The 72,089-nt window shown below is 45.9% G+C and overlaps 1 protein-coding gene and 1 non-coding gene across 2 annotated transcripts; both read right to left on the reverse strand.

The window, feature by feature from the left end:
- Positions 1-772: 772 nt before the first annotated feature.
- LOC132807619 (zinc finger protein 239-like) lies at positions 773-59,339 on the reverse strand. Its single transcript, XM_060821673.1, has 3 exons — positions 59,171-59,339; positions 1,679-1,833; positions 773-1,468 (listed from the first exon to the last, which is right to left on the reverse strand). Exons 1-3 carry the CDS (start codon positions 59,337-59,339, stop codon positions 812-814), a joined length of 981 nt encoding a protein of 326 aa, XP_060677656.1. The 3' UTR covers positions 773-811.
- Positions 37,092-37,163, reverse strand: trnam-cau (transfer RNA methionine (anticodon CAU)). The gene has a single exon. It is a non-coding gene; the product is annotated as a tRNA-Met (tRNA).
- Positions 59,340-72,089: the final 12,750 nt, after the last annotated feature.

Genomic DNA, 72,089 nt, shown 5'->3' on the forward strand with positions numbered 1-72,089 from the left:
TTCGCGTCTCTTTGCCAGTCCGACAGTTTTGAGTTTCCAAATGAACATCTCACTAAATCAGGCCGAATAAAATCCAATCTCATTTGTCAACTCTGATGCAGAGGTGCTGGTGTTGAATTGGGATGGACAAGGTCAGAAGTCACACGGCACCTGATGAAGGAGCAGCACTCCTGAAAGAGCAATGCTCCTAAAGCTTGTGATTTCAAATAAACTTGTTGCACTGTAACATGGTGTTGTGTGACTTCCGACTTCTTCACCTCTGGGTTTGTCTCAAACTTGATGGGATACTTTGTCCAACTCGGCATATTTTATCAGTATCGCTTGGAGGAATTCTTTTTTTTAAGATTAGATTCCCTACATTATGGAAACAGGTCCTTTGGCCCAACAAGTCCACACTGGCCCTCTGCAGAGTAACCCAGCCAGACCCATTCCCCTATCCCTATTCCTCTACCATTTACCCCAACTAATGCACTACACCTACACATCTCTGAACACGATGGGACAATTTAGATGGGCCAATCCATCCTAACCTGCACACCTTTAGACCAGGGGAAGGAAACCAGAGAACTCAGAGGTAACCCATACAGATGTGAGGGGGGTATCGTGAAAGCTATACACAAACTGTCAACCTGAGGATGGAATTGAACCCAGGTCGACATCATGAGGCAGTGGTACTAACCACTGAGTCACCATGCCATCCCTGAGCCACGTAGGTGGGCTTGGTGAGTGGGTGGGGGGGGGGGGGAAGAGGGTGAGTCCAGCACAAACCAACAAAAGCCCACTGCACCCACTGTCAGAATGGGCAGGAGGTTCAGCTCTGGGGGTGACCCACTGCAGCATCACTGGTGGAATCTGATTGTTGGATGCACTTGTGCCCCTGCTGGTGCCTCCGCAAGTTGCAGGACAATGTGAACCTCCGCCCGCAGTCGGGGCAGGCAAACGGCCTCTCCCCGGTGTGGACCCATTGGTGGGCCAGCAGTTTGGAGGAGCGGGTGAACCCCTTCCCGCACTCGGGGCAACTGAATGGCCTTTCCCTGGTGTGGACCCGCCGGTGGGACAACAGGTCAGAGGAATTGCTGAAGGCCTTACCACACTCTGGGCAGACGAAAGGCCTCTCCCCCGTGTGGATTCGCCGATGTCTCAGCAGGTCGGAGGAATTGCTGAAGGCCTTCCCGCACTCTGGGCAGCTGAAGGGCCTCTCACCCGTGTGAACCCGCTGGTGGGTCAGCAGGTTGGAGGATTTACTGAAGGCCTTCCCGCACTCTGGGCAGCTGAAGGGCCTCTCCCCCGTGTGGACCTGCTGATGGGCCAGAAGGTTGGAGGAATTGCTGAAGGCCTTCCCACACTCTGGGCAGCTGAATGGCCTCTCCCCCGTGTGGACCCGCCGGTGTCTCAGCAGGTTGGAGGAGTCACTGAAGGCCTTCCCGCATTCGGGGCAGCTGAATGGCCTCTCCCCCGTGTGGACTCGCCGGTGCTTCAGCAGGTCGGAGGAATTGCTGAAGGCTTTCCCGCACTCATGGCAAGTGAAGAGCCTCTCCCCTGTGTGGAATCGCTGATGGGTCTGGAGGTTGTCCATCGAAGTGAACCCTTTCCCGCACATGGAGCAGTAAAACGTCCTCTCACCAGTCTGTATATGCTGGTGGGCCAGCAGGACACAGGAGCAAGTAAAGCCCTTCGCCTGCTCGGGGCAGGAGAACGGCCTCTTCCCAGTGTGATTGCACTGATGAGCCGCTAGGACAGGTGGGACACGGAAGCCCTTCCCGCAGTCACCACACTTCCATGGTTTCTCAACGGGGCGTGTTTCCTCGGGCTTCTCCATGGCTGAAGCTTCAGCTGCACACATACACACACACACATACACGTGTACAACCCCGCAGTGAATTCCTCTTTCCACGCAGTAGAGTTGTTTCAGGCTCCACACACAGCGCGCTGCAACAGTAGGGTCTTTCAACCAGTCCCCCCTACTCAAATAGGAACCAAAAAGAAAGCTTTGCTCCTTCTCACAGAATCATAGTTGAAAATTGTTGCGGTCCTGATGGATTGAGTGACTGTCGGACATTGATGTGAAAGTGAGGACTGGAGACGCTGGAGAGTCAGAGTCAAAAAATGCGTCGCTGGAAAAGTGCAGCACGGCAAGCAGCATCAGAGAAGCAGGAGAATCAACATTTTAGACATAAGCCCTTTATCTGTTGACTTTGAAACTTTTGTCTTCAGATAGTCTGTAAGAAAAGATTACAGAAGTCATTACTGCCAGTCCGGTTAAGAATGAGACATCAAGGCATTTACACTGACACCAGAGAGAAACTGAACATATAGATGTGGCAAATGTTAGTGGCAAGTCAGAGCGATAGAGATATGTAGCACAGAAACAGACCCTTCGGTCTAATTCATCCGTGCCAACTAGATAACCTAACCTAATCTCGGCCGATTTGCCAGCATTTGGCCCATATCATCTAAACCCTTCCTAATCGTATACCCATCCAGATGCCTTTTCATGTCATAATTGTGCCAGCACTCACCACCTACTCTGACAGCTCTTCCCTTAAACACGCCACTTTCTGCATGAAAGACTTATCCCTTAGGTTCCTTTGTTAAGTTCTTTTGCTTGAGCTTCTTACACAGCAATACGTCAACTTCTGTGAACAACCAAACTTTACTTAATAAAGTACAAGCTGTGAAGAAACTCTGAACACTCTTCGTAATGCTTGTACACAACAGCACAAAAAAAAACCCTTAAACAAAGTAAAACTGAAACAGAGGCTCACAGTTGAAGTTAGAAGGGCAGAAGGAGACAGTGCTAGCAACCTTTCTCCACACAGTCCACTGCTTAACTCACCCAAACGAGACTTCAGCTTTCAGGACTGACCACTCCCCTTTCATTGTACAGGTCACTTCTAAAACATAAAAGCTTTGGCCTCAAGTCTCATCTGTTCATATCTGACCAAAAATGCCTCCCAATACAGTTTTTCATCTCTGTACTAAACCAGTCGCTTCGGATCCCAGGTCCTTTTACCACCCCTCTGAAAAAAACCCAAGGACACAGCATCCTCGAGAAGAAGGACCAGCTTTGTGACAGAGGGATATAGGTCAAACACTGGCAGGTGGGATTAGATTAGTTTGAGAACATAGCATGGAGTAGTTGGACTGAAGGGACTGTTTCTGTGCTGTTTGACTCGGTGACTGTTCTGAAATGGCCTGAAAACTATTTTCTTACCTTCCCCCATAAATATCCACTTCTTTGTTGTTCCAAAATCAGATGAACTCAGCCTTGAATATATTCAATGATCCCATAACTGCAGGAAGACATCCCACTTCTGAACTCAATTCCTCTTGCTAATATACCACTTGCCTTGCTCATTGCTTGCTGCACCTATCTGACAACTGGCATTGACTGGTGTGGAAGGACGCTGAGGCCCTTTTATACACATTCCTGATGAAGGGCTCAAGCCTGTAATGCTGACTCTCCTGCTCCTCGGATGCTGCCTCATCTGCTGTGCTTTTCGAGCACCACAATTTTTGACTCTGATCTCCAACATTCGCAGTCCTCACTTCCTCCACATCCCAATAAATCACCATTTAAACAATGCATCTCCTTTCTGCTTCCACCCTCCAAGGGAATGCTATCACTTCACATCGTGGTACTGCATTTTCCATGAGTTTGCCAACCGCGACACAGACTGGCCCAACTTTTCCAGAATCTGTCCCCTCCATAAATTGTGATTGAGCGCGAGAGATAGACACAATAGGGGTGGGGGTCTCTGATTAGTGGGAGGACCACGCTCTTTCCGGTCCTCCAGGACTTCCTATTGGCCCAACAAAAGAAGATCACGCGCAGTTTCCGCGGACAGCCAGGAGCACGCACAGGTTTTGCTGACACCGGCGAACATGCGCAGTGTGTGTTGGCACCGAGGAGCACGCGCAAGGTGCTGTGTGAAGTTGCTGGTGTTCCTGACAGATTTTGTGCCCAAATGACAATCAGAGACAAGAAAGGCTGGAGCGATGTTTTATATTTATCCTGCGGCTTGACATTTTATTCCTTTTGCATTTTATTTGACTATCCATCTTTTCCTCAGGGTAGGGGACTCCCAAACTGGAGGGCATAGGTTGAAGGTGAGAGGGGAAAAGATTTAAAAGGGACCTAAGGAGTAGGGAAAAAGTGAAAGTTAATTCCCCTCAAGAAATACTCTTTCCAAACCTGTACATCTTTGGATTGTGGGAAGAAACCGGAGCACCCAAAGGAATCCCACGCAGAGAAGGTGCAAACTCCACTCAGACAGTTACCAGAGACTGGGATCAAACCCGGGTCCCTAGCGTTATAAGGCAGCAGTGCTAACCACTGAGCCTGTTCAGAAAAAATACAGCAATTGATTTATATTAGGGTGAGAGGGGAAAGGATTAAAAGGGACCTAAAGGGCAACTATTTCACTCAGCAGGTGGTGCGTGGATTGAATGAGCTCCCAGAGGAAGTGGTGGAGGCTGGTACAATTACAATATTCAACAGGCATCTGGATGGGTATATGAACAGGAAGGTTTGGAGGGATATGGGCCAAGAGCTGGCAAATGTGTCCTGATTAATTTAGGATATCCGATTGGCACGGAACAAACAGTTTGTTTCCATGCTCCACTACTCTATGATTCTATTTCTACATAGTCAGAACTGTTATGACACGGACTGCACTCCCCCCACTAATTTAAAACCAAAAAAAGATTTACCCCATGTGCTAATGTGAAAATTCAAGAGGTAAGGAACTGTTTCCAAGTCACTATTTAAAGTTTTATTTAATGATCTAGGACACTAACTTGCAAGTGGAATTTATAAAATATGCCATGTATTGTCTGCCTGCAGATTGCATTTTGCTCAAAAAATGCACAATGTATCTGCAAGTACAAATTCACCCCATAGACCTGTGTGTGTGTGTGTATGCGCGCACACATGAGAGAGAGAAAAAAAGTTTAGTTCCATACTGTATATCTCTATGTCTATTGCATAACAGATGCTTTTATTTCTGTTGATGTAAATATTGTTATAAATCACAGCTGGGTACTAATACTCAAATGTAAGGGAGAGAGAATTCTTCAATTAGGGCACTACAAGAATCCTAGCAGACCCCTATTTCTGGTTTACTTGCCAATGAACAGACACAAACACCTATTTAATTCTAATTTTTCGCCTTTTTTGTTATATTTTCTGGTATTATGATACTCGGTGTCTGGATGGTTTACAGGCTGGGAGACTGTAGGTTGGACTTTGATTGACTGAATGTTTTATTGTTCCGGAAGGTGTCGAAGGAGGTTAAAGCTTCAGCAGAAATGAAGCACAGCTGAGAACAGACAACAACTGTGTGGGAACAGGAAGATCAACCAAGGACATAGAAACCAGGACCTGAAATCTGAGCTGACACCAGACTGCCCTGTGGTCAGTGCTTTGATTAGCAGTGTCAACCCTCTACCTTTACCTAGCTTCCCATTTGACTTGAATGCCACATCTCCCCTCAATATTTAGGATCCAATCCTTGTCATCCTGAAGCCATGTCTCTGTAAGGAGTCTCAGATCATAATTATTCTCTTCAATGTGTGCAGTCAATTCATTCACTTTTGTTACGTTGTAGCGCTATTACGACAAGGGTAACCCCCTCTGCTAAATTAAACCAGCAATATAGAGATGATTCAACCCATGCAGTAATATGTAAAAGTTCGAGGGGCAAAGAACTATCCCAAAGGTAAATATGTAAATTAAAAATTAACAACTTTATTCTTTGTGTCCAACAGAGAATATTAGAACTCACAAAAATGCCCAGTTTTATAGTCCAAAACATCGGATCATTTTATTGGTGTTAATATTATGAAAATAATTAATTCAAACTTGATTGGACTTGGTATTTTGGGGCAATCTTTAAACGGATTGGTCGAATTTAAATTTGTTTGTGCCTCATGGCAACCCAGTTGCTCTATTTGTGTTGACCAAATATTACATTCTCATCTTGTTTAGAACACTTTGTTCTGCTCAATTTTTTTACTCTCTTAAAGGTACAGTACCTCTACCCCTTTATAACAAGCACACATACAGATACTGAACTTTTAGTTTTATTGTTTGTTATCTTTTGAATCCAGTTTTAATTGCTGGTACGTTTATTCTCCTTGTTCCTTTCTATTGTTCTCTGATGTCCATTTTCCACATCACTACATTGCTTAGCTACCTTGATTTGGATTAGCCTTGCTAAATTGCCCTTGGTGCCCAGGGATGCACAGGTTAGGTGTCTTAGCCAATGGGAAATGCAGGGTTATAGTTTCGTAGTCATAGAAGCAGGAGTAGGCCATTGGGCCTGTTGAGTCTGCTTTACCATTTATTAAAATCGTGGCTGATCTATCCATCATCTCAGCTCTTCGTACTTGCATTATCCCGACCACCCTTGATTCCCTGAGGGGTGGGGGCGGGAGCAGGATGCTCTTTGGAGGGGTCAGAATGGACTTGATGGGCTGATTGGCCTGCTTCCACACTGTAGGACTTCTATGATTTACCGCAGTTGGGTTTGCCTCAGATCACAGCTCCCAGAATCTCCAACCGTCTGCAAATCGAAAGACAAGTCTCCCCCCCGCCCTCTCGTATGTATGTTATCTAAACGCTTAATCATTTCTAGTGAATACAGCCCACGCCTCCCGCTGCTGCCAGTAACCTTTACAAAGCTGATGAAACAATGCCATTCCTGCAGTACTGTAAACCGTAAGGCTTCTAACAATACCAGTTACTCATTCACCGCTCCTGATGGACAGCATTGGAAACAAAACATCGAAGGCTGACAGAAATGAGCAGTTTAACTCAAAATTCCACCGAGCCCTTCACTGGGCACCCCAATCAGCACACTGTCCTTACTGCTGGTCAGCCTTAAAGCACTTCACCCCCACAGTGCAATGAATTCCCACATTCCACCAAAATCCTAGATGTACTCATGTACTCAGTTGCTGTCTCACCAATTAAATGTTTCATTGTAACTTTTGCTTCCAGTAAAGGCAAAACATCTTTGAAAGTTGCTCTGAAAGTCCAGTCTTCACAACAACACTTCTGCTTTCACGCAAGATGATTAAAGTCATACAGCACAGAAACACAGCCTTCGGTCCAACTCATCCATGCCGACCAGATATCCTAAACTCATCTAATCCCATTTGCCAGCATTTGGCCTGTATCCCTCTAAATCCTTCTTATTCACATACCTACCCAGATGCCTTTTAAACGTTGTAATTGTCGCAGCCTCCCCACTTCCTCTGGCAGCTCATTCCAAACATGCACTACCCCCTGAGTGAAAAAGTTGACCCTCAGGTCCGTTTTAAATCTTTCCCCTTTCACGTGAAACCTATGCCCTCTAGGTTTGGAGTCGCCTACCATGGTGAAAAGATTTTGGCTATCCAACCTATCCATACCCATTATAAACTTCTGTAAGGTCACCCATCAGCTTCCAATGCTCCAGGGAAATTATCCCTGGCGTATTCAGCATCTTCCTATCGCTCAAACCCTCCAAATCTGCCTACATCTTTGTAAAGCTTTTCTGAACCCTTTTAAGTTTCACAACATTCTGCCAGAGGGCGGCAACTGGAATTGCACACAGTTTTCAAAAGTGGCCTAACATGACCTCCCAACCCCTGTAATTTTTTTTTAATTGGGTAATGCTGCGTGATTCCCCAGTTTGTATTTTTTTCTTTTTTTATTTAAAATAAACCCCCACACTACCGCCTAACTGCAGTAGCGCTTATTTATTGCCCAGCACCCATGGTGTGTGTGTGTGTGTGTGCAGGTGAGAGACACAAGGTGCACAAATCTTTATTCAATTTCCACCACCAGGAAGATAGGAAAACCCGCGGTTGACAAGCACTGCCCTTCACAACAAAGGGCAATGATGTGTGCAGTCTCCTGTTTATTTTTTTTTTCTTTTACTTTTACTTTGGTCCAGTGACAAGCACTGCCCTTCACAAAGGGAATCTCCTGCTTTTTTTTTCTCTTACCCCCGCATTATCGTCTAACTGCAGTGTGCTTATTTTTTCAAATTTCAGATTACTACTTCCAAATTTCATCAAGGCTCATACTATGAGCCAGGCACGAGGAGAATGTGCAAACTTCACGCAGTCAGCAACCTGAGGCGGGAATTGAACGCGGGCCTCTGGCACTGTGAGACAGCAGTGATAGCCACTGTGCCACCATGCCGCCCAACCCCTGTACTCAATGCTCTGACCAATAAAGGAAACCGTACCAAATGCCTTCTTCACTATCCTGTCTCCCTGCAATTCCACTTTCAAGGAATTATGAACCTGCAAGGACACTTTGTTAAGCAAAACTCCCCATTAACGATGTAAGTCGTGCCCTGATTTGCCTTGCAAAATGTAACACCTCACATTTATCTAAATTAAACTCATTTTGCCACTCCTTAGCCCATCAGCCCATCCGATCAATTCTAATTTATATTGAACTTCGTTTCCTCTCTCATCCCCCAAAAGCTGAGACTCTCCATCCCACACACACTTCCTCCATTCTGACTTTGCTGAACCTAATTCCTGCTGTAACTCATCCTGAAGGGTGTGGTTCATGCTGATTAACAGGCCCACACTCGGGGGAGGTGGAGACCTAATTGAAACAGACAGAATTCTGACTGGCCTGGACAGAGTTCAGGGGAAGATGTTCCTATTGGTAGGAGAGTCTAGGACCTGAGGGCACAGCATCAGAGTAAAAGGAATATCTTTTAGAACAAAGATAAGGTGAAACATTTTCAGCCGGTGAGTGGTGAATATGTGGAATTCATTGCGACAGAAGGCTGTGGAGGCCAGGTCACTGAGTAGATTTAAGATGGAGGTAGATGGTTCTTGAGTATCAAGGGGGTCGAGGGTTACAGGGAGAAAGTGGGAGAATGGGATTGAGAAACTGATCAGCCAGAACTTAATAGTGGAGCAGCCCTGATGGGCTGAGAGGCCTAATTTCTGCTCCTGTGTTTTATGGTCTCTTGCTGTCCTGGACTAGGAGTGTGCAAATTGGGAGCAGGAATAGGCCATTTAGCCTGTCGGGTTTGCACCAGCATTGAACAGATCATAAGTAGATATGATCTAAAGGGTAAAAACAAGGACTGCAGATGCTGGAAACCAGAGTCTAGATTAGAGTGGTGCTGGAAAAGCACAGCAGGTCAGGCAGCTCCTCGGATGCTGCCTGACCTGTCATGAAAATGCCTACATTCAGGTTAATAGGATGGAATTTTTTCCACTCGAGCAGAGGAGGATTATAAAATCAAGAGGGGTATAGATGAGGTGAATGGTCAAAATCCTTTATCTAGGCTGGGGGTTCAAGATTATGCAGCAAATCTTGAAAGAAAGAGAGGAGAAAGATTATAAAAGGACATGACGGTCTCCATTTATTCCGCCCCCAAGAGAGTGGTTTGTGTGTGGAATGAATTTCCAGGCAAAGGGGTGGATACAGATACAGTTAGAACATTTAAAGACATTTGGATTAGTACATGAATGATGAAGTTGATTTTAAATAAATGTGAAGCACTGGATTTTGGAAAAGCAAATCAGAGCAGGACTTATACAGTTTATGGTAAGGTCCTGGGGTGTGTTGCTGAACAAAGAGGCCTTGGAGTGCGGGTTCATAGTTCCTTGAAGGTATGCTTTCATTTATCGGTTACAGCACTGAGTAAAGGAGTTGGGAGGTAGGTGAACCTCTAAGGGGAGCCTTTTCACACAGAGTAGTGCATATATGAAATGACCAGCCAGAGGAAGTGGTGGAGACTGGTATAATTACAGAATTTAAAAAGGCATTTGGATTGGTCTATAATAAAACGGATATGGGCCCGGGGCTGGCAAATAGACTACATTAGGATAACTGGTAGGCATGGACAAATTGAACCGAAGGGTCTGTTTCTGTGCTGTACTTCTCTATGACTCCAATATAAAGATTCAGAGGGATATAGGTTAAACACAGGCAGGTGGGTCCAGTTTAGTTTGAGAACATAGTCAGCGTGGATTAGTTGGACTGAAGGGTGTGTTTCTGTAACTGATTTGAACTGGTCTTGCCTCCCCCATAACCATCACTTCTTTGTTGTTCAAAAATCAGATGAACTCAGCCTTGGATATATTCAGTTACTCCCAAACTGCCGGAAGGCGTCCCCACTTCTCAACTCAATTCCTCTTGCTAATATCCCACTTGCCTTGCTCACTACTTGCAACACCTGTCTGACAACTTGCACTGTCTGGATTAGAAGGACGCAGAGGCTCCTTTGTACATCCACACATCATTTCTGATGAAAGGCTCGAGCCTGAAATGTCAATTCTCCTGTATTTTCCATTGAAAAAAGACCTGGACTAACTTTCCCAGAGTCTCTCCCCTCCCTGGATTCACTCCGTTTCCCTTCAGTTCCTGCAAGTCAACAGCTGAACCCCGGAATGGAAAGGGGTTTGAGAAAAGAGCGTGCTGTACTCACAGATGTTGGAGAGAGGAAGGAAGTTGCAGTCTGGGGTGAAGCTCAATCTTCATTCAGAGAGAGAGAGGAGCAGCAGCAGCAGCAGCAACTTCAGAAGTTCATGGTCCTACTTCCGCATCCAGACAATGGGTTTGCTGTGATTGGCAGGAGGACCAGTCTCCATCCGGTCCTCCAGAGCTTATCATTGGTCCATCAAAACAAGATCATGGAGTGTTTCCGCTTTTTGCGTGAGTATGCGTAATGTTTTGCTGACACCGTGGAACATGCGCACTGCGTTGCTGACACCGAGTAGCATGCGCAGTACGGGGATGTTGGCATTCCTGACAGATTTTCAAAGTTAAAAATCACACAATGCCACGTTGTCGCCCAACAGGTTTATTTGGAATCACTAGTTTCCGAAGCGCTGCTTCTTCATCGGTTGGTTGTGGAGCAGAATCATAACACACACACTTTATAGCAACGGGATTGCAGTGTCATGGGATGTAATATTAAACAACTTCAGCTGACCTCTACCATCTTTTAGTATGACCATGTTAGTTTTGATTCCTACATCTGTAAATCCCAGAACTTTTCAAAAGTTACGTTCTCAAGATAGCTTTTAACAATAGGTGTCATCTCAATCAGATAATACATTGAAGGTGTTACGTCAAAGTCTGTCTGTGTCCCAATGTTAGGTCAGACGGATTCTATTTCTATCGTGGTATTACAGAATCTTACGTGTATGCGTTTTTGTGCAAAATAAAATGCGATTCTGCAAGTACAAATTCAACTCACAAACGTGTGTGTGTGTGTGTGTGTGCAGGAGAAACCGAGTGATTATGTGTGTGTGAGAGAGGATAATGGGGTATAAGTCTGTGAGAGGGTGTGTGTGTGAGAGAGAGAGCATTTGAGAGAGTGCGTGTGAATGAGAGAGTCTGTGTGATTGTGTTGGCTTGAAGGAGTGAGAGTGTGTGTGTGTGTGTGTGAGAGAGATAGAGAGAATGTATAGTGTAGTGGGGTCACCTGTAGTCTGACATGAACCCATGGTCCTGGTTGAGGCTATTTCCATGGGTATTGAACTTGGCCAGCAGCCTCTGCTCAGCCACTTTCCTTTTTTTGCCTATCCTGAAGTCTACCTTGAAGGATGGTCACCCAAAGGTCCAAGGCTGAAAGTCCCGTACTGCTGTAGTGTTCCCCGACTGGGAGGGAACACTCCAGGCTGGTGATTGTTGTGCAGTGTCCATTCATCTGTTGCTGTAGCCTCTGCTCGGTCTCACCAATATACCAAGACTCAGGGCATCATTGCCTGCAGTGTATGAGATAAACAATCCTGTCTGAGTCACATGAGTACCTGCTGCACTCATGGTAGGTGGTGTCCCTATGTGTAATGGTGGTAATCATGTCAACACTCTGATACGTCTTTCATCATCTGCCGTGACAGAGTTGTATCGTGTTGTCCTGAAAGCCAGGTGGTTTTCTGCGAACAATTATCTGTTCAAAGTTTGGTGGTTGTTTGAAGGCGAGAAGTGGAGGCGTGGGGAAGGTCTTGGCGAGGTGCTCATCCTCATCAATAATGTGTTGCAGGCTGCGAAGAACGTGGCGTAGGGTTTCGGCTCCTGAGAAGTACTGGACAACAAAGGGTACCATTTTGGTTGCAGCTCATGTCTGTCTCCTAAAGGAAGTCATTACAGTTTCTTGCTGTGACACATTGGAACTGGCAGTTGATGAGTTGAACATTGTACCCCGTTTTTATGAGAGCACGCTTGTGTACTTCCAAGTGTCTGTCACGTTCCTCCTCACCTGAACATATCCTGTGTATGCGAAGGGCTTGTCCAGAGGGGATGGCTGTTTTAATATGTTTCACTAGAGAAGTGTAGCACTGTCAGGTTATCCGTGGGTTTGCGGTATAGAGAAGTGCTGAGATACCCATCCTTGATAGAGCTGCATGTGTTCAAAAATGAGACAGATACTAAATAGTGTGGCGAGTGTGATGGTGGGATGAAACTTGTTAATACCACAGGATCGTTGTTTCAGTGACTCCTCACCTTGGGTCCAGAGGAAGAAATGTCATTCATATATCTAGTGTATAGTGTTGGTTGGAGGTCCTGTGCAGAAACGAAGCCTTGTTCGAACCTGTGCATGAAGCATTGGCATACTGGTGTGCAAATTTGGTCCCAATGGCTGTTCCATGTGTCTGGATGAAGAACTGGTTGTTAAAGGTGAAAATGTTGTGGTTGAGAATGAAGCGGATGTGTTGTAGGACAGTGCTCAGAGACTGGCAGTTGTTGGTATTGAGTACTGAGGCTGTTACCGTGATGCCATGATCGTGAGGAATGCTGGTGTAGAATACTGACATGTTCACGGATTCAACTCGTCTGTGGATGCTGAGCTTCTGGAAGGATTGGATCAGAAGTCTTGATGAATGCTGTCAGTTCACGGTTGTGCTCTTTGGTCAGATCTTCTGGTAGTTGCCTGTCGTGTTCCTGTTCAGTTGTTTGTACACTTCCGTGCAGAACTGAAAATGTGTTGCTGGAAAAGCGCAGCAGGTCAGGCAGCATCCAAAGAGCAGGGGAATCGACATTTCTGGCATGAGCCCTTCTTCAGGAATGAGGAAAGTGTGTCCAGCAGGTTAAGATAAAAGGTAGGGAGGCGGGACTTGGGGAAGGGGCATTGGAAATGCGATAGGTGGAAGGAAGTCAAGGTGAGGGTAATAGGCTGGAGAGGGGGTGGGGACGGAGATGTCAGGAAGAAGATTGCAGGTTAGGAAGGCGGTGCCGAGTTTGAGGGATTTGACTGAGACAAGGTGGGGGGAGGGGAAATGAGGAAACTGGAGAAATCTAGGTTCATCCCTTGTGGTTGGAAGGTTCCTAGGTGGAAGATGAGGTGCTCTTCTTCCAGCCGTCGTGTTGCTATGGTCTGACGATGGAGTCCCAGGACCTGCATGTCCTTGGTGGAGTGGGAGGAGGAGTTGAAGTGTTGAGCCACGGGTGGTTGGGTTGGTTAGTCCACGTGTAGTTGGTGGGGTGGTAGGTGAGGACCAGTGGGGTTCTGTCCAGGTGGCGATTGGAGGGGCGGGGCTCAAGGGCGGAGGAGCGGGAAGTGGAGGAGATGCGGTGGAGGGCATCATCGATCACGTCTGGGGGGAAATTGCGGTTCTTTGAAGAAGGTGGCCATTTGGGTTTTACTGTATTGGAACTGGTCCTCCTGGGAGCAGATGCGGCGGAGACGAAGAAATTAGGAGTATGGGATGGCGTTTTAAAAAGACATGAGGGGCACCTTTTTATTTTAAGACAGAGAATAGTTCTCATGTGGTATCAATGTCCAGGGGAGGTGGTGGATGCAGGTACAGTTACAGTGTTTAAAAGACATTTGGATAAGTACATAGAGTCATAGAGATGTACAGCATGGAAACAGACCCTTCAGTCCAACCCGTCCATGCCGACCAGATATCCCAACACAATCTAGTCCCACCTGCCAGCATCCGGCCGATATCCCTCCAAACCCTTCCTATTCATATACCCATCCAAATGCCTCTTAAATGTTGCAATTGTAATAGGAAAGGTTCAGAGAGTCTGGGCCAAACACTGGCAGGTGGGACTAGTTTAGTTTCAGAACACAGTCAGCATGGACTAGTTGGACTTAATGGTCTGTTTCTGTGCTGTATGACTCTGTAACTGTTCTATACTGGTCTTAAAACCAGTTTCTTACCTTCCCCAATACCCATCCACTTCTTTGTTCTTCAAAGTCAAATGAACTCAGCGTTGAATACATTCAATGACTGATCTAACTGCAGGAAGGCATCGCCACTTGTGAACCCAACTTCTCTTGCTAATATATCACTTGCCTTGCTGATTGCTTGCTGCTCCTGTCTGACAACAGACAGTGACTGGTGTAGAAGGACGCTGAGGCCCCTCTGTCCATCCACACATCATTCCTGATGAAGGGCTCGTGCCCAAAACATTGACTCTCCTCCTCCTCAGTTGCTGACTGACCTCCTGTGCTTTTCCAGCGCCACACTTTTCAACTCTGATCTCCATCATCTCACTTTCGCCACATCTCAACAAATCACCATTTAAACAATGCACCTCTTCTCTGCGTTTTTCAATATCAAAAGCTTTAGATTGTGTCAATTCATTTGCCATGTGTTTGCAAATTGAGACACAGACCTGGATCAACTTTTCCAGAGTCTGTCCCCTCCCCCACGCCTCAATTCACTCTATCCTTTCAGTTGCTGCATGTTAACAATTGAACCCCAGAATGAAACAAAAAATGGAAAAAGTGGTCATAAACAGACTGTTGTACTTACAAAAGTTAGACAGAGGAAGGAAGTTACAGTCTGGGGTGAAGTTCACAGAGGAAGGAGCAGCACCAGCTTCAGAGCTCACGGTCCAATCTCCACATTTCGACAATGGCCGGCTCTGATTGGCAGGAGGACCAGTCTCTTTCCGGTCCTCCAAGGTTCTTCATTGGTGAATGGGAAGGAGCTGACGCGCAGTTTCTGCGGGCACCAAGGAATGTGCGCAGTGTTTTGCTGACACCGGCGGTCATGCGCAGTGCTTGCTGACACCGCGGAGCATGCTCAGTATGCAGGAAGTTGTTACAAATTTTAAAGTTAAAAATCACAAAACACCTGGTTATAGTCCAACAGACTGGTTTGGAAGCACTAGCTTTCAGAGCGCTGCTCCTTCACCGGGTGATTGTGGAGTATAACATCGTAAAACACAGAATTTATGATCTTATACTCCATCACCGCCTGATGAAGGAGCGGCGCTCAGAAAGCTAGTGCTTCCAAACAAGCCGATTGGACTGTAACCTGCTGTTGTGTGATTTTTAACTTGGTACACCCCAGTCCATCACGGGCACCTCCACATCATGACAAATTTTAAGTGTCCAACTGCGAATACGAGAGAAAAATGCCAAAGCAATTTTTTGTCGAAATGTTTTTTTCCCTGCGCCTTGACATGTTATTCCTTTTGCATTTTGTCTGGCTGCTCAATGTTTCTGTCCTTTCCCCAGGGTAGAGGTATTCCAAAATTACAGGGTATAGGTTTAGGGTGAGGGGAAAAGATTTTAAAAGATTTAAAAGACTAAGAATATAACATACATCCCTTACAGTGCAAAGGTGAGGACTGCAGATGCTGGAGATTAGGGTCGAGACTGTGTGCTGGAAAAGCACAGCGGATCAGGCAGCATCTGAGGAGCAGGATATTCGATGTTTTCGGAAAAAACCCTTCATCAGAAAATAGCCATGGGGAACTGCAGGGCTGTAGCGTAATCGAGTGGGTCTGGGTGGGATGCTGTTGGGAAGGTCGGTGTGAATGGCCTGCAGGGATGATATGCCTTAGCCATGCTTATATTGAAAAAGGATTGCCTTAAATCTGCTATGGGACGAGTGGGTTCCAGTTCGTGGGACACTGACACCAGTCCTGGGAAAGGTGAGATTTGTGCTGTCTCTCGCTTCACATTCTGCCCCTTGTCCATTTTCTCCCCACCCACTGCCCCCTGCCCTTTCTCCCCTTTTCACACTGCACCCCGATTCTCTCCCCAACCCTCTGAACCCAGGTCATTCTCTACTCCCCAACCTCTGCCCCTCTCCATTTCTCTCCCTTCTCCACCACCACCAGTGCCCCCGCCCATCCTTTCTCGTGCCTCAGCCCTCTTTGATCTAGTGGCCCAGCAGAGGCTGGTAGCCAAGTTTAGAACACATGAGGATGGCCTCAGCCGAGACGCTGGGTACATGTCACACTACAGGACACCCAGCTACACAATACACTCTCACACACACAAGCACACTCTCTTACATACTCACACGCTCATGCAGACTCTCACTGACATGCTCTCTCTCAGACACACAGTAATACATCCCCACACTCAAACCCACGCACACACCATCTCACACGCTTATACTCCATCTCTCTCTCACACACACACACACACACACACACACACACACACACACACACACACACACACACACACACACACACACACACACATCATACCCAGCATGCACACGCAAACTCACCCACTCTCTCTCATGCAAGCACTCACATATAGAAGTCTTTGGGGTGAATCTGCGTTTTCAGGGTTATATATTTGGAAATAAAACCAGTCTCACTCAAGATTAGGATACAGATAGACCCTACCCTCACAGCTTTCATGCATTGCCAGACCTGAGGTGTCACCTTCTTTTATAAACCTTAGGTTACCTGGAGAATGTGACTTTTAAAAAGTTCTGGGATTTACAGATTAATGAACCGAAATCTACAACCCGTTTTAAAAGATGAAAGACTCAACAGCAATCTAGGTTTCTTCAATATATCATTTATGTTACATGACACTATAATCTTTTATTCTATATTCTGTGTCTTATGATCCTCCTCCACAGAACCACAGGTCCAAGGAGATCTGTCCCAACTTTCCAACCTACCTTCATTGCTGACACTCCTCAGGCACGGCACCATTCACGTCAACCTGTTCATACCCTGAGACCAACGAGCTACATGCCATGGGCGCAGCCAGCTCCAGAAGCAGCTGAGACTTGCTCAGTATGAAATACGTTGTATATTGCTCCCAGAATTTCAAACAGCAACGAGTTTCAAGAACATCTGCTTCTCAATCTGTCTCCCTGTTCCCAGAACACTGCTGTTTGTCCCGTCCCCAGGGACCGGGCTCTCTCCACTACCGGATAATTGAACCATTTTGTTTCTACTTGCAAGCTGTGCTGGTGGAAGGCAGAGCCCATTCGCTCTTCTGCTCTCTCTCACTATCACAGGGGGTAGGAGACGTTATTGACACGAACGCATCAAATGGCAACTTTGAACTTGTTCCAAAGGTCTGTTATCGGAGAAATGGCAAGGTGATGTGTTATCGGGACAGACAGAAATGGACACCGGAGTCTTCCCACAGGTAAATTGATACGAGTGCCTTCTTGTGCAGCCTGTTTGGTGTTCAGAATTTGCCTTGTCACAGCAATCCTGCAGAAAGTACTTTGTTACACGGGCGTCTGTTTCTTTACCGCAGGAAATGGACAAAAAACAGCAAGTCATGTGTTTCAACTTCACCAGTTCATTACCATCTGAGAGAAGAGGTTTCACACTTGAGGTCAGAACACACCGACAGAAGAGGACAAGACAACTCAGAGCTCCACAAGGGTGCCAGCGCAACTGTGTAAATCTGACCCGAACCACTCCCTGCAGGAAAACGTTCTTCATAATGTCATTTTTCCTTCCTTTCCTCAAGACGCTACCTAATTGTTAGCGATCCTTTCAGGCGTGGTAACATTTTCACTGTATTATTTTCTCTGTCTAGACCCCTCATGTCTTGGAAAACGTCAACTGGACCAGATTTCACACTTATGTTCTCCAAGGAGAACTGTCCCAACTTTCCAATCTGCCTTCATTATTGACATTCCTCATACACGGCACAATTCACGACAACCTGTCCAGGACTGTCTCCAATCACGTCAATTCCCCTCTTCCTAAAATTTCACTCTCAGATTTGAGCAATAACGCAGCTGGAGGATTCACTCAGACTCGGATTGTGTGGGCGAACAATCTGCAATACCTGTTCTAACTTTGAACAAGAGTTTCCCTTCACTGTGTTCGCTGCATTGGTAGTTCAGCCCCATCCCCTACTTCTCACAGTCCTATCTCGTATAACGAAGATGCTTATGTGGAAAAGTGATCTAGCACTTTTGCTCTTCTGCTGTCTCCATCTCTCTGAATCCCTTGGGTGAGAGGTGTCAGTTTCACTAAACAGGTCTTGATCTTGTGGTTGCCTGCCACTTTAACACATCACCCTGTTCCCTGGCCAACATCTCTGTCTCAGGCTTGCAGCAGTGTTCTAGCTCCAGATGAAAGAACAACGCCTCAATTTCCACTTGGAGACCTTATAGCCCTCCGGTCTTCAATATCGAGTTCCATAACTTTAGGCCCTGAACTCCCCCATGTCCTTGACCCCCTATCACACAATCGACTCCTTGTTATCACCTCGTCTGCTATGACACACTACGAATTGTGAGCCACGAACAGTCTCCAAATAACAGGTATTTGCCCTCTCACACGGATCGTTATTCACGCCTACGTCCATCCTATTGTTCTCTCTCCGAGCTTGCGGCAAACACAGCAATGTACATTGGAGACTCTGAGCCAGCTGAAACTTGTTCACTATGAAATACGTTTGAGATTGCTCTAAGAATTGCAAGCAACAAAGAGTTTCTCGAACAGCTGCTTCTCATTCAGTCTCCCTGCTGCTGTTTGTCACGTCCCCAGGAATCAGGCTCTCTCCACTGGCAGATAATTCAACCATTTTGTTTTGAAACTCTTCTATGACACCCGAGCGGCCAGTGACAAGCATTGCCCTCTTCACCACAGGATACAGAGAACAGGAGAAGACCACGCAGAACTCCACGAGTGTATCAACTCGACTGTGCACATTGGGCCAGTATATCACTGTGAAATATTTATGCCCAAGCTCTTTTCGGAAGCAGATGAGAAGGCGAGGTGCAGAACAGAGCGCAGGAATAAGGGAAAGCTGCTAAAGACGACATTGAGTGAATAGGAGAGAGTGGGTTATGGTCCCAACACGCACCCGTTGTGCCAGGGGTTACACTTCGGGTCCACTCTTCCTTCACTCGCAACACCCCACACCCACCTCCCATAGTGCCAAGTCGCTTTCGCCTGCAACCGCCGAATGTGTAACACCTGCCCATTTACCTGCTCCCTCCTGAATATCCAAGGGCTCAAACATACCTGCCCAGGTGAAGCAGCACTTTTGCCACAACCTAGTGCATTGCATTCGCTGCTCACAGTGTCGTTTCCCCAATGTAGCATGAAGCATAAACTGGGTGACTGCTTCGCAGAACATCCCGGTTCTGCCCGCAGGAAAAAGGCCCTGACCTTGCGGCTGCCTGCCACTTTAACACATCACCCTGTTCCCTGACCAACATCTCTGTCTCAGGCATGCAGCAGTGTTCTAGCTCCAGATGAAAGAGCAACACCCCTTTTTCCACTTGGAGACCTCACAGCCCTCCGGTCTTCAATATCGAGTTCCATAACTTTAGGGCCTGAACTCCCCCATGTCCTTGACCCCTATCACACAAACGACTCCTTGTTATCACCTCGTCTGCTATGACACACTACGTATTGTTAGCCACTAACAGTCTCCATTAACAGTTATTCGCCCTCTCACGCGGATCGTTATTCACTCCTACGTCCTTCCTATCGTTCTCTCTCTGAGCTGGTGGCAAACACAGCAATGTACATTGGAGACTCTGAGCCAGCTGAAACTTGCTCAGTGTGAAGTACATTCCACATTGCTCCAAGAATTGCAAGCAGCAAAGCGTTTCCAGAACTTCTGCTTGTCATTCTGTCCCCGGGGCGCTGATGTTTGTCTCATCCCCAGGAACTGGACTACCTCCACTGGGAGATAATTAAAGCAGTTTATTTCTACTTGCACGTTGTTCTGGTGGGTGTGGAGGGATGTAGGGTGGGGTGCGGGTAGAGTCCATTCGCTCTTCTGCACTCTCTCTCTCTCTCTCTCTCTCTGAAACCCTTGGGGTGAGAGGTGTCAGTTGCATTAATGCGGGGAACATGAACAACTTTGATTGTGAACTTTCTCCAAAGGTCTGTTATCGGAGAGATAGAAAGATGCAGTGCTGGCAGGACAGAGAGAAATGGACACCGAGGACTCTTCGCCCAGGTCAATTGACATTGTTGTGCAGCCTTCTTGGTGTTCAGAAATCGTCTTCACGCAGCAATCTTAGGGAAAGTCTATTGCAAAGAGGGCATCGCTTTCTTTGTTGCTACCGCGCAGCAGTTAACATCTGAGCCCCAAGTGTCGCAGATGAAGAGAATCCGAGTGAAACCTTCACTCACTGAGAGTCCTCCCCACGGCCCTGAGCTGAGGGACTGCAGGCAGTCCAACACGGAAGGGACGGTTAAAAATGAACCAGTTTTGCTCCCGCAGCCTCTCTGAACCAGAGACAGGCAGTGGGACGGCATAAACACGTAGCACCATTCTCGCAGACACAAGCCGTTCAGCCCATCGAGTCCACGCCGACTGCCTGTCTCTCTCTCTCTCTCTCTCTGAGGTTACTCACAATCGGTGGTATCCGTCCTAATAGTGGGGGAACTGTGTCTGAGTCGTGATGAGGTTTTTGTCATGCTTGTCATTCACGTCTGAACCAGGGTAGCGAATTACTGCAGGGAATGGACGAAAATGCAAGACATTTGTTTCAACTTGACCAGCTGATTGGCATCGCAGAGAACTGGTTTTGCGATTCAGTTCAGAGAAAACCGCCGAAGAACAGAATGCCACTGAGACTTCTAAAACCACGCTCTTTGAATGGAGTGGATTTGGCAAGGGCATGTATGCCATTCGGTAAGTCGATGCAAAGGAAAGCAGCTCGACATTGAGCAATAGCAGAGGATGGTTTCGATCCATCGACCTCGGGACTATGGGCCCAGCACGCTCCCGCTGCGCCACTCGGCGGCCACGTTGTGACCTGCTGCCCACAGAACACTTCAGCTTTTCATCTGGCACGCGGCATGCACGTTCGAGACTGATGTCAAAGACCTCCACTGCTGTCGTGTGATATGCTGTTTCGCAGACCTGTGGAGGCTGTGTAAATAGAAACGTTTTTAGTAAATTCCCACATTCTGTTGGTCGAACTGTGATTTCACGCTGAATCACAGCATGTGTCGCTGCGCAGACGGAGGCCATGCGGCCCACCTTCGCTCTGCTGGTTCTATACTTAAGTCAACGTGTGTCTCTATTTGTTTCATTCTCTCGCCTTCTCAGCGTCAATCTGCACATCTGAACGTGACCACCGAATTCCCTTTAGTGTCCATTGAATCTTCCTCTTTGTCAATGTCCGACAGGGACTTACTGACACTAACCACTCCCTGTACGAAAACGTTCTTCCTCCTGTCACTTTTACTTTTTTCCCTGGTGACTTTAACATTCTGCCGCATCGTTGTGGATCCTTTCACGTGTGGGAGCATTTTCACAACATTATTTCGTGTTTCTCGGTCCCTCAGACTTGGAAAACTTCGATTCTCCGAGGAGAGCGGTCCCAATTTTCCAATCTACCTTGATTGCTGACATTCCCCAAACACCGCACAGCTCACGTCAACCTGTTCGACACTACATCCAACCATTTCACTTCCCTGTTTTCTGCCTTGTCCGTACTCCAGACAGCCCAACCTCGTTTCACCAAGGTGCGTTTTGAGAAAATTAATCAGGCAGTTTTGCACAAGTCAAGTTAAATGGACTCGGGCTCGTCCGGCATTTGAACCCGGGATCTCTCGCAACTCATCACAGGAAATCACCCAAAGCGAGAATCATACGCCTAGACCAACGAGCCAGAGAGCCGGCCTGCGACGGATGCCCCACACCGCTTGAGTGACCTGAGACGTGCTCACTATGAAATACATTTGAGATTGCTCTAAGAATTGCAAGCGGCAAAGAGTTTCTCGAACAGCTGCTTCTCATTCAGTCTCCCTGCTGCTGTTTGTCACGTCCCCAGGAATCGGGCTCTCTCCACTGGCAGATAATTCAACCAATTTGGTTTGAAACTCTTCTTTGACACCCGTGCGGCCAGTGACAAGCATTGCCCTCCTCACCATAGGATACAGGGAACAGGAGAAGACCACGCAGATCTCCACGAGTGTAACAACTCGACTGTGCACATTGAGCCAGTATATCGCTGTGAAATATTTATGCTCAAGCTTTTTTCGGAAGCAGATGAGAAGGCGAGGTGCAGAACAGAGCGCTACGGGAAAGCTGCTAAAGACGTCATTGAGTGAATAGGAGAGAATGGGTTATGGTCCCAACACGCACCCGTTGTGCCAGGGGTTACACTTCGGGCCCACTCTTCCTTCACTCGCAACACTCCACACCCACCTCCCATAGTGTCAAGTCGCTTTCGCCTGCAACCGCCGAATGTGTAACACCTGCCCATTTACCTGCTCCCTCCTGAATATCCAAGGGCTCAAACATACCTGCCAGGTGAAGCAGCACTTTTGCCACAAGCTAGTCCACTGCATTCGCTGCTCACAGTGTCGTTTCCCCAATGTAGCATGAAGCATAAACTGGGTGACTGCTTCGCAGAACATCCCGGTTCTGCCCGCAGGAAAAAGGCCCTGACCTTGCGGCTGCCTGCCACTTTAACACATCACCCTGTTCCCTGACCAACATCTCTGTCTCAGGCATGCAGCAGTGTTCTAGCTCCAGATGAAAGAGCAACACCTCTTTTTCCACTTGGAGACCTCACAGCCCTCCGGTCTTCAATATCGAGTTCCATAACTTTAGGGCCTGAACTCCCCCATGTCCTTGACCCCTATCACACAAACGACTCCTTGTTATCACCTCGTCTGCTATGACACACTACGTATTGTTAGCCACTAACAGTCTCCATTAACAGTTATTCGCCCTCTCACGCGGATCGTTATTCACTCCTACGTCCTTCCTATCGTTCTCTCTCTGAGCTGGTGGCAAACACAGCAATGTACATTGGAGACTCTGAGCCAGCTGAAACTTGCTCAGTGTGAAGTACATTCCACATTGCTCCAAGAATTGCAAGCAGCAAAGCGTTTCCAGAACTTCTGCTTGTCATTCTGTCCCCGGGGCGCTGATGTTTGTCTCATCCCCAGGAACTGGACTACCTCCACTGGGAGATAATTAAAGCAGTTTATTTCTACTTGCACGTTGTTCTGGTGGGTGTGGAGGGATGTAGGGTCGGGTGCGGGTAGAGTCCATTCGCTCTTCTGCACTCTCTCTCTCTCTCTCTCTCTGAAACCCTTGGGGTGAGAGGTGTCAGTTGCATTAATGCGGGGAACATGAACAACTTTGATTGTGAACTTTCTCCAAAGGTCTGTTATCGGAGAGAAAGAAAGATGCTGTGCTGGCAGGACAGAGAGAAATGGACACCGAGGACTCTTCGCCCAGGTCAATTGACATTGTTGTGCAGCCTTCTTGGTGTTCAGAAATCGTCTTCACGCAGCAATCTTAGGGAAAGTCTATTGCAAAGAGGGCATCGCTTTCTTTGTTGCTACCGCGCAGCAGTTAACATCTGAGCCCCAAGTGTCGCAGATGAAGAGAATCCGAGTGAAACCTTCACTCACTGAGAGTCCTCCCCACGGCCCTGAGCTGAGGGACTGCAGGCAGTCCAACACGGAAGGGACGGTTAAAAATGAACCAGTTTTGCTCCCGCAGCCTCTCTGAACCAGAGACAGGCAGTGGGACGGCATAAACACGTAGCACCATTCTCGCAGACACAAGCCGTTCAGCCCATCGAGTCCACGCCGACTGCCTGTCTCTCTCTCTCTCTCTCTCTCTCTGAGGTTACTCACAATCGGTGGTATCCGTCCTAATAGTGGGGGAACTGTGTCTGAGTCGTGATGAGGTTTTTGACATGCTTGTCATTCACGTCTGAACCAGGGTAGCGAATTACTGCAGGGAATGGACGAAAATGCAAGACATTTGTTTCAACTTGACCAGCTGATTGGCATCGCAGAGAACTGGTTTTGCGATTCAGTTCAGAGAAAACCGCCGAAGAACAGAATGCCACTGAGACTTCTAAAACCACGCGCCTTGAATGGAGTGGATTTGGCAAGGGCATGCATGTCATTCGATGCAAAGCAAAGCAGCTCGACATTGAGCAATAGCAGAGGATGGTTTCGATCCATCGACCTCTGGGTCATGGGCCCAGCACGCTCCCGCTGCGCCACTCTGCTGCCACGTTGTGACCTGCTGCCCACAGAACACTTCAGCTTTTCATCTGGCACGCGGCATGCACGTTCGAGACTGATGTCAAAGACCTCCACTGCTGTCGTGTGATATGCTGTTTCGCAGACGTATGGAGGCTGTGTAAATAGAAACGTTTTTAGTAAATTCTCACATTCTGTTGGTCGAACTGTGATTTCACGCTGAATCACAGCATGTGTCGCTGCGCAGACGGAGGCCATGCGGCCCACCTTCGCTCTGCTGGTTCTATACTTAAGTCAACGTGTGTCTCTATTTGTTTCATTCTCTCGCCTTCTCAGCGTAAATCTGCACATCTGAACGTGACCACCGAATTCCCTTTAGTGTCCATTGAATCTTCCTCTTTGTCAATGTCCGACAGGGACTTACTGACACTAACCACTCCCTGTACGAAAACGTTCTTCCTCCTGTCACTTTTACTTTTTTCCCTGGTGACTTTAACATTCTGCCGCATCGTTGTGGATCCTTTCAGGTGTGGGAGCATTTTCACAACATTATTTCCTGTTTCTCGGTCCCTCAGACTTGGAAAACTTCGGTTCTCCGAGGAGAGCGGTCCCAATTTTCCAATCTACCTTGATTGCTGACATTCCCCAAACACCGCACAGCTCACGTCAACCTGTTCGACACTACATCCAACCATTTCACTTCCCTGTTTTCTGCCTTGTCCGTACTCCAGACAGCCCAACCTCGTTTCACCAAGGTGCGTTTTGAGAAAATTAATCAGGCAGTTTTGCACAAGTCAAGTTAAATGAACTCGGGCTCGTCCGGGATTTGAACCCGGGACCTCTCGCAACTCATCACAGGAAATCACCCAAAGCGAGAATCATACGCCTAGACCAACGAGCCAGAGAGCCGGCCCGCGACGGATGCCCCACACCGCTTGAGTGACCTGAGACGTGCTCACTATGAAATACATTTGAGATTGCTCTAAGAATTGCAAGCGGCAAAGAGTTTCTCGAACAGCTGCTTCTCATTCAGTCTCCCTGCTGCTGTTTGTCACGTCCCCAGGAATCGGGCTCTCTCCACTGGCAGATAATTCAACCAATTTGGTTTGAAACTCTTCTTTGACACCCGTGCGGCCAGTGACAAGCATTGCCCTCCTCACCATAGGATACAGGGAACAGGAGAAGACCACGCAGATCTCCACGAGTGTAACAACTCGACTGTGCACATTGAGCCAGTATATCGCTGTGAAATATTTATGCCCAAGCTTTTTTCGGAAGCAGATGAGAAGGCGAGGTGCAGAACAGAGCGCTACGGGAAAGCTGCTAAAGACGTCATTGAGTGAATAGGAGAGAATGGGTTATGGTCCCAACACGCACCCGTTGTGCCAGGGGTTACACTTCGGGCCCACTCTTCCTTCACTCGCAACACTCCACACCCACCTCCCATAGTGTCAAGTCGCTTTCGCCTGCAACCGCCGAATGTGTAACACCTGCCCATTTACCTGCTCCCTCCTGAATATCCAAGGGCTCAAACATACCTGCCAGGTGAAGCAGCACTTTTGCCACAAGCTAGTCCACTGCATTCGCTGCTCACAGTGTCGTTTCCCCAATGTAGCATGAAGCATAAACTGGGTGACTGCTTCGCAGAACATCCCGGTTCTGCCCGCAGGAAAAAGGCCCTGACCTTGCGGCTGCCTGCCACTTTAACACATCACCCTGTTCCCTGACCAACATCTCTGTCTCAGGCATGCAGCAGTGTTCTAGCTCCAGATGAAAGAGCAACACCTCTTTTTCCACTTGGAGACCTCACAGCCCTCCGGTCTTCAATATCGAGTTCCATAACTTTAGGGCCTGAACTCCCCCATGTCCTTGACCCCTATCACACAAACGACTCCTTGTTATCACCTCGTCTGCTATGACACACTACGTATTGTTAGCCACTAACAGTCTCCATTAACAGTTATTCGCCCTCTCACGCGGATCGTTATTCACTCCTACGTCCTTCCTATCGTTCTCTCTCTGAGCTGGTGGCAAACACAGCAATGTACATTGGAGACTCTGAGCCAGCTGAAACTTGCTCAGTGTGAAGTACATTCCACATTGCTCCAAGAATTGCAAGCAGCAAAGCGTTTCCAGAACTTCTGCTTGTCATTCTGTCCCCGGGGCGCTGATGTTTGTCTCATCCCCAGGAACTGGACTACCTCCACTGGGAGATAATTAAAGCAGTTTATTTCTACTTGCACGTTGTTCTGGTGGGTGTGGAGGGATGTAGGGTCGGGTGCGGGTAGAGTCCATTCGCTCTTCTGCACTCTCTCTCTCTCTCTCTCTGAAACCCTTGGGGTGAGAGGTGTCAGTTGCATTAATGCGGGGAACATGAACAACTTTGATTGTGAACTTTCTCCAAAGGTCTGTTATCGGAGAGAAAGAAAGATGCTGTGCTGGCAGGACAGAGAGAAATGGACACCGAGGACTCTTCGCCCAGGTCAATTGACATTGTTGTGCAGCCTTCTTGGTGTTCAGAAATCGTCTTCACGCAGCAATCTTAGGGAAAGTCTATTGCAAAGAGGGCATCGCTTTCTTTGTTGCTACCGCGCAGCAGTTAACATCTGAGCCCCAAGTGTCGCAGATGAAGAGAATCCGAGTGAAACCTTCACTCACTGAGAGTCCTCCCCACGGCCCTGAGCTGAGGGACTGCAGGCAGTCCAACACGGAAGGGACGGTTAAAAATGAACCAGTTTTGCTCCCGCAGCCTCTCTGAACCAGAGACAGGCAGTGGGACGGCATAAACACGTAGCACCATTCTCGCAGACACAAGCCGTTCAGCCCATCGAGTCCACGCCGACTGCCTGTCTCTCTCTCTCTCTCTCTCTCTCTCTGAGGTTACTCACAATCGGTGGTATCCGTCCTAATAGTGGGGGAACTGTGTCTGAGTCGTGATGAGGTTTTTGACATGCTTGTCATTCACGTCTGAACCAGGGTAGCGAATTACTGCAGGGAATGGACGAAAATGCAAGACATTTGTTTCAACTTGACCAGCTGATTGGCATCGCAGAGAACTGGTTTTGCGATTCAGTTCAGAGAAAACCGCCGAAGAACAGAATGCCACTGAGACTTCTAAAACCACGCGCCTTGAATGGAGTGGATTTGGCAAGGGCATGTATGCCATTCGGTAAGTCGATGCAAAGGAAAGCAGCTCGACATTGAGCAATAGCAGAGGATGGTTTCGATCCATCGACCTCTGGGTCATGGGCCCAGCACGCTCCCGCTGCGCCACTCTGCTGTCACGTTGTGGGCTGCTGCCCACAGGACACTTCAGCTTTTCATCTGGCACGCGGCATGCACGTTCGAGACTGATGTCAAAGACCTCCACTGCTGTCGTGTGATATGCTGTTTCGCAGACGTATGGAGGCTGTGTAAATAGAAACGTTTTTAGTAAATTCCCACATTCTGTTGGTCGAACTGTGATTTCACGCTGAATCACAGCATGTGTCGCTGCGCAGACGGAGGCCATGCGGCCCACCTTCGCTCTGCTGGTTCTATACTTAAGTCAACGTGTGTCTCTATTTGTTTCATTCTCTCGCCTTCTCAGCGTAAATCTGCACATCTGAACGTGACCACCGAATTCCCTTTAGTGTCCATTGAATCTTCCTCTTTGTCAATGTCCGACAGGGACTTACTGACACTAAACCACTCCCTGTACGAAAACGTTCTTCCTCCTGTCACTTTTACTTTTTTCCCTGGTGACTTTAACATTCTGCCGCATCGTTGTGGATCCTTTCAGGTGTGGGAGCATTTTCACAACATTATTTCCTGTTTCTCGGTCCCTCAGACTTGGAAAACTTCGGTTCTCCGAGGAGAGCGGTCCCAATTTTCCAATCTACCTTGATTGCTGACATTCCCCAAACACCGCACAGCTCACGTCAACCTGTTCGACACTACATCCAACCATTTCACTTCCCTGTTTTCTGCCTTGTCCGTACTCCAGACAGCCCAACCTCGTTTCACCAAGGTGCGTTTTGAGAAAATTAATCAGGCAGTTTTGCACAAGTCAAGTTAAATGAACTCGGGCTCGTCCGGGATTTGAACCCGGGACCTCTCGCAACTCATCACAGGAAATCACCCAAAGCGAGAATCATACGCCTAGACCAACGAGCCAGAGAGCCGGCCCACGACGGATGCCCCGCACCGCTTGAGTGACCTGAGACGTGCTCACTATGAAATACATTTGAGATTGCTCTAAGAATTGCAAGCGGCAAAGAGTTTCTCGAACAGCTGCTTCTCATTCAGTCTCCCTGCTGCTGTTTGTCACGTCCCCAGGAATCGGGCTCTCTCCACTGGCAGATAATTCAACCAATTTGGTTTGAAACTCTTCTTTGACACCCGTGCGGCCAGTGACAAGCATTGCCCTCCTCACCATAGGATACAGGGAACAGGAGAAGACCACGCAGATCTCCACGAGTGTAACAACTCGACTGTGCACATTGAGCCAGTATATCGCTGTGAAATATTTATGCCCAAGCTTTTTTCGGAAGCAGATGAGAAGGCGAGGTGCAGAACAGAGCGCTACGGGAAAGCTGCTAAAGACGTCATTGAGTGAATAGGAGAGAATGGGTTATGGTCCCAACACGCACCCGTTGTGCCAGGGGTTACACTTCGGGCCCACTCTTCCTTCACTCGCAACACTCCACACCCACCTCCCATAGTGCCAAGTCGCTTTCGCCTGCAACCGCCGAATGTGTAACACCTGCCCATTTACCTGCTCCCTCCTGAATATCCAAGGGCTCAAACATACCTGCCAGGTGAAGCAGCACTTTTGCCACAAGCTAGTCCACTGCATTCGCTGCTCACAGTGTCGTTTCCCCAATGTAGCATGAAGCATAAACTGGGTGACTGCTTCGCAGAACATCCCGGTTCTGCCCGCAGGAAAAAGGCCCTGACCTTGCGGCTGCCTGCCACTTTAACACATCACCCTGTTCCCTGACCAACATCTCTGTCTCAGGCATGCAGCAGTGTTCTAGCTCCAGATGAAAGAGCAACACCTCTTTTTCCACTTGGAGACCTCACAGCCCTCCGGTCTTCAATATCGAGTTCCATAACTTTAGGGCCTGAACTCCCCCATGTCCTTGACCCCTATCACACAAACGACTCCTTGTTATCACCTCGTCTGCTATGACACACTACGTATTGTTAGCCACTAACAGTCTCCATTAACAGTTATTCGCCCTCTCACGCGGATCGTTATTCACTCCTACGTCCTTCCTATCGTTCTCTCTCTGAGCTGGTGGCAAACACAGCAATGTACATTGGAGACTCTGAGCCAGCTGAAACTTGCTCAGTGTGAAGTACATTCCACATTGCTCCAAGAATTGCAAGCAGCAAAGCGTTTCCAGAACTTCTGCTTGTCATTCTGTCCCCGGGGCGCTGATGTTTGTCTCATCCCCAGGAACTGGACTACCTCCACTGGGAGATAATTAAAGCAGTTTATTTCTACTTGCACGTTGTTCTGGTGGGTGTGGAGGGATGTAGGGTGGGGTGCGGGTAGAGTCCATTCGCTCTTCTGCACTCTCTCTCTCTCTCTCTCTGAAACCCTTGGGGTGAGAGGTGTCAGTTGCATTAATGCGGGGAACATGAACAACTTTGATTGTGAACTTTCTCCAAAGGTCTGTTATCGGAGAGATAGAAAGATGCTGTGCTGGCAGGACAGAGAGAAATGGACACCGAGGACTCTTCGCCCAGGTCAATTGACATTGTTGTGCAGCCTTCTTGGTGTTCAGAAATCGTCTTCACGCAGCAATCTTAGGGAAAGTCTATTGCAAATAGGGCATCGCTTTCTTTGTTGCTACCGCGCAGCAGTTAACATCTGAGCCCCAAGTGTCGCAGATGAAGAGAATCCGAGTGAAACCTTCACTCACTGAGAGTCCTCCCCACGGCCCTGAGCTGAGGGACTGCAGGCAGTCCAACACGGAAGGGACGGTTAAAAATGAACCAGTTTTGCTCCCGCAGCCTCTCTGAACCAGAGACAGGCAGTGGGACGGCATAAACAAGTAGCACCATTCTCGCAGACACAAGCCGTTCAGCCCATCGAGTCCACGCCGACTGCCTGTCTCTCTCTCTCTCTCTCTCTCTGAGGTTACTCACAATCGGTGGTATCCGTCCTAATAGTGGGGGAACTGTGTCTGAGTCGTGATGAGGTTTTTGTCATGCTTGTCATTCACGTCTGAACCAGGGTAGCGAATTACTGCAGGGAATGGACGAAAATGCAAGGCATTTGTTTCAACTTGACCAGCTGATTGGTATCGCAGAGAACTGGTTTTGCGATTCAGTTCAGAGAAAACCGCCGAAGAACAGAATGCCACTGAGACTTCTAAAACCACACTCCTTGAATGGAGTGGATTTGGCAAGGGCATGCATGACATTCGATGCAATGCAAAGCAGCTCGACATTGAGCAATAGCCGAGGATAGTTTCGATCCATCGACCTCTGGGTTATGGGCCCAGCACGCTCCCGCGGCGCCACTCTGCTGCCACGTTGTGGCCTGCTGCCCACAGAACACTTCAGCTTTTCATCTGGCACGCGGCATGCACGTTCGAGACTGATGTCAAAGACCTCCACTGCTGTCGTGTGATATGCTGTTTCGCAGACGTATGGAGGCTGTGTAAATAGAAACGTTTTTAGTAAATTCTCACATTCTGTTGGTCGAACTGTGATTTCACGCTGAATCACAGCATGTGTCGCTGCGCAGACGGAGGCCATGCGGCCCACCTTCGCTCTGCTGGTTCTATACTTAAGTCAACGTGTGTCTCTATTTGTTTCATTCTCTCGCCTTCTCAGCGTAAATCTGCACATCTGAACGTGACCACCGAATTCCCTTTAGTGTCCATTGAATCTTCCTCTTTGTCAATGTCCGACAGGGACTTACTGACACTAACCACTCCCTGTACGAAAACGTTCTTCCTCCTGTCACTTTTACTTTTTTCCCTGGTGACTTTAACATTCTGCCGCATCGTTGTGGATCCTTTCAGGTGTGGGAGCATTTTCACAACATTATTTCCTGTTTCTCGGTCCCTCAGACTTGGAAAACTTCGGTTCTCCGAGGAGAGCGGTCCCAATTTTCCAATCTACCTTGATTGCTGACATTCCCCAAACACCGCACAGCTCACGTCAACCTGTTCGACACTACATCCAACCATTTCACTTCCCTGTTTTCTGCCTTGTCCGTACTCCAGACAGCCCAACCTCGTTTCACCAAGGTGCGTTTTGAGAAAATTAATCAGGCAGTTTTGCACAAGTCAAGTTAAATGAACTCGGGCTCGTCCGGGATTTGAACCCGGGACCTCTCGCAACTCATCACAGGAAATCACCCAAAGCGAGAATCATACGCCTAGACCAACGAGCCAGAGAGCCGGCCCGCGACGGATGCCCCGCACCGCTTGAGTGACCTGAGACGTGCTCACTATGAAATACATTTGAGATTGCTCTAAGAATTGCAAGCGGCAAAGAGTTTCTCGAACAGCTGCTTCTCATTCAGTCTCCCTGCTGCTGTTTGTCACGTCCCCAGGAATCGGGCTCTCTCCACTGGCAGATAATTCAACCAATTTGGTTTGAAACTCTTCTTTGACACCCGTGCGGCCAGTGACAAGCATTGCCCTCCTCACCATAGGATACAGGGAACAGGAGAAGACCACGCAGATCTCCACGAGTGTAACAACTCGACTGTGCACATTGAGCCAGTATATCGCTGTGAAATATTTATGCCCAAGCTTTTTTCGGAAGCAGATGAGAAGGCGAGGTGCAGAACAGAGCGCTACGGGGAAGCTGCTAAAGACGTCATTGAGTGAATAGGAGAGAATGGGTTATGGTCCCAACACGCACCCGTTGTGCCAGGGGTTACACTTCGGGCCCACTCTTCCTTCACTCGCAACACTCCACACCCACCTCCCATAGTGCCAAGTCGCTTTCGCCTGCAACCGCCGAATGTGTAACACCTGCCCATTTACCTGCTCCCTCCTGAATATCCAAGGGCTCAAACATACCTGCCAGGTGAAGCAGCACTTTTGCCACAAGCTAGTCCACTGCATTCGCTGCTCACAGTGTCGTTTCCCCAATGTAGCATGAAGCATAAACTGGGTGACTGCTTCGCAGAACATCCCGGTTCTGCCCGCAGGAAAAAGGCCCTGACCTTGCGGCTGCCTGCCACTTTAACACATCACCCTGTTCCCTGACCAACATCTCTGTCTCAGGCATGCAGCAGTGTTCTAGCTCCAGATGAAAGAGCAACACCTCTTTTTCCACTTGGAGACCTCACAGCCCTCCGGTCTTCAATATCGAGTTCCATAACTTTAGGGCCTGAACTCCCCCATGTCCTTGACCCCTATCACACAAACGACTCCTTGTTATCACCTCGTCTGCTATGACACACTACGTATTGTTAGCCACTAACAGTCTCCATTAACAGTTATTCGCCCTCTCACGCGGATCGTTATTCACTCCTACGTCCTTCCTATCGTTCTCTCTCTGAGCTGGTGGCAAACACAGCAATGTACATTGGAGACTCTGAGCCAGCTGAAACTTGCTCAGTGTGAAGTACATTCCACATTGCTCCAAGAATTGCAAGCAGCAAAGCGTTTCCAGAACTTCTGCTTGTCATTCTGTCCCCGGGGCGCTGATGTTTGTCTCATCCCCAGGAACTGGACTACCTCCACTGGGAGATAATTAAAGCAGTTTATTTCTACTTGCACGTTGTTCTGGTGGGTGTGGAGGGATGTAGGGTGGGGTGCGGGTAGAGTCCATTCGCTCTTCTGCACTCTCTCTCTCTCTCTCTCTGAAACCCTTGGGGTGAGAGGTGTCAGTTGCATTAATGCGGGGAACATGAACAACTTTGATTGTGAACTTTCTCCAAAGGTCTGTTATCGGAGAGATAGAAAGATGCTGTGCTGGCAGGACAGAGAGAAATGGACACCGAGGACTCTTCGCCCAGGTCAATTGACATTGTTGTGCAGCCTTCTTGGTGTTCAGAAATCGTCTTCACGCAGCAATCTTAGGGAAAGTCTATTGCAAAGAGGGCATCGCTTTCTTTGTTGCTACCGCGCAGCAGTTAACATCTGAGCCCCAAGTGTCGCAGATGAAGAGAATCCGAGTGAAACCTTCACTCACTGAGAGTCCTCCCCACGGCCCTGAGCTGAGGGACTGCAGGCAGTCCAACACGGAAGGGACGGTTAAAAATGAACCAGTTTTGCTCCCGCAGCCTCTCTGAACCAGAGACAGGCAGTGGGACGGCATAAACACGTAGCACCATTCTCGCAGACACAAGCCGTTCAGCCCATCGAGTCCACGCCGACTGCCTGTCTCTCTCTCTCTCTCTCTCTCTGAGGTTACTCACAATCGGTGGTATCCGTCCTAATAGTGGGGGAACTGTGTCTGAGTCGTGATGAGGTTTTTGACATGCTTGTCATTCACGTCTGAACCAGGGTAGCGAATTACTGCAGGGAATGGACGAAAATGCAAGGCATTTGTTTCAACTTGACCAGCTGATTGGCATCGCAGAGAACTGGTTTTGCGATTCAGTTCAGAGAAAACCGCCGAAGAACAGAATGCCACTGAGACTTCTAAAACCACACTCCTTGAATGGAGTGGATTTGGCAAGGGCATGCATGTCATTCGATGCAAAGCAACTCGACATTGAGCAATAGCCGAGGATAGTTTCGATCCATCGACCTCTGGGTTATGGGCCCAGCACGCTCCCGCGGCGCCACTCTGCTGCCACGTTGTGGCCTGCTGCCCACAGAACACTTCAGCTTTTCATCTGGCACGCGGCATGCACGTTCGAGACTGATGTCAAAGACCTCCACTGCTGTCGTGTGATATGCTGTTTCGCAGACGTATGGAGGCTGTGTAAATAGAAACGTTTTTAGTAAATTCTCACATTCTGTTGGTCGAACTGTGATTTCACGCTGAATCACAGCATGTGTCGCTGCGCAGACGGAGGCCATGCGGCCCACCTTCGCTCTGCTGGTTCTATACTTAAGTCAACGTGTGTCTCTATTTGTTTCATTCTCTCGCCTTCTCAGCGTAAATCTGCACATCTGAACGTGACCACCGAATTCCCTTTAGTGTCCATTGAATCTTCCTCTTTGTCAATGTCCGACAGGGACTTACTGACACTAACCACTCCCTGTACGAAAACGTTCTTCCTCCTGTCACTTTTACTTTTTTCCCTGGTGACTTTAACATTCTGCCGCATCGTTGTGGATCCTTTCAGGTGTGGGAGCATTTTCACAACATTATTTCCTGTTTCTAGGTCCCTCAGACTTGGAAAACTTCGGTTCTCCGAGGAGAGCGGTCCCAATTTTCCAATCTACCTTGATTGCTGACATTCCCCAAACACCGCACAGCTCACGTCAACCTGTTCGACACTACATCCAACCATTTCACTTCCCTGTTTTCTGCCTTGTCCGTACTCCAGACAGCCCAACCTCGTTTCACCAAGGTGCGTTTTGAGAAAATTAATCAGGCAGTTTTGCACAAGTCAAGTTAAATGAACTCGGGCTCGTCCGGGATTTGAACCCGGGACCTCTCGCAACTCATCACAGGAAATCACCCAAAGCGAGAATCATACGCCTAGACCAACGAGCCAGAGAGCCGGCCCGCGACGGATGCCCCGCACCGCTTGAGTGACCTGAGACGTGCTCACTATGAAATACATTTGAGATTGCTCTAAGAATTGCAAGCGGCAAAGAGTTTCTCGAACAGCTGCTTCTCATTCAGTCTCCCTGCTGCTGTTTGTCACGTCCCCAGGAATCGGGCTCTCTCCACTGGCAGATAATTCAACCAATTTGGTTTGAAACTCTTCTTTGACACCCGTGCGGCCAGTGACAAGCATTGCCCTCCTCACCATAGGATACAGGGAACAGGAGAAGACCACGCAGATCTCCACGAGTGTAACAACTCGACTGTGCACATTGAGCCAGTATATCGCTGTGAAATATTTATGCCCAAGCTTTTTTCGGAAGCAGATGAGAAGGCGAGGTGCAGAACAGAGCGCTACGGGAAAGCTGCTAAAGACGTCATTGAGTGAATAGGAGAGAATGGGTTATGGTCCCAACACGCACCCGTTGTGCCAGGGGTTACACTTCGGGCCCACTCTTCCTTCACTCGCAACACTCCACACCCACCTCCCATAGTGCCAAGTCGCTTTCGCCTGCAACCGCCGAATGTGTAACACCTGCCCATTTACCTGCTCCCTCCTGAATATCCAAGGGCTCAAACATACCTGCCAGGTGAAGCAGCACTTTTGCCACAAGCTAGTCCACTGCATTCGCTGCTCACAGTGTCGTTTCCCCAATGTAGCATGAAGCATAAACTGGGTGACTGCTTCGCAGAACATCCCGGTTCTGCCCGCAGGAAAAAGGCCCTGACCTTGCGGCTGCCTGCCACTTTAACACATCACCCTGTTCCCTGACCAACATCTCTGTCTCAGGCATGCAGCAGTGTTCTAGCTCCAGATGAAAGAGCAACACCTCTTTTTCCACTTGGAGACCTCACAGCCCTCCGGTCTTCAATATCGAGTTCCATAACTTTAGGGCCTGAACTCCCCCATGTCCTTGACCCCTATCACACAAACGACTCCTTGTTATCACCTCGTCTGCTATGACACACTACGTATTGTTAGCCACTAACAGTCTCCATTAACAGTTATTCGCCCTCTCACGCGGATCGTTATTCACTCCTACGTCCTTCCTATCGTTCTCTCTCTGAGCTGGTGGCAAACACAGCAATGTACATTGGAGACTCTGAGCCAGCTGAAACTTGCTCAGTGTGAAGTACATTCCACATTGCTCCAAGAATTGCAAGCAGCAAAGCGTTTCCAGAACTTCTGCTTGTCATTCTGTCCCCGGGGCGCTGATGTTTGTCTCATCCCCAGGAACTGGACTACCTCCACTGGGAGATAATTAAAGCAGTTTATTTCTACTTGCACGTTGTTCTGGTGGGTGTGGAGGGATGTAGGGTGGGGTGCGGGTAGAGTCCATTCGCTCTTCTGCACTCTCTCTCTCTCTCTCTCTGAAACCCTTGGGGTGAGAGGTGTCAGTTGCATTAATGCGGGGAACATGAACAACTTTGATTGTGAACTTTCTCCAAAGGTCTGTTATCGGAGAGATAGAAAGATGCTGTGCTGGCAGGACAGAGAGAAATGGACACCGAGGTCTCTTCGACCAGGTCAATTGACATTGTTGTGCAGCCTTCTTGGTGTTCAGAAATCGTCTTCACGCAGCAATCTTAGGGAAAGTCTATTGCAAAGAGGGCATCGCTTTCTTTGTTGCTACCGCGCAGCAGTTAACATCTGAGCCCCAAGTGTCGCAGATGAAGAGAATCCGAGTGAAACCTTCACTCACTGAGAGTCCTCCCCACGGCCCTGAGCTGAGGGACTGCAGGCAGTCCAACACGGAAGGGACGGTTAAAAATGAACCAGTTTTGCTCCCGCAGCCTCTCTGAACCAGAGACAGGCAGTGGGACGGCATAAACACGTAGCACCATTCTCGCAGACACAAGCCGTTCAGCCCATCGAGTCCACGCCGACTGCCTGTCTCTCTCTCTCTCTCTCTCTCTCTGAGGTTACTCACAATCGGTGGTATCCGTCCTAATAGTGGGGGAACTGTGTCTGAGTCGTGATGAGGTTTTTGTCATGCTTGTCATTCACGTCTGAACCAGGGTAGCGAATTACTGCAGGGAATGGACGAAAATGCAAGGCATTTGTTTCAACTTGACCAGCTGATTGGCATCGCAGAGAACTGGTTTTGCGATTCAGTTCAGAGAAAACCGCCGAAGAACAGAATGCCACTGAGACTTCTAAAACCACACTCCTTGAATGGAGTGGATTTGGCAAGAGCATGGATATGCTGTATGCCATTCGGTAAGTCGATGCAAAGGAAAGCAGCTCGACATTGAGCAATAGCAGAGGATGGTTTCGATCCATCGACCTCTGGGTTATGGGCCCAGCACGCTCCCGCTGCGCCACTCTGCTGCCACGTTGTGGCCCGCTGCCCACAGAACACTTCAGCTTTTCATCTGACACGCGGCATGCACGTTCGAGACTGATGTCAAAGACCTCCACTGCTGTCGTGTGATATGCTGTTTCGCAGACGTATGGAGGCTGTGTAAATAGAAACGTTTTTAGTAAATTCCCACATTCTGTTGGTCGAACTGTGATTTCACGCTGAATCACAGCATGTGTCGCTGCGCAGACGGAGGCCATGCGGCCCACCTTCGCTCTGCTGATTCTATACTTAAGTCAACGTGTGTCTCTATTTGTTTCATTCTCTCGCCTTCTCAGCGTAAATCTGCACATCTGAACGTGACCACCGAATTCCCTTTAGTGTCCATTGAATCTTCCTCTTTGTCAATGTCCGACAGGGACTTACTGACACTAACCACTCCCTGTACGAAAACGTTCTTCCTCCTGTCACTTTTACTTTTTTCTCTGGTGACTTTAACATTCTGCCGCATCGTTGTGGATCCTTTCAGGTGTGGGAGCATTTTCACAACATTATTTCCTGTTTCTAGGTCCCTCAGACTTGGAAAACTTCGGTTCTCCGAGGAGAGCGGTCCCAATTTGCCAATCTACCTTGATTGCTGACATTCCCCAAACACCGCACAGCTCACGTCAACCTATTGGACACTACATCCAACCATTTCACTTCCCTGTTTTCTGCCTTGTCCGTACTCCAGACAGCCCAACCTCGTTTCACCAAGGTGCGTTTTGAGAAAATTAATCAGGCAGTTTTGCACAAGTCAAGTTAAATGAACTCGGGCTCGTCCGGGGTTGGAACCCGGGACCTCTCGCAACTCATCACAGGAAATCACCCAAAGCGAGAATCATACGCCTAGACCAACGAGCCAGAGAGCCGGCCCGCGACGGATGCCCCACACCGCTTGAGTGACCTGAGACGTGCTCACTATGAAATACATTTGAGATTGCTCTCAGAATTGCTAGCGGCAAAGAGTTTCTCGAACAGCTGCTTCTCATTCAGTCTCCCTGCTGCTGTTTGTCACGTCCCCAGGAACCGGGCTCTCTCCACTGGCAGACAATTCAACCATTTTGTTTTGAAACTCTTCTATGACACCCGAGCGGCCAGTGACAGGCATTCCCCTCCTCACCATGGGATACAGAGAACAGGAGAAGACCACGCAGATCTCCACGAGTGTATCAACTCGACTGTGCACATTGGGCCAGTATATCACTGTGAAATATTTATGTCCAAGCTTTTTTTCGGAAGCAGATGAGAAGGCGAGGTGCAGAACAGAGCGCAGTTATAAGGGAAAGCTGCTAAAGACGACATTGAGTGAATAGGAGAGAGTGGGTTACGGTCCCAACACGCACCCGTCGTGCCAGGGGTAACACTTCGGGTCCACTCTTCCTTCACTCGCAACACCCCACACCCACCTCCCATGGTGCCAAGTCGCTTTCGCCTGCAACCACCGAATGTGTAACACCTGCCCATTTACCTGCTCCCTCCTGAATATCCAAGGGCTCAAACATACCTGCCAGGTGAAGCAGCACTTTTGCCACAACCTAGTCCACTGCATTCGCTGCTCACAGTGTCGTTTCCCCAATGTAGCATGAAGCATAAACTGGGTGACTGCTTCGCAGAACATCCCGGTTCTGCCCGCAGGAAAAAGGCCCTGACCTGGCGGATGTCTGCCACTTTAACACATTACCAACATCTCTGTCTCAGGCTTGCAGCAGTGTCTCAGAACTGACAGCCAGACTACTGCGACCCTTAGGACTCATAACAGCACACAAGCCAACTTCCACACTCAGACAACAACTCACTAGAACAAAGGACCCAATAGCCAGCACGAGCCAAACTAACGTAGTTTACAAAATACCATGCAAGGACTGCACAAAACACTATATAGGACAAACAGGAAGACAGCTAACAATCCGCATCCATGAACATCAGCTAACCACAAAACAACACGACCAGCTATCCCTAGTAGCCATACACTCAGACAACCAGGAACATGAATTTGACTGGGAAAACACTACTATCATAGGACAAGCCAGACAGAGAACAGCCAGGGAATTCCTAGAGGCATGGCATTCATCCACAAACTCCATTAACAGACACATAGACCTGGACCCCACATACAAACCACTACAGCTGAAACTGACACCCGGAAACGGCAAGAAGATCCATCAACAGACACGTCAACCTGGACCCCACATACAAACTACTACAGCTGAAACTGACACCCGGAAGCGGCAAGAACAAACCACTATAAATACGGAAGTAACATCAAAGCAGCGCTTCACAGGAGGCTCCAATAGCACTGATGATGCTCCCTAGCCAGGGAACGAAACGTTTGCAGCAAAAACTTCCAGCTCGGCGAACAGAACCACAACAACGGACACCCGAGCTACAAATCTTCAACCAGACTTTAAGTGAGAAGATTCTCATTCCCATTCCCGCAGATCGGTAATTCAAACCTTATGCCGGCTTCAGGACAATGAGAAAGATTAATTGGGGTGGGTGAAGAAGCTGTGAGCTGCAGTTCAAACAGGTAGGTGGACTCAGATGCGTCATCCATTGCGCCCCGGCCCTGTGCGTATCTTACGCCACCATGCTGCAGAGTTCTGACGTTAACACGGACATGCGCAGCAATGGGAACAGTCACAAGGTCACCAACCAAAGATAATCAGCGTCACTGCATCCCTTCTACAATCCCAACTTTGTGAAGCACTATCTTTCACTGCCAAAGGAAACACCCTTGTCCTCAGGTGCCTGCTTCATTTCGATCACGATTTCCAGCCCCTCACTGTTCTAGTCTCATTTCCAAACACTTGGCTCATAGCCTCAAAAGAAGCTCTGCGGGTATCTGCTTGTTCCACCCGAACAGGCAGTGGGTTACAGATTCCCACCAGTCCCAATGTGAGTGAAATATATTTCCCCCTCCACTGACTTGAATCTTAAAGAAGAAGCCGGGGAGCAAGCTCCCTTTCTTTTCGACAACATTTCTCATTTTGTAGTTGGCAGGGTTCACAACTGCGTGGGGAAAGCGCAATGGGTTTCAAGTCCATCGCATTAACCACTCTGCCCACGAATACAGAACCACACTGACAGCTTCACTTCCCAGGTCTGACTGCCTGTGGAGCAGAGAAAGAGTGAATCATCGCAGCGTTTGTATGAATCCACTCATTTCACAGTGATTCGAAAGGGTTAAATATCTGCACACGGCGAGTCTAGGTGTTGCATCGCAAAAGATAAAATGAACTTTCAGTTAAAAACCAAACACGAAACTGCAGGAGGAATTGAGAAGGTCAGGCAGCATCGGTGGAATGAGAATCAGAGACAACATTTCAGAGCTCCGTTTTCTCCGACAGGTGCTGTCGAACCTGCTGAGTTTCTCTTTTTGTCTCGGCTCTGCAGTCCCTCATGTCAGACGTTAATTCAATCCAGAAATCCCTTTGGGGAAAGGATTACTGTTTGGGGAACATTTTCCTGCCCCCCATTGAAATCGCACGGTTTAGAAGCTAAGGACGGGCAGCAAGCACACCGCCCCTGGGTGGGCTCGTACCACCAACCTTTCGGTTAATAGCCGAACGCGCGAACCAATTGCGCCAGAGGCAAGCGGGAGTCGGGGCTGCACCATCGCTTAGGGGAGGCTGTTAGTGAGGTCATAATTCAGCCGGCCCCGCCGAGAATTTCAATTGTAGTCTAACAGTTTTACTTTTACATAATAAAGCCTGGGACATTCATTGTGGAGACACCGGGGACAGTCTGCAGACACATCCATGTCACGAGGAACTAGCTTTGTGCTCCGGGACCGTCGCCCTTCCAGCCTTTCAGTGTTTTGCCTGTTCCCGAGTTTGCTCATTGGCTCGGAGGAGACAAGGGGTTTGAATTCCTGATGTGCAGGAACGACAATTCTTTCAATGTCTCAGATCAGTTCAGAGTCAATCTCCCGGCCTCTTCAACAAGAGGACGTTGTCTGGACTGTCTCTGGACAATCGATAGGATGAATGTAGATTGGTAAATGTATTTGGTGACAGTTCTGTTCTAGCCCTGTGAGCGAAACGTGGATCTGAAGGAATAAAAGGGTCATTAACAACATCGATCTGAAATTGGATACGTGACAAGAAACAGAGCCATCACTAACAGTTTGCTATTGAACTGGAGAAGGTTTCTCGTGAAATTAGCTTGAGGCTCGAGGTATGCAAGGTCAACATAACTTAGGTAAAACACGCAAACACGTTCCTCATTAGCAGACAGTGAAAGGATTACAAGACGCAAATTAAACATTTTCGACAAGTGATACAGGGGACTGGGAAGATAAGTATTATAAACTGTGAACACCAATGTTCTGGAGCACAACACTTACATTCAAATACCGAAAACATCCAGGTCCTGGTTAATCAGATTGCATTGTGGTGCTTTTCTGCAAAACTTCCACTTGTAATATCCTACAAAAGATGACAAAACTCATCCCTGTCAGCCCAGGATAGAAAATCGGAAGGGATGAACGTTTGCTTATTTGCTGAAGATTCACAAAGCCAAGACTGGGTTTTGGTGATTGTTTCCTTTCCACTCCCAGGAGCCGCAGTGGTTGGGGCGGTGGGTTGGGGACAGTAAAATGTGATCGTGAGCAGCGTGTGGGGTTATTTCAACCTCCCCTCATCTGACAACGCTGTGACTTGACTCCGATGTTCTCAGAGATATTTATTGACGCGAGACAATGAGAAGATTCTCACTCCCGCAGATCGGGAATTCAAACCGTTTGCCGGCTTCAGGGCAATGAGAAAGATTAATTGGGGTGTGTGAAGAAGCTGTGAGCTGCATTTCAAACAGTTATGTGGAGTCAGATGCGTCATCCATTGCGCCCCCGGCCCTGTGCGTATCTGACGCCACCAGTCTGCAGAGTTCTGACGTTAACACGGACATGCGCAGCAATGGGAACAGTCACAAGGTCAACAACCAAAGATAATCACCGTCAGTGTTTCCCTTCCACAGTCCCAACTTTGTGAAGCAGTATCTTTCACTGGCAAAGGAAACACCCTTGTCCTCAGGTGCCTGCTTCATTTCGATCACGATTTCCAGCCCCTCACTGTTCTAGTCTCATTTCCAAACACTTGGCTCATAGCCTCAAAAGAAGCTCTGCGGGTATCTGCTTGTTCCACCCGAACAGGCAGTGGTTTGCAGATTCCCACCAGTCCCAATGTGAGTTAAATATTTTTCCCCCACCACTGATTTGAACCTTAAAGAAGAAGCCGGGGAGCAAGTTCCCTTTCTTTTCGGCGGCATTTCTCATTTTGTAGTCGGCAGGGTTCACTCCTGCGTGGGGAAAGCGCAATGGATTTCAAGTCCATCGCATTAACCACTCTGCCCACGAATACAGAACCACACTGACAGCTTCACTTCCCAGGTCTGTCTGCCTGTGGAGCAGAGAAAGAGTAAATAATCGCAGAGTTTGTTTGAATCCAATCATTTCACAGTGATTCGAAAGGGTCAAATATCTGCACACGGCGAGTCTAGGTGTTTCATCGCAAAAGATGAAATGAACTTTCAGTTAAAAACAAAACACGAGATTGCTGGAGGAAATGAGAAGGTCAGGCAGCATCGGTGGAATGAGAATCAGAGACAACATTTCAAAGTTCCGTTTTCTCCGACAGGTGCTGTCAAACCTGCCGAGTTGCTCTTTTTGTCTCGGCTTCTTAGCATCCGCAGTCCCTTGCATTTGACATTAATTCAATTCAGAAACCCCTTTGGGGAAAGGATTTCTGTTCGGGGAACAATTTCTTGACCCCATTAAAAGCAGACTGCTTCGAAGCCGAGGACGAGCGGCGAACACACCACCCCGGAGTGGGCGCGAAACACCAACCAGTTGGTTAATAGGGGAACGCGGTAACCAATTGCGCCACAGAGACCAGCGATAGCTTTGGTTTCGCCATCGCTTAGGGGAGGCTGTTAGTGAATTCATAATTCAGCCGGCCCCGCCGAGAATTACAATTGTCGTCTAACAGTTTTACTTTTACATAATAAAGCCTGGGACATTCATTGTGGAGACACCGGGGACAGTCTGCAGACACATCCATGTCACGAGGAACTAGCTTTGTGCTCCGGGGCGGTCGCCCTTCCAGCCTTTCAGTGTTTTGCCTGTTCCCGAGTTCTCTCATTGGCTCGGAGGAGACAAGGGGTTTGAATTCCTGAATTGCATGAACGACAATTATTTCAATGTCTCAGATCAATTCATATCCTGAGAACATCAGTCAATTTCCAGGCCTCTTCAAAAAGGGGACGGTGTTTGGATTGTCTCTGCTCAGTCGGACGGTTCATCTTTCATTCTCCTCTAAATCCGCTTCCCAAAGAGTTTCCAAAGATTCACAAAGCTGGAGACTGGGATTTCTGTTTTGCTTCATGAACATTTTTCCACTTCCTAACTGACAATATTTTGCCAAAATCTCTTCCAAATTGGACGCCTTAGTGTCATGTTCAGGGATGAGGAATTTCCATTTTGGGGAGTCATTCCCAAGATTGGGAATGTTCTCTTTGGAGCAAAGAAGGCTAACTGGAAATTTCCTGGGACTGGTGGTAATGATGGGAGAAGAAGCGGTGGGAATGGGCAGATTCATGATCAGAAAAACGTATTGCCACTGACCAGAGTCAGTTACCAGAGGACAGGAATTGAAGTTCTTGAATGAAAAGCAGCACTTGTGCCTAATAAACACAGAGAATACTGCAGAAAGCCAACAGGTCGAGCAGCATCTGTGGAAAGGCAAACAGAGCTGACGTTTTTAGTCTGGTACGTTGTTTGTTGAGAACTCGAGTTTCCTGCATGGCAATAAATTCCCAGACATGAGAAAACGGGACTTTATTGAGACGGGTTTTGTGAAGTTTGAGCGATAATGCAAACAACAGGAAGTCATTTAAAATCGACAGCGAAGTAGGCATAGTCAGCAGGTTTCCACTCTGGGCAGTAGAGCCCCCAAATGATCTCTTAGCGAGCACCTTAATTATTCGGCCACAACGTCACGCCCAAATTTATGATCTATTATTTCTCATGGAATTGTTCTAACAGGAAAGGTGAGTACTGGGCTTGTCCTGTCCGCGCCATAACCTCAAGATATCCTGTTCCCCTGGATTTGATCAGGACAGAGGAGGCTGATGGGAGATCGAATTGAACTAGACACATTGACGAGGGATAGAGCGGGTGGGAAGGATCTATTTCCATGCGTAGAGAGATGAATAATCAGGGCTGATAATAAGGAGCCACCTCAAGAAATTTGGGGTTCATTCAGCAAAGCTAATGTAGAACTGTTCACAGAAAATTGTGATTAAAATCTCTCAAGTTATTTTGATGAGAAGTGTTGATGATGCTAATATAATCGGTAGGATGAACGTAGATTGGTAAATGTATTTGTTGACAGTTCTGTTCTAGCCCTGTGAGCGAAACCTGGATCGGAGAAATAAAAGGGACAAGAACAACATTGATCTGAAATTGGATATGTGACAAGAAACAGAGCTATCATTAACAGTTGCCTTTTGAACTGGTGAAGGTTTCTCGTGAAATTAACTTGAGGCTTGAGGTATGCAAGGTCAAGATAATTTAGGTAAAACAAGGAAATGCTGTTCTCATTAGCAGACGGTGAAAGGATTACAAGACGCAAATTAAACATTTCCTACAAGTGATACAGGAGACTGGGACGATAAGTATTATAAACTGTGAACAACAAAGTTCTGGAGCACAACACTTACATTCAAGGACCGAAAACACCCAGGTCCTGATTAATCAGATTGCATTATGGTGCTTTTCTGCAAAACATTCACTTGCAATGTCCTACAAAAGAGTGACAAACCCCATCCCTGTCAGCCCAGGATAGAAAATCCGAAGGGATTACCGGTTTTCTTATTTTTGGAAGATTCACTAAACTGAGACTGGGTTTTGGTGTTTGCTCCCTTTCCACTCCCAGGAGCCGCAGTGGTTGAGATGGTGATTTGGGAAAAATGAAATGTGCCGATGAGCAGGTGTGGGGCTATTTCTGCTTCCCCTCCTCAGACAGAGCTGTGACTTGACTCTGATGTTCTCAGGGACATTTACTGAGGCGAAACGGTGAAAAGGTTTTCATTCCTGCAGTAATTCAAACCGTATGCCGGCTTCAGGACAATGAGAAAGATTAATTGGGGTGTCTGAAGAAGCTGTGAGCTGCATTTCAAATAGGCAGGTGGAGTCAGATGCGTCATCCATTGCGCCCCAGCCCTGTGCATATCTAACACCACCACGTTGCAAAGTTCTGACATTAACACGGACATGCGCAGCAATGGGAACATTCACAAGGTCAACAACCAAAGATAATCAGCGTCACTGATTCCCTTCTACAGTCCCAACTTTGTGAAGCAGTATCTTTCACTGGCAAAGGAAACAGCGTTGTCCTCAGGTGCCTGCTTCATTTCGATGACGATTTCCAACCACTCACTGTTCTAGTCTCATTTCCAATCATTTGGCTCATAGCCTCTAAAGAAGCTCTGCTGGTTTCTGCTTGTTCCACCCGAACAGGCAGTGGGTTGCAGATTCCCACCAGTCCCAATGTGAGTGAATTTTTTTTTCCAACTCCACTGATTTGAATCTTAAAGAAGAAGCCGGGGAGCAAGCTCCCTTTCTTTTCGACGACATTTCTCATTTTGTAGTTGGCAGGGTTCACACCTGCGTGGGGAAACCACAGTGGATTTCATGTCCATCGCATTCACCACTCGGGTCACGAATACAGAACCATACTGACAGTTTCATTTCCCAGGTCTCTTTGCCTGTGGAGCTGAGAAAGACTAAATCATTGCAGCGTTTGTTTGAATCCAATCACTTCACAGAAATTCGAAAGGGTTGAATATCTGCACATGGTGAGTCTGGGAGTTTTATCCCAAAAGATGAAATTAACTCTCAATTAAAAACAAAAAATAGAAATTGCAAGAGCAATTCAGCAAGTCACACAGCATCTGTGGAAAGAGAATCTGCCACAACATTTCAGATCTCTGTTTGCTCCGTCAGGTCCTGTCAAACCTGCTAAGTTTCTCCGGCAGTTTCTCTTTTTGTCTCTGGTTCTCAGTATCCGAAGTCCTTTACGTTAGACATTAAAGCAGTTCTGAAACCCCTTTGTGCTCCCTCAGTGGAGAAGGTTTCCATTTGGGGAACATTATCCTGTCCCCGTTAAAAGCGCACAACTTCGCAGCCAAGGAAGCAGTTGGAGGGAGCGCACCGTCCCTGGGTGGGTGGTAAACCACCAACCCTCTGGTTAACAGCCAAACGCGCTGACCATTTGCGCCACCGAAACAGGTGACTACGCTGTCTGCACAATCTCTTAGGGGAGGCTCATAGTCAATTCATAATTCGGCCTGCCCTCCTAGAATTACAATTGTCGTCTATCAGTTTTACTTTTCCATAATAAGGCCTGGAACATTCATTTGGAGACGCCGAGGGCAGTCTGATCCTACCATCTGCAGACACATCCATGTCACTCGGAACTAGCTTTCCTACATTGGGGCCATCACCCTTCCAGCATTTCAGTGTTTTGCCTGTTCCCGAGTTGTCTCATTGGCTCGGAGGCGAGAAGGAGTTTGAATACCTGATGTGCAGGAAAGGGAATTCTTTCAATGTCTCAGATCAGTTCATATCCCGAGAACATTAAAGTTAATCTCTCGGCCTCTTAAACAAGGAGACGGTGTCTGGACTGTCTCTGCTCAGTCGGACAGTTCATCCATTTTTCTCCTCTAATTCCGGTTCCTAAAAAGTTTCTGAAGGTTCACAAAGCAGGAGAGTGGGAACTCTGTTTTGCTTCATTAACATTTTTCCACTTCATAACTGACAATATTTTGCCAAATTCTCTTCCCAATTGTACGCCATACATCATGTCCAGGGATGAGGAATTTCCATTTTGAGGAGACATTCCCGAGGTTGGGAATGCTTGCTTTGGAGCAAAGAAGGTTAACTGGAGATTTTCTGGGACTGTTGGTAATGATGGGAGAAGAAGCAGTGGGAATGGGCAGATTAATGATCAGAAGAATCAATTGCCACTGAACAGAGTCAGTTACCAGAGGACAGGAATTGAAGTTCTCGAATGAAAAGCAGCACTTGTGCCTAATAACCACAGAGAATACTGCAGAAAGCCAACAGGTCGAGCAGAATCAGTGGAAAGGTAAACAGAGCTGACGTTTTTAGTCTGGTACGTTGTTTGTTGAGAACTCGAGTTTCCTGCATGGCAATAAATTCCCAGACATGAGAAAACGGGACTTTATTGAGACGGGTTTTGTGAAGTTTGAGCGATAATGCAAGCAACAGGAAGTCATTTAAAATCGCCAGCGAAGAAAGCATAGTCAGCAGGTTACTACCCTGGGCGGGGGAGCCACAACGAAATTCTAAGCCTGCACTTTATGTGTTTGGCCACAACTAAACGCCCCAAGTTGTGGTCTAAAATTTCTCATGGAATGCCTTAAACAGGAAGGTGAGTATTGGGCTTGTTCTTTCCCCGTTATAGCCCCAACGTTTCCTGTTCCCCTGGATTTGATTCGAACTGAGGAGGCTGATGGGAGATCGAATTGAATTACACACATTGGTGAGAGATAGAGCGGGTGGGAAGCATCCATTTCCACGCGTACAGAGATTAATAATCACGGTCGAAAATAAGGAGCCACTTCAAGAATATTGGTTTCTGTCAGCAAAACTAATGTAGAATTGTTCACAGAAAATTATGATGACAGTCTCTCGAGTTATTTTGATGAGAAGAGTTGATGATGCTAATACAATCCATAGGATGAACGTAGATTGGTAAATGTATTTGGTAACAGCTCTGTTATAGTCTAGTCTTCTTGTCTAATTGATTCCACACTCCTCTTCTCTATGTACAGGTACTGCTCCCCAGCCAATGTAGCAATTCGGCAACAAAATACATCAAAGTCACTAAGTAAGACCTTAGTACCAGGTCAAGCCACAATCAAGTGGTTCCATGAGCTTTGCATGTTCAATTAAACGTACCAAAGCTAACGATTGCGCTGAGACAGTTTGTGTGACGAAGTTTCCTAATTTATTTCCTCAAAATGAATCAGACCCCACTAATTTTAGTGTTCCTTAATATGGACAGGTCTTGATTCCCATTGCACTTGACCATTCGAATTCTGTGATTGAGCCACTTACTGGCCTCGAGACCTAAGTAGAACCTGTCAAGTGCCACCGTTAAGCCACACCTACAAACTTGTCTCCCATTCACTCTCTGCTTTCCCTCATAACCTAGCAACGGGGACAGTAATAAAACGAACGGGAGTAAAACTCACTTTGAATATGATTAGATTTCCAGTAGAAGAAGAGAGAATATTCAGCACAAAAATCAAAGTTTCAATGGAACATTGTACAATGTGGATGTCAAACTCACGACCTCGGAATAAAAATCTTTTGTTCTATTAACTGAGGTTGCCGGACAGATAGTCAGGTTATAACCACATTTCATATCAAGGCAAAATAACTTCTTAATATCCACGAAAATAAATAAAATGATCAGCTGAAGTCCACAGCTCCAATGCTTTCTGCTCAAAAATCGGCAAAATCATTGAGATTCCTCTTTGCTTTTGCTTCTTTCTCAACGCTGACATCCAGTTTCTTCAGCTTCTCTTCTTGGGTGTAAAGTTGGTTGTCTGTGTTTTTTGTCCTTACTTTGGAAGCAAATTCACTTCAATGTCAACAAAACTGGCAGACAAACCTGACAGACACAGCCACTCGCTACCACATATTCCCAATTCTCACTTTCAGATTTGCAATTATGAATAAAATAAAGGGAATAAACATTTGGGAACATTTAGAAAGTAGATGAGTGAGTTTTATGGGTGACTCGCTTGGGCCTTTGCCAACGCTGCTCACAGGTTTTGTGATCAGGACATAATCTCCCTCAGTTTCCCTGAGCTTGTGCTCGGTGTATTGGGAGATTGGACCCTGGTTGCAGAATCTCACATCCCAAGGATTTGCGGTCGACCCCGCCTGAAGCTGCATAGCCACTTTTCACTGGCAGCAGAGGATTGGAGATTATACGACTGGAACATTGCTGCTTTTCTGTTTTTTTCCCTGTGTTGTTGCATTTAGAGCCGAGGAACGCGAATCATTATTGGGATTGTTTAAAACCAAGAACATGAAGTTTCTAAAGATTCAAGTGCAGAAATTCAGTCAGTTAACTGTTCTGTGACTGTGTTTGTCCGAATATCGGTATAAGATGCCTGGGCGTGCCTGTATTCGATATTTCCAGAACAACCAATAATTGGAGAATATTTTCTTGCAGGTTGTGACCCCAATGACAGGCGGAAATGCGCAGCAAGGAAACACTGAAGACTATAGGAACATAGGAACAGGAGGAGGACATTCAGCCTCTCAAGTGTTTTCCAACGTTCAATGAAATCATGGCTGATCTGAGGCCTAACTCTACTTACCTGCCGTTGGCCCATGTCTTTTAATATAATTCGTGATAAAAAAAATCTGTTTCAAATTCAAAGTTGATAAATGATCCTGTATTCACTGCCGGTTGTGTATAATAGTTCCAAACATCTGACTAACTCAATATGTAGAAGTACTTTTGAACATGTCCCCTGAATAGTCTGGCCCTAATTCTACAATTTTGCTTAAGTTCAACTGACAACTATTTTGGCGAACAGCTAGACTAGTTCTGACTAACTGCATCACAGAGTCTGAAATGTAAAAATCCAGTTAGATCTCGAAGCCCGAGTGTCAGCGTATTCCAGCTTCAGACTGCAGTTACTGAAATAACAATTGTCCTCCATCAGTGTTACTTTACCAAAGTAAAGCTGGGACATTCATTGTAAACAGTCTGATCCCAGACACCACAGACACACCATGCCACCAGCAACCATCCCTGTGTGGGAATACATTCAAAGTGAATCGGCAGCCTTTCTGCCATTTCCTCAGTTTCACTTGCGTTGTCACTTCTGTTTCTCTTTAGAATCACGAATTGAATGAGCCGGATACAGTTTTTCTTGGCCATTATCATGCGGCGGATTTATGGCTTTAAGTATTGGTCGAGCAGTTCTGGATCGAGGTTTAGAAGCTGATGTTTCTCACCATGTTCAAATTTTACCCAAGTGGCTGCAGAATTAATTTGCCGACATTGGGGAAAAGAGCCGCCAGACATACATGAGGAATTTTAGTTTGATAGGTCTTGAAGTTTAAGTAGAAGTAAGGGAACTTTGCCTCGAGGCCGCTTTTAAGGTGCAGATGTGTCCCCATGTAAACTGATAGTGGCTGGCCATCCCAATATTTGCCGATGCAGTGCTGCCTGACCCTCAGCGAGGCTTTCAGCCGCACCATGACGTCATAAAGCATGCACGGTGCGGCCTGCTGTTGTTGTAACACAATAATTATGCTGGCCCTCGGAACATGAATATGAATTAATGATTCCACCCCCAGGGATATATTTAAGGGAGGAGGTAATTGGGCTGGGGTCACATTGGAGTTCACTCTTCCTTCACTCCCATCGCCCGCCCATAGCCCCATGGCACTTTGCCCTGCAACCGCCAAAGTTGTTACACCTGTCCATTTCCCTCTCCCTCCTCAGTATCCAAGAGCCTGAACATGCCTTTTCGGTGAAGTTGCACTTTACTTCCACTTTCCACAGCCTATTCTATTGCATTCGCTGCTCACAATGTGGTCTCATCTACATTGGAGAAACGAAGCATAGATTGGGCGACTGCTTCATAGAATATCTACGTTCTGCCCGCAAAAAAGACCCTGCGCTTCCAGTTGTCTGTCACTTCAGCACACCACCCTGTTCCCTGTCCAGCATGTTTGTCTCAGACTTGCTGTAGTGTTCCAGTCAAGCAATTTTACTCTTAGGGAACCTACAGCCCTCCTCAGTATTGAATTCAATAATTTTAGGGCCTAAATTACCCCATGTCCTAGCCCCCTACCACGCACACCAAGACTTGTTATCACATAGTCTGTCATAACATACCTATTGTTGACCACTTGCAATCTCCGTTAACAGCTAGTTACCCTCCCAGACAGATGGTTATCAAATCCTTTGGCTGCCCATCTCCTTTTGTCTCACTTTGGGCTCTATCCCTATCTATCATTTACTCCAACCGCCTTCCTCCCACCCTTTCTTCTGCATATTAACCAACATTTTCCCAATCACCACTTCTGTGGAAGGGTCACCGGATTTCTCCAACCTGTCACCTTACCCCCGCACCTTCATCTACCAATTGCATTCTCAGCTACCTTCCCCCACAGCCCCACCACCATCTGTCTCTCAGCACACTCCCACTCCGGCCCACAGGCCTCATTCCTGATGAAGGGCTTGAATCATGAACTTTCCCACTCCTCAGATGCTGCCTGACCTGCTCTGATTTTCCAGCACCACACTCTCGACTGTGACTTTATCCAGTCACACGAAGCCCCAGTGGAGTCAAGCAGGAGGCTGGAAAAACACAGCAAGTCAGGTATCATCAGGAGCTGGTGTAGTCAATGTTTCGGATGTACAGACCCAGAACTGAAATTCAGGATACTGTGTAGATGGCATTATCGAAACGAGTGACAGTATCATGATGACTGTAGGAAGCATCCACATCCTTTGCTTTGCCATGGAGTTAGAAGGAGGGGAGTTCATAACTGCAACTTCACATCCGAGGAATTGTTTTTCTTTTCTGAATTGGTATCCTGGGCTGAAATGTAGTAAACCTCTTTCACAGGACATTACATGGACATCTGCAGACAGAAAATTGAAACAAAATATCACACGACCGAATCACTTGGTATATATTATTGGCCTTTGAAAGTAAATATGGTATTCTGGATCATGATCATGTGCTGCATAAAACTTTTTCTGACATTTTGCCTATTACCCTTTACCAAAGTCTTCAATCATTCAGTGTCCCAAAATCTTTTTCTATGACCAGTGAATTGGAATAACCTTTCCTCATCGACTATATATTAATCTTTCATAAACAAATGTGTCTCATCTTCCACTCGATCTGTTTCATTCCAACCAGACAGCTTCAGTTCCTCTCACATAACTACATGTCGTAGCAGAATGACTAAATTCGTACAGAATGATATAGAATCCCTTCTGTGTCCTTTGGCCCAACAAGTCCACACCGAGTAACCCACCCAGACCCATTCCCTCACTTCTCTACATTTTGCCCTGACGAATGTGCCTAACCTATACATTCTTGAAAACTCTGGGCAATTTAGCACGACCAATCCACCTAACCGGCACATCATTGGACTCTGGGAGGAAAGTGGAGCACCCGGAGGAAACCCACGCAGACACAGCGAGAATGTTGCAAACTCCACACAGGCAGTCACCGGAGGTGGGAATAGAACTCTGGGCCTGTGAGGCAACAATGTGAACCACTGAACCACCGTGCCGCCCCAAAATGGCTCACTCAACATCAGGTCCACTTCAAGCATCAAGGTGTTTATTGTCTTAACAGCTATGAGACGAAAGCCACTCCAATGGCCTCTCCACTGAACAAAGGAAAACATACACCTTTTACACATAAGCTTTTTTTTTGACAAGTAGTACCTCTATCTTCAAGGGCAATGCCTACGTGGTCTAAAAAATGAATGAGAGGGCAGAGATTAAATCAAAATAGAGTCAGAGGGGGAAATAAAACACTCCACGCCCTGCGGTGCCCACCTCTCCCTGAAAACCTCGAGGGTATCAATGGACACTTCATGATCCTCCTCCAGAAGTATTCAGACCGGAATGTAACCGCAGAAGAGGGGCCGGCAGTTGGCCCTAACAACCCCTTCCACGGCCTGCTGCCTGGTCCTGTTTATAGCCAGTCTGGCCAAGCCCATGAGCAGACCCACGAGGACATTCTCTGAACCCTCCATATCAGTTATCCTCTGGGGAATTCAGAGTGCAACATTTTTAACCACATTTCAGACTTCATCTCCTGAATCCGCTGTTCAATGCTACTCTGATTTTAGGAAGGAAGCTTTGTAGAGTCATAGAATCATAGAGATGTACAGCATGGAAACAGACCCTTCGGTCCAACTCGTCCATGGCGATCAAATACCCCAACCCAATCTACCCCCACCTGCTAACGCCTGGTCCGTATCCCTCTACACCCTTCCAACATACACCTACCCAGATGCATTTTCAATGTTACAATCGTACTAGCCTCCACCACTTCCTCTGGCAGCTCATTCCATACATGTACCACCCTCTGAGTGAAAACGTTGCCCCTTAGGTCTCTTTCATATCTTTCCCTTCTCACCCTAAACCTATGCCCTCCAGTTCTGGACTCTCCCACCCCAAGGAAAAGACTTTGTCTGTTTAACCTATCCATGCCCATCATGATTTTATAAACCTCTATAAAGTCATTCCTTAGCCTCCGACGCTCCAGGGAAAACAGCCCTAGGCTATTCAACCTCTCCCTATAGCTCAAACCGTCCAATCCTGGCAACATCCTTGTAAATCTTTTCTGAACCCTTTCAAGTTTCACAACATCTTTCCAATAGGAAGGAGACCAGAACTCCACACAATATTCCAACAGTGACCTAACCAATGTCCTGTACAACCGCAACATGTCCTCCTATCTCTTATACGCAATACTCTGACAAATAAAGGAAAGCATACCAAACACATTCTTCACTATCCTATCCACCTGCGACTCCACTTTCAAGGAGCTATGAACCTGCACTCCAAGGTCTCTTTGCTCAGCAACACTCCCGAAGACCTTACCGTTTAGTGTATAAGTCCTCCTAAGATTTGCATTCTCAAAATGCAGCACCTGATATTTAACTAAATTAAGCTCCATTTGCCACGTCTCAGCCCACTAGCCCATCTGATCAAGATCCTGTTTTAATCTGAGGTAACCTTCTTCGTTGTCCACTGCACCTCCAATTTTGGTGTCATGTGAAAACTTACTAACTATACTTCTTATGATCACATTCAAATCATTTATATAAATGAAGAAAAGTAGTGGACTCAGCACCGATCCTTGTGGCACTTCACTGGTCAGGCCTCCAGCCTGAGAAACAACCCTCCACCACCACCCTCTGTCTTCTACCTTTAAGACAGTTCTGTATTCAGATAGAGAGTTCTCCCTGTATTCCATGAGATCTAACCGTGTTCGCCAGTCTCCAGTGGGGAAACCTTGTCGAACGCCTTACTGAAGTCCACATAAATCACGTCCACTGCTCTGCTCTCATCAATCCTCTTTGTTACTTCTTCAAAAAATTCGATCAAGTTTGTGAGACATGATTTCCCACGCACAAAGCCATGTTGATTATCCCCAATCAGTCCTTGCCTTTCCAAATACATGTACATGTTGTCCCTCAGGATTCTCTCCAACAATTTACCCACCACCGAGGTCAGGCTCGTTGGTCAACAGTTCCTTGGCTTGTTCTTACCACTTTCTTAAACAGTGGCACCACGTTAGCCAACCTCCAGTCTTCCAGCCCGTCACCTGTGACTATCGATGATACAAATATCTCTGGAAGAGGTCCAGCAATCACTTCCCTAGCTTTCCACAGAGTTCTAGGGTACATCTGATCAGGTCCAGGATATGTACCCACATTTATGCGTTTCAAGACATCCAGCACTTCCTGCTTTGTAATATGGACATTTTAAAAGATGTCACCATCTATTTCTCTACATTCTGTGTCTTTCATGTCCTTTTCCAGAGTAAATACCGATGCAAAACACTCGTTTCTTATTTTCCTGTCTCTGTGACTCCACACAAAGGCTGCCTTGCTGATCTTTGAGGGGCCCTATTTTCTCCCTGGTTACCCTTTTGTCCTTAAAGTATTTGTAAAAACCCTTTGGAGTCTCATTAACCCTATTTTCCAAAGCTATCTCATGTTCCCTTTTGGCCCTCCTGACTTCCCTTTTAAGTTTACTCTTACTGCCTTTACATTCTTCTAAGGGTTCACTTGATCTATCCTGTCTATACCTGGCATATGCTTCCTTCTTTTTCATAACCAAACCCTCAATTTCTTTCCTCATCCTGCATTCCCTACACCTACCAACCTTTTATTTCACCCTAACAGGAATATACTTTCTCTGGACTCTAGTTATCTCATTTCTGAAGGCTTCCTATTTTCCAGCCGTTCCTTTATCTGCGAACATCTGCCCCCAATTAGCTTTTAAAAGTTCTTTCCTAATACCGTCAAAATTGGCCTTCCTCAAATTTAGAAGGTAAACTTTTAGATCTGGTCTATCCTTTTCCATCACTATTTTAAAACTGATAGAATTATGGTCGCTGGCCCTAAAGTGCTCCCCCACTGAAACCTCAGTCACTTGCCCTGCCTTTTTTCCCAAGAGTAGGTCAAGTTTTGCATCTTCTGTAGTAGGTACATCCACCTACTGAATCAAAAACCTTTCTTGCGCACACTTAACAAATTCCTCTCCATCTAAACCCTTAGCACTATGACAATCCCAGTCTATGTTTGGAAAGTTAAAATCCCCTATCATAACCACCCTATTTTTCTTACTGATAACTGAGATCGACTGACAAATTTGTTTCTCAGTTTCCCTCTGACTATTAGGGGATCTATAATACAATCCCAATAAGGTGCTCATCCTTTTCTTATTTCTCAGTTCCACCCAAATAATTTCCCTGGATGTGTTTCCGGGAATATCCTCCCTCAGTGCAGCTGTAATGCAATCCCTAATCAAAAACGCTGCTGCCCCTCCTCTCTTGCCTTCCTTTCCATCCTTCCTGTAGCGTTTGCATCCTGGAACATTAAGCTGTCAGTCCGGTCCATCCCCGAGCCATGTTTCTGCAATTGCTATTTTATCCTCGTTCCAAGTTCCTAACCATGCTCCGAGTTCATCTGTCTTTCATGTTAGGCCTCTTGCATTGAAATAGATAAATACAGTTAAATTTATCAGTTGTATCTTATGCTCTGCTTTGTTTCTGTCTACCCTAAATGTTTGACACGCCTTTGTTCTCAACTGTACCAGTCTGAGATTGATGTGTTTCACCACTATCTCCACCACCACCCACCCCCTCCCCTCCACCCCCCTCACTTAATGGTTTAAATCCTCCGGAGCAGCTCTCGCAAACCTCCCTGCCAGTGTTAGTTCCCTTCTAATTTAATTGCAATCCCGTCCTTCTTATACAGATCACTTCTACCCCAAAATAGCTCCCGATGATCCAAACATGTGAATCCTTCTTCCGTGCACCAGCTCCTCAGCCATGCATTTATCTGCTCTATCCTCTTATTCCCGCCTCGCTAGCATGTAGCACCGCGAGTAATCCAGATATTACTACTCTGGAGGACCTCCTTTTTAAATTCCTGCCTAACACTCTGTAATCTCCCTTCAGAATCTCAGCCTTTTCCCTTCCTATGTCAGATGTTCCAATGTACACGATGACCTCCTGCTGGCCCCTCTACCCCTTGAGAACATTCTGCGCCCTCTCCGAGACATCCTTGATCCTGAAACCAGGGAAGCAACACACCATCCTGATTTTTTGGTGCTGGCCACAGAAACGTCTGTCTGTACCTAGGACTAAAGAGTCGGTAAAACTAGAGAGTCCCCGACTGCTTGGACCCCGACGTTCCTCTCATTACATTAGAACCAGTCTCAATACCAGCAACTTGCTTGCTCGTGCTACATTCCCCTGAGAATCCATCACCCCCTACATTTTCCAAAATAGCATACTTATTTGGAATGGGGATAGCCTCAGAAGACCCCTCCACTACCTGCCTACCTCACTTACCTTTCCTGGAGTTAACCCATCTATGTGACTGTATTTGTGACTTTTCTCTCTGCCATCCATCATATCCCCGTGCTCTTGTAAATTTCTCATTGCTTCTAACTGTCACTCCAACCGATCCATTTGATCTGATAGGATTCGTAAACAACGGCATTTATTACAGATATAATGCTCAGTAATCCATAAACTCTCCCTGAGCTCCCACGTCCAACACGAAGAGAATATTACTCTAGGAAAGACCATTTTTGCGTCTTCCAATCTACAGACCCAGAAAATATCACTGTCTTATTCCTCTACAAAACACTGCTACAGGTTAAATTAATACTTATGATTTATATTTTAAGTTTAATCGAGAGATATGGCTCAAGACCTCTCCAAGACTGGTTCCTCCAAGATCAGTTGTAAATTTCACAGTTTTTTTAAAATTTCCCCAGATGCACTCCGATGTCCAGCGAAACATGAATTCAACAGCAAAGGCAGTAACTGCTAACTCTGTCAGTTAGCAATGTGGATTTCGTTTTTTCTCTCTCTCTCCTGCATTGACCTCACCATGTGTTTCCTTTGTCTGTCCTCTCCCTTTTGAAACTGTTTTTTTTTACTCTTCTTTTCTCCAAAGTTCCAAAACAATGCTATGGCATATAAAACAGTAATTGGTGCTCCTGGAATTCGAGGAAATTACCTCCAACACCTAAAATACCTCAAAAAAGGAGTTACTGTTCCAGCCAGAAATCTTTCCCGTCCTCCATCTTGGATTACCCAGAATCCTATCTATCTGCCTTTGAATTTCCACAGGAATGCAATTAAATACGCTAATGTCATTCATACTTAAAATTGCTTTTGGAAAGCAAATAAAGGCAGGACTTTTACACTTAATGGTAAGGTCTTGAGGAATGTTGCTGAACAAAGCAACCTTGGAGTGCAGGTTCATAGTTCCTTGAAAGTAGAGGTGCACGTAGATAAGATAGTAAAGAAGGCATTTGGTATCCTTTCCGTTTTTGGTCAGAGCACTGAGTATAGGAGTTGGGAGGTCATGTTGTGACTGTAAATGGCTTTGGTTAGGCTATTGCGCTGACGTCTGGTCTCCCTGCTATAGGAAGCATTTTGTAAAACTTGAAAAGGATTCTGAAAAGATTTATATGGATGTTGCCATAGTTGGAGGGTTTGAGCCATAGAGAGAGGCGGAATAGTTTGGGGCTGTTTTCCTTGAGCGTCAGAGGCTGAGTGGTGATGTTATAGAGGTTTATAAAATGATGAGGAACATGGATATCGTGAATAGACAAGGTATTTTCCCCAGAGTAGCAGAGTCTAAAGCTAGAGGGCATTGATTTAAGATAAGAGGGTAAAGGATTATAAGAGACCTAAGGGGCAACCTTTTCATGCAGAGGGTATGTGAGGTTGGAACGAGCTGCCAGAGAAAGTGGTGGAGGCTGGTACAATTTAAAATGTATCTGGATGGGTATGCGAATAGGACGAATTCAGAGGAAAATTGTGATGAAACGGGTAAACCCCCTTGCAGCATAGAAAAGATTTATCCTGTGTGGTTATCTATGAAAATTCGAGAGGCCAAGAATTATTTAAAGTAAAAATTAACAACTTTATTTCTTAAAGTGTTACAGTGAATAATTAACTCACAACTATTTACAACTCCTTCCTCTAGCCCATTTTTTGCTTTCAGTTCTATAAAACCCCCGATTTAAGGTTTACCAAGAAAAGATCAACTGTCAAAGCCAGCCAGTTGTTGAATTGTCTCTTTATATCTTCCTCCATCTTTCTTTTCTTCTCCTTAGAAATTTCTGTTTCACAGGTCACTGATCCATAAAGATACCTTTCAGAGAGCTGCTCTGTGGGACATCTGCAGATGCTGCTGGCTTGACAGTTCTCCCCACAACTATTCAATTTTCCCTGGGCCTACACCCCCAAAGCATCAGATTGTGTCATTGGCTTTTAATAATGTCAACGTACTCAATTCAAACTTCATTTGAGTTGGTATTTCTCGGAGTATAATTTCAACTGATTGGCCTAATTCGAATTTATTTTTGTCTCCAGGCAACCATCTACCTTAGCTGCTGGACCACGCGTTTCATTGTATCTTGTTCAGAACATTTGGTGCTGTCAGGTAGTTCTGCTAACTTTTAACTCTCTTAAATGTACAGTACATGCACATATTCATAACAATATGGACCAAGTGCTGGCAAATGGGACTGGATTAATCTCAGATATCTGGTCGGCATGGACCAGTTGGACCGAAGGATCTGTTTCCATAATGTGCATTTCTGTAACCCCATGGATCTATTTTGATATTTAACGTGGCTATATTTACCAGGCGGTTTTAACTGACTGTGGGGCAGTTCCTTCCCTTTTATCCTGTGATCAATACCAGTCTTTGGACTCGCCAGGTTCGAGGCTTCAATCAGCATTTCTCCGTAAGGTTCCTTATCAAACTGTTTCCCAACAAGCAGTTGCATTTGCTGTTGTTTTGCCACGTCCATTGTATGCATTTAACACGATCCTTTGCATGTTTAATTGATTCGATGAAGGCTGCAATTACTCTAGTTTATGGTTTAACTTCAGGCATCATGTTTGAACGCTGCTGTTTCTCCCTCACTACTTTTTTTCCTGATGTTTGAAAGGTTATTTGGAATGAGAGAATTCAATCAAAACCACAACCAGTACGGACCGTTATGCTGTTTACCATGAAGTTCTTATTAGAGGTTTTTAAACGTGGAAGGAACAAGCGGAGTTCGAAATGGAGAGAAACACACGCCGTCAATGTGTGGAACAATCTGTGAAGTATCATCTGAAATGTCAAAACACCTACACAGTCACTCAGACGAGAGGCTGTGGAAGTGTGCCGATTGTGGGAAGGGATTTTTTTTATCCAACCTGGCTCGAAATTCAACAACACAATCACACTGGGGAGAAGCCATTCACCTGCTCTGAGTGTGAGAAGGGATTCGCTTAGTCATCTGACCTGCTGAAACACCAGCGAGTTCACACTGGAGTGAGACCGTTCACCTGCTCTGAGTCTGAGAAAGGATTCACCTGTTCACTAAACTGCTGGAACTCCAGCAAGCTAACGCCGGCTATAAACCTTTTCACCTGCTCCCTGTATAGAAAACGTTTTGCTGTTACATCGAACCTGCTTACACACCAACCATTTTTACATTGGTCAGAAACTGTTCACTTGCTGATTCATGGCAAAGGTTTAACTTAGTCAGCCGACTTTGTGACGCATCAGCGGATTCACACTGGGGAGAAATAATTCACTTGATCAGTGTGTGGGAAGGGATTCACTCTGTCACTCGAACTGCTCACACACCAGAGAGTTCACAAAGAAACACATTTGAAGAATTTTGCTCTTACTCACATGAGGGAAGGAATCATGGTCATTGAGCTATTTGTACTGATGTTACTAAACCCTGTTTTGTTAACGTCATAGAGTCATAGAGATGTATGGCACAGAAACAGACTCTTAGGTCCAACTCGACCACTCAAACCAGTTATCCAAACCTAATCTAGTCCTGTTTGCAGCACTTGGCCCATGTCCCTTCAAACCTTTCCGATTCATATACTCATTCAGGTGCCCTTTAAATGTTGCAGTTGTACCAGCCTCCCCCACTTCCTCTGGCAGGTCATTCCATACCCACACCACCCTCTGCGTGAGAATGTAGCGCCTTAGGTCCCTTTAATATCTTTCACCTCTCACCCTAAGCTCTGCCCACTAGTTATGGACTACCCCAACCCAGGGAAAAGATTTTATCTATTTGTCCTATCCGTGCCCCTCATGATTTTACAAACTTCTACAAGGTCATTCCTCAGCCTCCGACACTCAAGGGAAAACAGTCCCAGCCTTTTCAGCCTCTCCCTGTAGCTCAAATTATGCAACCCTGGCAACATCCTTGTTTCTGAACCCTTTCAAGTTTCACAAAATCGTTCCGTTAGGAAGGAGACCAGAATTGCATACAATATTCCAAAACTGGCCGAACCAATATCATGAACTCCCAACTCTTAAATGCAATGCTCTGATCAGTAAAGGAAAGCATTCCAAACACCTTATTAACATTAGCAGCACAGAGGTGGAACGAGTGGACAGTGTCAAGCTCGTGGGAGTGGTCATCCACAACACACTTCCGTGGACTCTTCATGTGGACGCATTGGTTAGTAAAGGTTGAAAGTGAGAACTGCAGATTTTGGAGATCAGAGTCTAGATTAGAGTGGTGTTGGAAAATCACAGCAGGTCAGGCAGAATCCAAGGAGCAGGAAAATCGACGTTTCAGGCAAAAGCCCTTCATCAGGAAGGGTACATTCGCCTGTACCTGTGTTTTTGCTGCTGTTTACCTATTATTTACTTTACTATGCTACTTCACTCTCTGATCTGACTGTATTGCTCGCAAGACAAAGCTTTTCACTGTGCCTCAGTACACGTGACAATAAATTCAATTCAATTCAATTTGCTATCCTATCTACCTGCTACTCTACTTTCAAGGAGCTATGAACTTGAACTCCAAAGTCTCTTTATTCAGCAACACTCCCGAGGAGCTTTCCATTAAGTATGTAAGCCCTGCTTTGATTTGCCTTTCAAAAATGCAGAACTTCATATTTATCTAAATTGAACTCCATCTGCCACTCCTAAGCCCATCTGATCTAGACCCCATGTACTCTGAGGTAACCTTCGCTGTCCACTGCACCTCCAATTTTCGTGTCCTCTGCAAACTTACTAAGTTTATCTCCTATTTTCATATCCAAATCATTTATATAAATGACGAAAAGTAGTGGACCCAGCACCGATCCTTGTGTGGCACACCACTGGTCACTGGCTTCCTGTCTGAAAAGCAAGCCTCCACTACCACCCTCTGTCTTCTACCTTCAAGCCTGTTCTGCATCCATATGTACTGACATTGTGGCTAAAATGCTTATAAAACTGACCATCTGTTAGGCAGATTTTGCAAATTATCCCGAATCACTGTAAATCATCACATCAACACTGGATAGAGACTATCTGTCTGCACGCTTTTTGAAAATGTATTTTCTTGTTCATCAAATGATCAACAGGAATTAGAGGAACAAAATTGCAGAGAGATTGGGGAGACTGGCAGGAGCATTAAGCTGGTCATATTAGGGGATTTTAATTTTCTTAATGTGGGTCTGCCAGAGTGTTAAGGGCTTAGATGGGTTGGATTTTCTAACTGCGTCGAGGAAAGTTTCCTCAAGCAGTAGAAAGATGGTACTACTCGGGCAGGGGCAAAACTCAACCCTGCTCTTGGGAATTGGGGCAGGACAATTAGAGGAGGTGACAGTGGGGGGCACTACAGGACCAGAAACTATAGATCTGTTAAAATTGAAATAGTTATAGAGAGGGACAAAATTGGTCCACAGATTCAAGTTCTAAATTGGGGCAAGGGGAGTTTTGATGGAATTAGACAGGAGCTGAATGCATTAGTTTGTTTGCAGGCAGTGGGACCGCTGGCAAGTAGGAGGTTTTTAAAAGTGACATGGCAAGAGTTCAAGGTCTGTATGTTTCTGTGAGTGTGAGAGGCAAGACTGGCAGCAATAGGGACTCTGGATGAAAATAGCTATTGAGGCTTTGACCAGAATAAAGGAGGTTTGGCTAAGGTACGGGCAACTTGGATCAAGAGAATCCCTGAAGGTATACAGGGAGTACAGGAGTTTACAGGAGCCTTGACTGAGAAGATTAGGGTGAATTCAAAAATGTTTTAACTTGCGAGAGAGAGAAAATAGGGCTCGTCAAGGACCAAAGTTGATACGTTGATACGTTCTCCTCCGTGTATACCGTGGCGAAAGATATGAAGACTTGGGGAGTCGATTGGTGATATCTTGGGGACAGACCATATCACAGTAGAGGAGGTGTTCGATGTATTAGAATAAACGAAAGTGTCACAATCTCCACGTCCTGACCCAATATATCAAGAACACTACAAGAGGCCGGAGAAGATTTTGCGGAGGCCCTGGCTGATATTTTTGCATCATAATTCGCTACGGGTGAAGTCGTGGAAAACTGGAGGATAGCGAATGTTGCACCATTATTCAAGAAGGGCTGCAAAGAAAAACCTGAGAATTATAGACCAGTGCGCTTTACATCTGTGGTGGGTAAGATGCATCTGACCAGGGACTGTCCAAACACAAGGAATGATGGTGGAAGGTTGTTTTTCAGGTCAACAGTGCTCCCCAGGGGTCAGTGGTGGGTCCATTTTCATTTGTCATTTTAATAAGTTCGTATGATGTAGGAGCAGAATTAGGCCATTCGACCTATCGAGTCTGCTCCGTTATTCAGTCATGGCTGATGTGCTCCTCGCCCCCATTTTACTGCCTTCTCTCCATGTCCATTCAACCCATTATCAATTAAAAGTCCACTTAAGTCCTCCATGAATTTACTCACTGTCCCAGTATCTACCTCACTTTGGGATAGTGAATTCCACAGATCCACAATCCTTTGAGAGAAGAAGTTTCTCTTCAAATCTGTTTTAAGTTTGTTATGCCTTATCCTAAGACTATGACTGGTCGTCCCAGAATCCACTCTACGTCTACTATATCCACGCCTTGTGCCATCTTGAATGCCTCAATTTGATCTCCCCTCATTTTTCTAAATTCCTGAGCGTGCAGGAATAAACCGTTCAATCTCTCTTCACCTCTGTGATCAATGTAGCGAACCTGCTCTGAACAATTCCCAACACCGTTCCTCAAATAAGGGGACCAAGACTGTGCACAATATTCTAGGTGTGGTCTCACCAATACCTTGTGTAGTTGCGACAGTATTCCCTTACCTTTATCTTCTATTCCTTCAGCTATGAAAGCCAACATTCCATCCAATTGCTTTATTATCTGCTCGACCTGCATGCTAGCCTTCTGTGACTCATGAATGCGTGCATGTATATCTCTCTGCATTGGAGCACCCTGAAGTGTCTCCCCATTAAGGTAGCCTTTTCAAATCTTCGAATCAAATCCATGACCTCACACTTATCTACGTTAAAGTCCATCTGCCATATTTTCACCCACTCTCCTAACCTATCTATCTCTGTTTGTAAGGTTCTTATTTCCTCAATGCAATTTACTATCCAGCCTATTTTTGTGTCATCCGCAAATTTGTCTATAGCCTTTAATCCCTGTATCCCATTTGTTAATGTCGATTGTAAATAGCAGGGGTCCAAAGACCAAACTCTGTGGCACCCCATTAGTTACATCTTGCCACCCAGGAAAAGAAAAACTTTTAACCCAACTCTCTGTCTTCTGTCCATGAACCAGTCTTCTATCCAGGCTAATAAATTATCCCATATCCCATATGATCTAAACTTGTGCATTAACCTTTTGTGTGACGCCTTTTCAAACACCTGGAAGCCAAGATAAGTTATGTCTACAGCATCCCTATTATCCACTTTGGTTGTTACTTTTTCGAAGAAATCTCTAAATAAGTCAAACATGACTTGCCCTTCGTAAAACCATACACACTCTAATGAATAGTGGCTTGACTTTTCAAATGTCCTGATATTGCTTTCTGGATAACTGATTCTAACACTTTTCCGACAACATATATTCAGCTAACTGGTCTGTAATTTCCTGCATTTTTAGTAAGGGCGTAATTTTAGCTATTTTCCAATCCACGGGAACCTTTCCTGTGTTTATGGAATTTTGGATTATTGCAACCAATGGATCTATTGTCTCTTCTGCCATTTCCTTTAATACTCTTGAATGCAGGCCATCAGGGTCCAGGGAATGTATCTGTCCTCAATCCTAATAGTTTATTTTGTACCTTTTCCTTGTCTATGTTGATTGTTCTAAGTTCTACGTTATCTATTGTCTCTGCCTTGCTCGTTCCAACAGGAATGGTACTATTGTCCTCCTTCTCGAAAACTGAAGCAAAGTATTGATTCAGCATTTCTGCCAACTCACTGTTAACTCTCCGGTTTCATTTTCCAAGAGGTCAGCATTCACATTAATGACTCTCTTTCATTCTAAATATCTATAGAAGGTATTGCTGTCCTGTTTGATATCTTATACCAGTTTTCTTTCATTATTTCCCTTAGCTCCTTTTCTGTTAGTTTTTAAATATTCCTTTTATTAATTCTGAAAGTTTTCCAATTTCTGACGCTGCCACTGGCCTTTGCAATATGGTATATTCTAGTTTTTGACTTTATATTGTCCTTGACCTACTTTTTACACCTGGTTGCTTCTTTTGTTTGGTTTACTCCCCTTACCTCGTTCTTTCTCTCTGGGACGTATTTCAGGAATTGAGTAACTCCCTAAAAATCTGGCACTGCTCATCCGCTGTCTCACCATTTATCCTTTCTGCTCAATCTCCTCGTGCCAAATCTGTCGTCATCCCTATATAATTCCTTTGTTTAATTACAGAACACTATTGTGGGACTTCACTTTCTCACCCACAAACTGAATTTTGAATTCTATCAGACCATGGTCATTACTCTCTACAGGATCCTTAACTATGATGCCATCAATTAATGTCTCCTAATTGCACAATGCCAAATCCAGAGTAGGCTGCTCCCTGGTTGGTTCCACAACATACTGCTCCAAGAAACAATTTCCATATTATTCAATGAACTTTGCCTCCAGACTACTCTTTGATTCTTGTAATCTATGTGCATGTTGAAATCACCTATGATTATTGCTGTACCTTTCCTGTAAGCCTATAATATTTCCTGGTTTATACCGTGCCCCACTGTACAATCACGGTTTGGGGACCTAGAGATTATTGCAAACAAGTACTTCTATCCTTTGCCATTTCTTATTTCTACCCAGATTGATTCCATATCTGATCTCCCATGCTTACATCATTTCTGATTACAGCACTGATCCACTGCTTCGCCAGAAAGGCAACACTACCTTCTTTTCCTTTCAGTCTGTCTATCCGAAATGCTGAGTACCTCTGGATATTCAATTCCCAGACCTGCTCTCCTTGTACTAAGTCTCGGTAATCGCTACCAAATCATAACCTTTTGTTTCTTTTTGCACTTTAAAGCATTAGTTTTGTTTTGAGCACTTCGTGCATTTATGTACCAAGCTTTTAATTTGATTCCATTTTTAAATTCCCAACTTTTTTTATAATACTTTGGTGCATAAAAATATTCCCTGTTCTTTCCCCCACCTTTATTGTCTGCCAGATCACTAGCCTGCCCTCTTACCTTCTCCAAGCTGGATTTTCTAATTTCACCCAGAACTGAAACTCCCAAGATTTCTCTCGAGCAGATAGACCGAAGTGTTCAGGTACATAATGCATTGAAAAGTGCATCACATATAGATATGGTGGCTAAGAAGACGTTTAGCACGTTTGCACTCATTGCTCAGACCTTTGATTCTCGGAGTTGGGAAATCATGTTGAGGTTGTACAAAATATTGGCGTTGCCTCTTTTGGTGTGGTGCTCAGTTCAGCTCTCCATGATATAGGAAGAATATTATTAAGCAGAAGAGGGTTCAAATGCTCCTAGCAATGGAGGGTTTGAGTAATAAGGAGAGGCTGGATAAACTGGGATTTTTTTCCATTGCAATGTAGAAGGTTTACTGATGCATCTGATAGAAGTTTATGCGATCATGAGTGGTATAGATAAGGTGAATAGCAGGAGTTTTTTTTCCCGTGAGGTTGGGGATTTGAAGACTGGGGGCATATTTTTGTGGTGAGATGAAAAAGATTTGCAAGAAGACATGAAGTGTATTTTTTTAAACAGGGAGTGAAATGAACTTCCAGAGAAAGTGGTGGATATGGGAACGGTTGCAATGTTTAATCGACATTTAGGCAAGTACATGAATAGGACAAATTTTGAGAGGTATGTGCCAAGCGCAAGGAGGTGCGACCAATTCAGTTTGGGATTATGGTCGACATGGACTGGTTGGACCAAAGTGTCTGTTTCTGTGCTGTATAACTCTAGGATGAAAAGGACGTTCTCACATCTACCCAGACTACTGTTTATTTTTGATTCCAACATGCTCAACAATAAAGAACGTGTCACGCCGCATTCACAATGAGCCAATTATTTTGAACCTAGATCCCCACAACATTCCCTGGGGCCCGGGATGAGCAGTTCAACGGTAATACCACGAAGCAAGAACCTTCCCTTACGAGACTGCGGTTCGGCAAGTGAAGGTGTGAATAAAGTCCTGACCAGAGAAGCTGGACAGAGCCAGAACAGAGTTCTGGCAGCCTGCTGTTTCAGGGGGTTGGAGGACTGTGCGAATTTATTCACGTACACTCTACAATGAATGACTATGATTGTGTGTGAATGCACAGAGTGTTATACATCTTCCTTTTCTTCTTCCCACACAGAATTTCTGTGCATCATCTGTGACAATGTCAGGACAATGTGATCTATCCTTCTGAAGCATGGATCTTAAAGTTTTCTTTCACCACACGTGTCATTACTACGCTCCGCACCCCTGCCACATGCTCCCACTCTGCAAAACTGGATTTATTGTGACGATTTTACCAGTAGTGTTGATGAGAGACACATTTTACTCCGCTAAACTGATGATTGATTTTGATGGATTTTGGTTCAATTTTGAAATTTACTCGAAATGCCATTGTACGTGAAAGGAAACATAAGAGGTTTGAACATGTCGTTAAGCATAATTTTAATCACAGATTTAGAAAACAATAAATAATGAGCAAGTGTGAACTAATATTTCAGGACTGAACAGTCGGGAATTCGGATGAAATCACATTGACTTCTCAATTACCCATCTCTCATTACTGATAGAGTACATGGTGATCAAGTAACCTGGTGCATTATTATTACACAGCAAATTCCAATGTTCAGTTCGAATGAAGATTGCCCAGCCATTGTGCTTACATATGGAACTCACTGACCTCCAACTTGGTAATTAGCAACCAGGCGAATGAACAGGTCAGAGAGGTCATGGGCATGAAGACACACCAATGGGATTATGGCTGCCACTTTGGGGCAGCAACAGGGAAATTTATGATCAGCCCTGACCGGAGAAAGTGATGGAGCTGAGCAGTCTTTTGGTGGGACCAAGCATCGGGCTGTGCATCTGAGAGATGATAAATAAGCTGAAGTTTTCAACTAATGTGCCTGAAGTGGGCGGTCCACTTTAAAAAAGTATCAACATTTTAAAAGTTTAATAAGCAATCTCTGTGGATATTTCAACCCATTCTTTAACTCGTCTCTGAATTTATTCTGTGTGCCTGCATAAATAAACGGATTTATGCAAGAACTCAGCAACTGAAGCATATACCCAGATTCCTCCAGGATAAAGTATGATATATTATCATCATACACTGAGTAATAAACAACGTTTGCAATTCGGACATAGAGCACTGTTAGAAAAAATACCGAATAAAACAAAACAAAACTACCTGAAATGCCAAAGAGTAAGATAATGGACTTTTTCCGTTTCTCCATCTCTGGGTCACTCGGATTGTCTCCATTGCTTAGGGTGCGGAGTCTCCTGCGGGCTCGATTGGCGGCTAAAATGTGCTTGACAGTCAGAGCATTGAGCAGTAAAATTAGAATAAATGGGAGGCAGGGGACGAGAATGGATCGGATCAAATCATATGCGGCCCACTCCTGTGAGGTACTAAATGATAATTTTAGAACACAGAAATAGGGTACGTCATTAATTCTGTACAGTGGTTCAAATATAAAGAATAAAAACACATTTTTAAAACAGCTCAGCGTGCAGACGCCCCCCATAACCCACTTCGCTGTTATTTCTGTGCAGTATTTGATTTTCATCTTCTGGCAACAAATGGCCACATATCGATCAAACGTGAAAGCGACTGTTAACCAGGCAGAAATATCTATGACTGAATAGATTAGAACAACACGGAGGCTGCATATCGGTGTGATGGATAAGAAGCTGAATGGGAAGTAAATACCAGCAGTCCGGTTTATAATCACGTTAACAGTAATGACCAAGAGATCTGCTAGTGCCATGGAGACCACATAGTAAATGATACATCCAGAGAGACCACATCTTCTTCGGTATAAAATTATGATCACTGACAAATTAGCTGTAACAGAGAGAATGAACAAGGAATAGTGATAATTATGCTCGTGAGAGCGAGTGCAATGAAGTCATTAGTCTAAATTTCAGAAAAATCATTCATTTTGCAGAGTTCTGTGTGAAAACCAGATAGTTGTGACTAGCTTTTGCTACACTCACTTGACCTAACCAATGTAATGCTCTGAAAGTTTGTGTTTTCAAATAAATCTGTTGAACTATAACCTGGTTTAATCTGGATAACATCTCCCTCTACGCCAGCCCTCAATGTTGAAGCTTACCGTCAGAAGTAATGAGACCTTCTGTGCAGAGGTGGATATTTGTTTTCAAAACTTAATCCACGAAATCTTAGCTTCGTCAGTCATGAAATGTAAGTAGCAGCAGTTAATCGGAGAGAGGAGAAACAAGTTTAAAGAGCGAATTTTCTGGTTGAGAACAATGTTACTGTCTTTGCAACTTAGGTGACCGGACACTATTGTACTATCAATGTATTTATCAGTAACCCACTGCTCACAGTAGTTGATTCATTGACTGCTTAAATTAGCTTCTGTCGTGAAATGTTCAATTGTTCAAACGCTGTCAACAATCGATCGTCATCTGTTACTTTAAATGTCAGTAATCCAACATATTCAAACTTGCACCATGATAAAAATGTGATAATCCCCCCTCTGAAACAACAAGCACAAGAGAATTGCTCGACATTTATATCAGCACGACAATGCAATCATCTACGTGCAACAATACAGTCAACAACATTGTATGTTTCCATTTACACAGAAGGAATGCTCTCTATGTATTCACCCACAATGGCGGGCCCAAACCAGAACAGATATCAATCTACAAAGCGGTATCTGAATGAGGATATGGCGACAGCAACATCGGCAATAATGCAGCAGTTTGAGATTTACACCATGGTAACTTTACAATTTTCACTCACAGCAATCCTCTTATTTGCGTAACAGTGAATAGATATTGAAATGACAGTGGTGCAGGCACAAATTATATCATTAAAGGGATCTGAAGTGAGTTTGAATGGAACGTCTGTTTACGTTTGAGTAACAAAAACCTTTGAGAAGATTCGTAGCTCAGGTTGAAGTTTTCGATGTAGGTTTGCTTGCTGAGTTGTTAGGTTTATTTTCAGACGTTTCATCACCATACTAGGTAACATCATGAGTGAGCCTCTGGAGCTTCATTCGAAGACTCACTGATGAGGCTACCGCGTATGATGATGAAATATCTGAAAACGAATCTTCCAGCATAGCGAGTAAATCTACATTCATATATAAAAAGTGCTCACGCAGCCACCATTAAGGGCAGGAATACACTGCCTAATTGTATGATAGAGGCAATGTTCAAAATTGAATTGAACGTTGTGCAGCTTTACAGGGAGAGTGGGAGAACGGCATCAATTAAATTGTTTATCTGCAGAGCGGAAGCACACAAGATTAGCCAAATGCCCTCCTTCAGCGATGGGCTATTATTGTTATTCAGTAAAGAGAATATACAGTACAGCTATCAAGTACATGAATAAAGTTAATGTAGAAACATCTAAAAGAAACTCAACTAGGAATGAAGATAAAACATATTTGTAACAGTGAGAACGTACACGATGAATAATGACAAACAAAGTCAACCAGTCAAGTAAATAACTCAAATATCGTGGAGAATATTCTGAAGATAGATTTTAAAAGTGCGATCTTAAGATAGGAAAAACCAACTATTAATGGACAACAGAGTACTTTATGCTGAAGAAGAGATATCCGCAATGTGAAAATGGACTATGAATGTTAAACAAAGAGGGTCGATTCAATGAGTTAGGTAATAATAATAAATCTTTACCTGGTATTCCGATAGCTGCAAGAAAATTATAATAAATGGAAAACAACAGGCCTTTTGGTGTTATGTGCATTTCTGTCAGAAGTTTTAAGCACATTGCGTGTTGCACTGAAGTTTTCCACACTTATACACAATTCAGGCTCAAGGGATTTAATTAGTTGGTTGAACCTTTTACAGCAATTACCGTGTCTTTCAAAACAAAACAGGTAAGTGCAGCTGCAATTCGCCATATTTTGATGGTCTGGAACTGGAATGGGAAATGTCCAGGGATTGGAAAATGCCTTAGCTGTGTTTCTTTATCAAAATCCATGGCCTGGATTTCAGTTTATGCATGATACAATGGAGTTCTCCCATGGTCAAATTTAAAGGTGCGAGTTCCCCTCGTTCATTGTTACTACGATTAATTTCAATCTCGGGGTGATGTAATGTTGGCCACATAAAGTTTCGGTGCAGCCCAGCAAAATGGTCAAATCTGGGAAAAGTCAAGTCCCACAATTGCGTGACTAATCGAATACAATCTTATTCTTATCCGTTTTTAGCCCAAAGATAACAATGTACTTTCTGATGACCCAATTATTTTTTCCAAAACACAGTAAAAGATCATTTTGTTTTCGTCTAATTATGTTGAAAATGCACTGGTCTACCTATGTACAACATCACCAAAGATCCGTAGACAGCACCTTCCATCTAGAAGGACAAGGGCAGCAAGTACTTGGGAACACTACCACCTGCAAGTTCCCCTCAAAGCCGCCCTGACTTGGAAATGCACTGTCATTCCTTCACAATCATTGGGTCAAAATCCTGGAACATTCGCACTATCAGAAATGTGGGTCAACACACAGCAAACGGACTGCAGCGATTCAAGAAGGCAGCTCATACTATCTTCTCAAGGGCAATTAGGGATGGGCTGTCAATACTGGCCAGCCAGCGACGCCCAAGTCCCACAAATGAATATAACAAACAAATCATTTTGAGTGCTGCAAATCTGAAATAAAACAGCAAATACTCGAGAAGCTCAGAAGGCCAGGAAATATATTTTCAGAGAGAAAGTTATCATTTTGAATCCTATATTCCTATTCATTAATCATGTAAAACTGTTTTCAGCGCCACATCAGAGATGAGGATTACTGTAGAGTGGAAATCATCTTCTGTCTCTCCAAATCCTGACAATCTACCGAAACATCTACAGGTAGCAAGTCAGAAGTCTGATGGAATATTCCCCCCTGGTACGAGTGCAGCTCCAATAACACTGGAAAGGTTTGGCATCAATAGAGAACAAAACAGCCTACAGCAAGTGGGATGTGAACTCTGGTCTCTTAGTTTAATAGTAGAGATGCTACCACTGCACAACAAGCGCTTTTTTGAAAGTGGATGACCCAATATGTTAGTTAGAATGACCCTATGGGTTAGTTGGAATA

Source organism: Hemiscyllium ocellatum, assembly GCF_020745735.1.
Source record: "Hemiscyllium ocellatum isolate sHemOce1 chromosome 27 unlocalized genomic scaffold, sHemOce1.pat.X.cur. SUPER_27_unloc_19, whole genome shotgun sequence".
NCBI classification, from domain to species: domain Eukaryota; kingdom Metazoa; phylum Chordata; class Chondrichthyes; order Orectolobiformes; family Hemiscylliidae; genus Hemiscyllium; species Hemiscyllium ocellatum.

Bases quoted from the DNA above. Each gene is read 5' to 3' on its own strand.
- LOC132807619 (XM_060821673.1), bottom strand. From the start codon at position 59,339: ATGGACGTGGCAAAACAACAGCAAATGCAACTGCTTGTTGGGAAACAG. The intron at 1,834-59,170 runs GTAAATATAGCC...GTATGTGTGCAG, and splicing joins CAGTCAGTTAAAACCGCCTG to CTGAAGCTTCAGCCATGGAG. The intron at 1,469-1,678 runs GCGAAGGGCTTT...CTGAAGCACCGG, and splicing joins CGTTCTCCTGCCCCGAGCAG to CGAGTCCACACGGGGGAGAG.